Raw genomic sequence first — 72,089 nt, forward strand, 5'->3', positions numbered from 1 at the left:
TAAAATAAATATTGAAATTAAATAACCAAGCCGCTTTGTGAGATTAACTAAAAAATATATTGAAACTGATCTACATCACTAGTGATGCATTTACATGTCAAATTTATATATTTTCAAATTAATTTAGTATATATAAAGTCAAACGGTAAAAAAAAAGGTTTATAAATTAATTTTAATGTGTTTATTTTCATCATTTTTTGACCGCTTGACTTTATACTAAATTAGTTAAAAAAATTATGAATTTGACACGTAAACTCATCCCCGTGAAGTAAATCAGTTTCAATGGTTTGTCACTAGAAGTCAATCCATTATATTTTTGAGTTAAGTTCACAAAGAAGTTTCATGAGCTTAATAACACCATAGTTCTACTCATGGTATCTTGTTATTCATTAATATTTTTAATTGGGCATTGCTCTTTACTAATTATAGTTAGTATACGTTTAGTTTCTGTTTGTATTTATTTAAATATAACTTTTTTTAGACAAAAAGTTTGTTAATTTTTTTAAATATTCACAAAGACCTCCTCCAATCGGGTTTCAACAAACCTGTGATATCTTATTACAGAATTTGGCTAGTATAACATCAGTGTCATTTCAATCTATATAACACCAACTCTAAAACCTATCAAATTGACTTGAAACGGTGAATCCAAACCGTTCAAACCGATCTACTTCATTAGTTGTGCGTTTACATGCAAAATTTATAACTTTTCGAATTTATTTAGTATTAAATCAAGCGGTCAAATGTGTGAGTTTTTAAGTTGATTTTAATGCATTCATTTTTCAATATTTTTACCGCTTGATTTGATACTAAAATAACTCAAAAATAAATAAAAAATTGTATGTAAATGCATCACTCATAATGTAAATTGGTTTGAACGGTTTGGATTAGTCGTTCAAAGTCGATTTGATAGGGTTTTAGAGTTGGTGTTATATAAGCCAAAATGACACTGATATTATATTAGCCAAACTCCTTATTACATTAAACTATTGTCTTAATTATTATCGTATTAGTATTTTTTAAAACTTGTAAATTCTGACCATATAAAAAAGAAGTTGGATGATTTTTAATTTTTTATTAAATAATTCTGACCTTATAAAAAATAGTACTCACCAATTCACTATCAGTGTCACGTACAAGAGCGGGCCTTCCAGTAGTTTATGTTTGTGCGTAAAGCATGAAACCGACTATCAGTATAGCCCACAAAAGCCCATAAATTACAGTTGAAAGGTCATAAAAAGACCATACACCTTCTCCGGCCCGTATTATTTTCCTTTAGCTTTCCCACGGAAAATTGAAAAACCGCTTCTCGGATTTGGGATTTGGATTTGCGCAAGGGAAGTTCAGGATTCAGTACACTGGAATACAGGATTAGTGGATGACTTCTATCCCCTCCGGCTACCTGACTGAGTAGAATGAATCGGACGGTCCGAAAATGGATTGGCACGCATCTCAAGGCACAAATAATCCTGTCTCCTTGTCATCCCATATCCCGACAGGCTGAGAGTAAATCTGAGCCGTTTATTTTAATTGTGTTGAGTCAGGTACCTGGGAGGATCTTAGTGGATTGTCACCAGGCAATGCTTAAACTTCAGAGTGTGGACCCGTTATACAATGCCAATGTTCACCGACATGTGGGACCATCATCAAATTATCATCCTACGAACGCGATTTAATGCATTCGAGGATTAATTAATCCCGTTCTTTACAACACATACCTCATCCTCTCTCTCTCCCTCTCTCTCTCTTGCACAATCCCGCGCGCCTCTTTGCTTAGTCCGGTGGAGAGAGATTCGATCCATGAATTCAAACCCCGTTCAAACCCTAATTCTTGGAATATGATTTTCTAGCTTCTCTAATTCCAAATTCCAATGGAAGAAAACAAACCTCAAACTTCTATAACCGCCGCGGCTGTCGCCTCCACTTCAACCTCCGCCGTACCTAGGGTTACGCCTATTCCCCAACCCCCTGTTACTTCTACCAACGCTGGAGCTAGAGTTCAGGCGGCGCTGCCACTTCCTCCAGCCCCGTCTCAGGCTTCTACTTCGTCAAACCCTCGCAAAGACGCTCAGACGGTGGTTAATGAAGCGAGGCAGAGGTTTAGCGTGGAATTGAAGCCGGATGAGACGACCATTGTCTCATGGAAGAAGCTTGTGAAGGAGTCAGGCACGGCGAGGTCCCCTAGGCCGGAGTCTAGGGCTGAGCACCCAGTTGATTTGGGGCCCCAACCTGGTTTGTCTGCTTCGGTATGATTTCAAACGCTCTTTTCATCCTGTCACTTCATTTATGGAGCATTTTGAAAGCTTATCTATACGTGAATTTCAAGGCAGCTAATTTTGTTGCTTCTGCTGATCAGTTAAAACCAGGAGAGAATGATCCGAAGGAAGCCGTCCCACCATTGACCCGTTTCAGTTCAGTCATTGAAAAAATTGAAAGACTCTACATGGTCAGTGTTTAATATCTTGAGTTTCTTGGTGACTTAAAGGCAATTGTTTGATTTGTACAAAAACCCACTTGTTTTTTTGTTCTTTTTTAAAATAGGGGAAGAATAGTAGTGATGAAGAAGAAGAGCTTGATGATGCACCTGATGATGATCAGTATGATACTGAGGATTCTTTCATTGATGACACCGAGTTGGTAAATTTTATGTTCTTTTATTTATAATTGTTGCTTATTTCATCTTTGTTATTGTAATTTGTTATGTCTAGAAATAATCTAATCGTTGATAGTTTATCGAAATTAATGTACCGCATATCTTCAGTAATTGCAATTTAATATTAAGGATTTGAAAACTGAGGGGTTTTTGCCAGTGTAGGTTTTGATGCTATTTAAAATCTGTTCATCTCATTTCCCATTAGGAATTATAATCTGAAGCATAAACAAGTTACCTAAATCATTAATATTCGTGTCCATAGTTTTATAAATTTTTAGATTGTTGTACTTTATAAGGAGGTCAAAAATGGTATGCACCATTCTTGATTGAATTAGGTTAACTTCTTTGTTTTCATTTGACCACTTGATCTTCTATGAAATTTTATAAGAAATATACAAAATTCGAACATGTATGCATCACTCATGATCTAGAATTCATGGCACCAAAAACCTGTGTTGGCGGAGTTCTCTTAAAAATTTGATGCAATATGTATTTTCAAGTAGAACTAGGGTGTTCTTAAGTTCACCAAGCCTCTTTGTGAACTCAACTCTAAAACCTATCGGATTGACATCAAACGACGAATCCAAACCATTGAAATCCATCTATCTTACGAGTGATGCGTCTACATGTGAAAATTTTAAATTTTAGAATAATTTTGTATAGTGTCAAGTGGTAAAAAAATTTCAAAAAATGAATGCATTAAAATTAATTTATATACCTTCTAATTTTGATTGCTTAACTTCATACTATATTAATTCAAAAGCTTAAAATTTTCACATGTAGATGCATCACTCGTAAGGTAGATATGGGTTTCAATGGTTCGTATTCGTCATTTGAAGCCAATCCGATAGATTTTAGAGTTGAGTTCACAAAGGGGCTTGATGAACTTAAGAACACCCTAGTTCTACTTCGTATTTTCTTCTTAAATCCAATATGTTGTTTCTGTTAAAACCCTCTTAAGTTGGACGAGCCAATTCTTTCTTTACTTTCTTTTTACTTTCTTAAACATGAACTTAATAAACTTCCACATATATACATGTAAAGGATTGAATGCTCACATAAAACATGTTGAAGTTTTTATGCTGATGTGACATTTTTCTTTCATTACCTTCACTAATAAACTTGGACATATATACATGTAATGGATTGAATACTCACATAAAACATGTTGAAGTTTCTATGCTGATGCGGCGTTTTTCTTTCATTACCTTCACTATCATTTGTTCTTTTGTTTACAGGATGAGTATTTCCAAGCGGACAACTTGGTAACGAAGCACACTGGTTATTTTATCAATAAAGGACAGCTAGAACAGATGTAAGTCTGCAAATGTTTACAAATACTTATACAGGGTACATTCTGTAATTTATAGTTAGAGATGGTTTTGTAATATAATTACAAAAGGTTCTAGTTAAATTAGTACATCAATTAACTTGATAAACTATGTTACCCAGATAGGGCAATACAGGTGCAGTATCTGTGTGAGATGGGTATCTGATATGGAAATGTACATGATACTGATACACATTAGATGCATCCCTGTCACTGAAATATTTAAATATGTTCTACAGATATGGTGAAACATATTGTTAAATAAGGCTTACCCCTGCACTTAAAAGTGCTGCAAATGTGATTTTTGAAAGGGTGGTAGGGTTAGGATTTAGCAAGAGCATGAGTGCAGGTAGTGAGAAAGATGGCATAGATGATGTGCCGAAACTAGATATATCTCCAGAAGAAGATTAGCAGGGGATCAGGGTGTTTATTCAAGGAGATTCTCATTCTGTTAATTTTATCACATCTCACAAGTCATAAATTGTATAACATTGGATTCTTATAATGGGGTAAACATAACTTGGTAACTAATAAGTATTTAAAATAAAAAAACTTGGAATTTCTAAAACAGACTAGAATCGTAGTGAATTCACAGAGATAATCTTCCTTGGGAAACTTAGAGTATTTTGATCTCTCCATTCTTATATTTGCCAACAAATATGCATCAAATCTAGTTAAAATCAGTTGACATCCAAACATAATAAATTCAAGTAAAATTTGTTCAATTTGGCCCATTATATCTGACTTGATTAAACCTAAACTAAACTTGGACTTAAGACTCAATTATGCAACTTTTATTTACCTCTTATTCAACTTAAATTTAGTATATTTTTTTTCTTTTTGGATTTTATCAGTAGTGAACCGAGTGCATCCAAAAGCCCGACACCTAAGAAAAGGAGAAGAAAAGATCCAACTATCACTACTAGGGTTTATAATGAACAGGAATGGAAGCAATTACAACTGATGAACACAGCAGCAGTACCTGGTGAGTATCGCCCCAAGGCTGTTAACAACAAAAGCAGCCTATCAAGTGGGGCCCAAAAGAGGAGCATAGACAAGAGTAGCAAGGAAACAGTTCTTGCACTGGAATCAAGAAAGTTGGTCGGCAACTCAAAAGGCTTAGTTATCGAATCAAACAATAGTATTAGTTCCTCTACACGAGAAAAGGACATTTCTGGATATATCGAAATGAACCCGAGAAAGATTTTAAATGGTGAAAACGAGGGGAAAATAAAGAAGGAGAACAAAAGTGAATTTGTTGAGCCTAGCACATCTGGCAGTGTTTATCCTGTACAAGCCATGGTATCTTCTCTCTTCTTATCTCAATATATGTACTTATTTTGTTCTTGTAGTTACATTGTCAGATTTAGGCGGTATTAACTTGGGTATACATCTATACTTGGTATTTCATAATGTATTTTTTATACAATTTTTATAGCAGTTAGACAATATGGACTTGATGTGTTAATGCTAATACATTGTGAAGTTATATCTGATGTTGCTTAGCACGATAGATTTTTATTTCTTTAATTAATTTTCTACTATTTTTTGTGGCAGTACCAGACACCTCCTATGGTTAGAGATGGAACATCTAGCAGGCCTAAAGGCTCAAGACTTGAAAGAGCAATTAAGGACCTTGAGAAGATAGTTGCTGAATGTAAGTCTATAATCTTTTTTTTTTTCTTTTTTTTTCGACTCTGGTATAACCTGCTTTCTTATGCTTAGAACGCGTTATTATTTACGAACTATCTAAAAAGCAAAATAATGGTACCTTATCTCGACACCTATATATCTGGAGAGAAAAATTGGCTTTAGTTGGTCAATACTCAGCACTAAAATATAGCAATAAGAGTATCTAGCTTGAAATGCTGTTCTCTACTTTCGTCTATTACGATGTTTATAATTGACAATGCTTTATTCTGGTAGTATATATTGTGCAATCATACGCCCATAAAGAGAATCCGTATCCTCTACGGTATTGCAGAGGATCACCCTCACTTTACGGTTTGAGATTAAATTTCAACCAATTTGGTATTCGGGCCGCAATAGGGGGCAGTATTTTTGGGCTTTGAGATTCGTGCCAAGTTAAAAAGAACGGTTCAGATCTAGTAATTGTAAAAGATTCCCTTATCAGGTATTGGAGAGGATGTGAATTCCCCATAAAGATGCATCTTAATGATATTCTAATGCTGTGTATGAACTAATTAATGGATAGCATTTGGCTTTAATTTTTTATTTATAGGTCGACCACAAAGTGCAGAGGTACAAGAAGTGGACCCTGCAAATCCAGCCATAAAAAGGAGATTGCCTCAGGATGTGAAAGTAAAGCTTGCTAAAGTTGCAAGACTCTCAGTAAGTGCCTAACCAAAGCTATTGTGAAGTGTAGCAATTTATTTGTTTATAGTTTATCCTTGAATGCATCTCATCCAAGTTTGCACTCTCAGGCTGGCCAAGCTAATATCTCAGAAGAACAATTGGTAGACCGGCTCATGGGTATTGTTGGTCATTTGGTTCAGCGCAAGACACTGAAGGTGCAGTCCTATAGTCTGGAATATAATCCTATCTTTTATTTAATTATTTATTTTGATGAATTAATCCCGTTTATGTTTGAGATCTGTCTATTGATAAGATTGTATGAAGTTTCTATAGTGAATTAATTGGTAGGTTTGTATCTGACATATTGAAAACGTTACTGTACTCTTGATAACAGAGAAATATGAGAGAAATGGTTGAATTGGGACTTTGTGCAAAGCAAGAGAAGGCTGACAGATTCCAGCATGTAAAAAAAGAAATAAATGAGATGGTCAAACTACGTGTTTCTCAACTCAAATCCAAGGCACATCTTATACTTTTCTTTCCTTTATTCCACAATATTTTTTTTAATAAATGCGGAGGATGACGGTTTTGTTTTGTTCGGATAAAAGTTAAACGGAACAATAATATAATGGATTGTCACCAATTTTCCAAATTATAGCTTTAGTAGGAGAAATATAATAATTGAAAATGCAAGCTCTTTTCTATTAGGGAGCAGTTTTGCTTTTCATTAAAATCAGGTCAAGTTACTATACCAAACATAAGTTTTAGCTGTCTCATGTATTGACCATATTCATGAATTTATTTGTTGTGTAGATGCAAGAACAACAGCAAGCAAATGGATCAGGTGATGATTTTCAAGAAGTAGGATATAGTGGCGCATTGAAAGGGAAGTTTACTATGGATAATGCTCTTGAAGATAAGATATGTGATCTCTATGATTTGTATGTTGAGGTAAGGATCTTTAGCTGTGTGCGTGGGTCACATTTTTAATCATCTCTTTAACATTACGGCATTGGTTAATTATAGGGGATGGATGAAGACAAGGGCCCGCAGTGTAGGAAGCTATATGTCGAGGTACTTATTTCTTTTATCCTTAGTAATGAATTAAATTTTCCCTGTATATGTTTGTTGATATATAGGATTTGATACTTCTCCTTTTTCAAATGTAATTCGTGTGTGGCATATATTTTACTTGATACGATTTCTAACTAGTGATATTTTAAATGGACTCCCTAAATGAAAAGAATTAAACAAGTGCCAATAATCATATTAGATAAACAGATCTGAGTTAGAAATTCCAACCAGCAAAACTTACCTCAAATTATTCTCAAATTTCAGATTTTTTTTTTCTTTTGTTTATTTATGACAGCTAGCGGAGTTGTGGCCACATGGCTATATGGATAATTTGGGAATAAAGGAGGCCATTTCTCGATCCAAGGAGCGTAAGAGGGCACTGTACAATCACCAAAAGGTACATTAGATGTGCGGCGATAGAAAATAAAATAAAAATATTACATAGAGCAGTTGGGGTTCATTCGTTAATCAATAATTATTTAGGTCCGCAATGAAGAGAGGCTGAAGAAGAAAAAACTTGCCCAGCAAGCCCTATCCCCTCATGCAAATCCTACTCAAGTACAACAAAGCACCTCTTCATTGGCAATCGTATCTCAAGAAAAGCAAATAGCTAGCGTTAATCCTAATATGTCAATTAACCCTAGTTCTGGCGGAAAATCGATTGTGGACCCCACATCCTTTTTCCCTGACTATTACCAGCACCAAGGGCCAAAGAAGATGAAGAGAAAAGCTGAATCAGATCCAGGCGAGGGTCAGATTAATCGGAAACCGGTAAGGAGCAAGGAGAAGCTTCACAAGTTAAACAGGCATAGCAATATTAAAAGTGAGGCAAATGCAGTTACTGATAAGAGCACCAGTACTAATGATAATCCTAAAAGTGATGGTCAAGGATCAAGTTTGGTTTCAATGGGTGTGGGTTTACCAGGTTCTTCTGACCAGGCAAATGTGCTGCCTAAAGATGACTTACCTAATGCGAGTTGATTTTTTGTTATTGTATTAGTTAGGAGGTTTAGATAGAAGAGTCGATGCTTGTGATGTGTTGTCCCTGTATGGTGTTGAATGAATCGGCCAAATTCTTTTTCTGCAAGGGAAACAATTAATCTGTTCTAACAGAAGTTAGTGGTCTTAATTTGCAATTCTGCAATAATATCAGTCAAGTATAATTGATTAATTTTTTTTTTTTTATAATTTATATGGTTGTCATAATTCATTTTTGGTGGTCAACGCTTGTTCCAACAATGTAAACAACAGATTTCATGGTCTATATCGTTTAACAGTTCCCAGTTTACACTAGAATCTATCAGACTTCTCAGTTTGATAATCAGTTTATACTAAGGTGAAGTTGCTGGTATCTAGAATGGAATAGGGACTTGCCATCTAAGGGCACGTTTATTTTTGCTATGGCAAAAGATACCATACTAGCAAATTTGACAACTATCGTGTGAAAAATATCAAATTTCTGTTGTTGTTATTGCCATTTACTCCAATTTTAATTTATGCAATACATTAATATTTAAACTTTGTCATTTGTTATGAATTGGTTACTCAAGTTTAATTTGTTCCTTTGTAATTACTAGTGATTGGTAAACGGGTACCTTGGGCCGGGTTCGGATAAACCCGTGGCGGGCAACAGGTAGAACGGGTACTCGGGTAGAACGGGCATGGGTAGACGGTTTTTTTTTTTCAAAAACTCTACCCTATCTGTTTCATACTTGTACCCGTCTCGGGTTCACGGGTACGGGGGCCAGGCGGTCCGGTCCGGTTTTTTTTCTCCTTTTTTTGTGTCGTACGAATATTATTACGTGTTTATAATTCTACTTTTAAAATCTGAATAGTTCAATATCAAATAGTGTATATATATATACATCAAATTATCAAGTCACATCTTTATAATTCCTAAATAAATAAAATTTGTAACTTATATATAAAAATTATTCGTGCGAAAATTTGTATATTTATTCGGCTAAGTACAAATCTATTTATTTATTTCTTTACACGAGTTATTTCATTTTATTTTCAAATTCTCATTCTAATTATATAGTTTCATAATTTATTTATATCTCGAAATTTTTAGTTTACATTTTAAATTGATAATATATTTTCTAAATGTTAATTTATTTTTAATAGATTAAATCAATTACTAATTATTTTAAAATAATGTTGCTTAAATCAATTACTTAAATCAATTACTTTAAATTGCATAAATTTAATTAATATATGTATAATATAATCAATTAGGTTTTTGTACAATTATACAAAAAGCTAAATTAATCTATATGCAAATTAAAAAATTCTACAATTAATAATTAGACTACAAAAACCTAAATTATACTAAACAAAATACCGATCGTTGTACGTCTACCGTCGAACGAAAACTTAAACAGAGTTTTTGAGGCACTAAATGACATTTTTTTGAAATTCTGATGCTTTGAATACCCTGGGGATATCCCCGGATGATATTTGAATCCGTCTCGTCCCCCCCTTTCCGAAAAGTCGTCATACGCGCAAATCCGACTTTCCGAGCCAAAGTTATGACTGTTTAAAGTTTTTTCGAAAGCTAAACTTTGGAAATTCATAACTAACTGTAGAAAAATCCAAATAAATTGAAATTTATGTCAATTATGTGTAATTTTGAATGCTCTACATGCTGGTGTAATAACTTTTGCAGTTTGGTCCCTGTATCAGTCCAGACTTGCTGATTTATCAGAAGATGTCAAATTTGATATACATATACATATATTCAGTGTTTTAAAATGCGGCCGCATGCGCTATGTATATATGTATAATATATGTATAATATATGTATAATATATGTATATGTAATATAATATGTGGGAACCTGCTAGCATGCTACGTGTAGTTAGCTCCACTCCATGCAACGGCTGAATATTCGACTTTTCAAAATCCCAATGGTCGATCCGAACCGTTCATCTTGTTCTCCATATTAATATGTGTTTGGAGACCAAATTTTACATTTTTTGGAATTTTTTTACTATTTTTTTAGATTTATTGAAAATCGTTATTTTTTTATGGACCAGATTTGCTGAAAACAACGATTTTCAATAAATCTAAAAAAAATAGTAAAAATTTTTGAAAAAAAAGTAAAATTTGGTCTCCAAACACATATTAATATGGAGAACAAGATGAACGGTTCGGATCGACTGTTAGGATTTTGAAAAATTGAATATTGAGCCGTTGCACGGAGGGGAGCTATACTACGCATAGCATGCTAGCATATTCCATAATATGTGTATATGTATATATAATATAATACATGTATATATAGAGTAGAACTAGGGTGTTCTTAAGCTCACCACAGTGTTTGGTGAGCTTAACTCCAAAACCCATTAAATCAGTTTCAAATGATGAATCCGAACCGTTGAAATCCGCCTACCTTACGAGTGATGCGTCTACATGTGAAAATTTTAAACATTCAAATTAATTTAGTATAAAGTCAAGCGGTCAAAAAACGTTCAAAAAATGAATGCACTAAAATTAATTTATTAACCTTCTAATTTTTACTGATTGACTTTATACTATATTAATTCGAATGTTTAAAATTTTCACATGTAGTCGCATCACTCGTAAGGTAGGCAGATTCCAATGGTTCGGATTCGTCATTTGAAATCAATTTGACGGGTTTTGGAGTTAAGCTCACCAAACACTTTGGTGAGCTTAAGAACACCTTAGTTTTGTAATATGATATATGTATATGTATATATAATATAATACATGTATATATATGTAGAGGAGGGATCGAGTTACAACACTTTTGAGTTACAACATCTATTTTTTTTCATTTTCAAAGTCCAAATGTGCTTGGAGACCGAATTTTACATTTTTTGGAATTTTTTTGCTATTTATTAAGATGGGTACAAAATCGCTATTTTTTAATGGTGCATAATTTTAATAAAAACAACGATTTTGTACCCATCTTAATAAATAGCAAAAAAATTCCAAAAAATATAAAATTTGGTCTCCAAGCACATTTTAATATAGATTAAATATCTAACGGTTTGGATCGACGATTTGGACTTTGAAAATGAAAAAAATAGATGTTGTAACTCAAAAGTGTTGTAACTCGATCCCTCCTCATATATGTATATCAATATATGTAATATGATATATGTATATGAATATATAATATAAGAGGAGGGTTCAAATGCACCATCTTTTTGGTGCTCCAATATGCTCCAAGTTCTTTATTTTCATTTTTTCAAAGCCTGAATAGTCGATCCGAACCGCTCAACATGATCTTCATAATAAAAAATGCTTGGAGACCAAATTTTATATTTTTTAGAATTTTTTTACTATGGTTTTATATAGGTACAATATGACTTTATCGGATGGTCCAGAATCTCCTTAAAAAAGTGATTTTGTATCTATCTTAAAAAATAGTAAACAAATTCTAAAAAATATAAAATTTGGTCTCCAAGTATATTTTATTATGAAGATTATGTTGAACGGTTCGGATCGACTGTTTGGACTTTGAAAATGGAGATAAATGATGTAGTTCATGTGGAGCATATTGGAGCACCAAAATAATGGTGCATTTGAACCCTCCTCATAATATAATATATGTATAATATATGTATATACGTTTGGCTACTATGCTTATATAAGCATATCCCCACATATGCTTATAACTCATTTTTGCGTTTCCAATGGTCAAACGACCGATCCGAACCGTTCATCTTGTTCTCCATATTAATATGTGCTTGGAAACCAAATTTTACATTTTTCTGAATTTTTTTGCTATTTATTAAGCCACTTTGAAAATCGCTGATCCGATGGTCCAGAAATTTTTACTGTTTTTTACTGTTCACAGCAAAACAGCAATTTTAAAAAATGCTTAATAAATAGTAAAAAAATTCCAAAAATTGTAAAATTTGGTCTCCAAGCACATTTCAATATGGATTAAACATCTAACGGTTCGGATCGGTCGTTTGGACATTGGAAATGCAAAAATGAGTTATAAGCATATGCGGGGATATGCTTATATAAGCATATGCGGGGATATGCTTATATAAGCATAGTAGCCAACCTCATGTATATATACATATACATATAAGATGAATGCTAATGTTATATGTTTATAAGTGAAAAAAAATGTTATATGTTAATAAGTGAAAAAGAAATGTTAATTGACTCATTTTTTTGAAGTTTAAAGAACTCAAGTATTTGAAATTTGAAATTTTCAGATATGGATCCGCATTAGCATAGTGCGACCCCAACATTTTTTTTCTTATCTCAATTTCAATCTTCTAATTGAACTTTGAACGCCAAAAAATTTGCATATCTTAGAGGAACATGATTTCCAAGAAAACAAATATAATGTTTCTTTAGACAAAAAAAAAATGTTGGGGCCGCATCGGTATAGTGCGACCTTCAGTATTTGAATCCGCATCGTTGTTGTGTGGTCACGATAGAAGTCGAATTCTTAAGAAATCGGAGTTTTTTTATCTCTTATTTTTTCTGAAAATGGTAGAAATAAAATTTCGGAGTGTACGAAGTACGAACTCCAAGAAAAGTTGAGGCAGTTCGGTGAATATTGGATCAAATTTCATTTTCCAATCAATCAGAGTCATCCGATCTGCATTAAGATTTGTGCTTACGCGATCAGATCAGATGGTTCTAACATCCCCCGTACTCTCTCTTTTAACGCGGATTCTGGGCCTATAATAGTGTTTGGGCTTTCATAGAAACCCGTATTCTTTGGACGCGCTTCGGTCGGGAACCCGGGTTGTACTGAATCCGTATCAGGTACCTGAGGTACAAGTCATAAATCTGAACCGTTATTTTCATGTGGAACGAATCTCAAAGTAATCCCCTACAGTCCCAACCGGTTCCGGATTGAGTTTGTCCCAACTGAGATTAATCTGAGCCGTTCGTTCTTTTAAATTGCACCTCAGGTACCTGGGCGGATACGCACTCGGTTGTACTTATTCGCACGCACTCCCGCCATTGTTCTATAACAGAATCAGATTTCGCACACTAAATCAAATCCTAAATCGAAAATAATCGATTTGAATTAAGAGATAAAAGAAGGTCGTCTGTCATAAAAAAGAGAAAAAAAAATTACATGGCATCAATTCTATCTTCATCTCAGAACCAAGACGACGACTTGCCTGAGTGCCCAGTATGTCTCCAGCCGTTTGATCCTGTCTCCGCCGTGCCACGTGTCCTCCCTTGTGGCCACTCGATCTGCCACGTATGCCTTCCCTTACTGCCCCCTCCTCTTGCTTCACTTCCTAACTCCCTTCGCTGCCCCTCTTGTACCCAGCTTGTCCCCTTCAACCGACAAGTGGGTCCCGCCTCCCTCCCTAAAAACCTCGATCTTCTCCATTTCACCTCACCAAAAGGAGATAAAACCAGCAGTAGAACAGAAGTTCCTGCTTCTATTATTGCCAAAGTTAACGCCCAAAAGCCTCTTCTTTGGTCGCATCAAAATTTATTGTCTATTTGGAAGAACTTCGTGTTGCCAGAGAATTTGGTAACTTTGGGAGAAAAAGGAGATGGGATTAAATTTGGGACGTTTAATGCTACAATTGGGAGCCCTTGGTTTTGCAAAGAGAAACAAAGGGTTAGTCTTTTTCAAATAAAGGCTGAGTCTTTTGTGGATGGTAAATCAGAATGGTTCAAAGCAAGTTTTTTTTATCGCATGATGGATGCAATTGAGAAATTAGGTCAGTAATCATGACTTTTTGTTAGTTTAGTTTTCTTTTTCTAGAGTTGATGCATATTTTATTGGAACTTGAGCAGATATCGTTCACGCATTAGTGATCAACAAGCTCTTACTTTTGGATAATATTGTTTTATAATCTAGTTTACTATATCTGTAGGAGATAAAGCAAGAGAAGAATTGGGTTTTCTTTTGGAGGCCTCCTCAAGGGTACCGTATGGTATTTCTAAAGCTTATGGGTTATGGCTGGATGTAACTGAGGAACAAAGTTCAAATATTTACTTAGTTTGTGAGGGATTTGATGAAAGATTGAAGTTCTCATCAAAGCCGGTGAAGGAAGACTTAATGTTTCAGGTGGGAATTGTTTGTATGGAATTATGTGAAATTATAACAAATTTGCATACTGAAGGAATCTCTTGTGGATGCCTTGGATTTGATTGCTTCTACTTAAACAAGCATCAGCATGTTATACTCAATTTAAATGAGGTAATAGTTCTTTCTAGGAGATTAAAAGAGGTTCCTTTCAAGGGTGATTACACCAGTTTTCTAAATGATGAAATTTTATTGGCCCCTGAGTTATTGAGTCAATTTCAGAAGGGTCCTATCAAAGACTATTCAATTGAAGACTCGGTTAATTATAGTTCTGATATTTGGTGCTTGGCATGCTTGGTAATTACTCATCTAATGGGCAATATGCAATTTGTAACTGAACTTCTGCGAAATCCAGATAAAGATTTTGAAGAATTTTATGAAGATTGGAAAAACAAAGTTTTAATCAAGATGGAGGCTGTATTAACAGGCACAAAATTTGAATCTTTGATGGAGATAATTGAATCATGTTTGAGTTATGAACCACAAAATAGGCCTCATGCCATCAATTTATTTAGTGCTTTCCAAAATGTGATTATGGGATCACGTAGTGATGAGGTTGCCTCCTATGATTTGGTGAGACCAAAGGAAAGCTCAAATTGTTGTTTGCTTCTCTCAAACTTTTATTCAGTTGATGTGGAAATAAGGGATGAGAGAGATGGGTCTGAGGGAAACATTTTTGATGATGCTGGTAAAAGAGAGAATAATGGTATTGCTCATGGTGGAAATCGTGATGTTACCCTTATAGGCCACCGAGATTGTGTAACAGGGTTAGCTATTGGAGGTACAATATTTAATATTTTTTATAGTACAAAGGATTTTTTGTAATGGCAATGTGGTTTGATTGCTGGCAGGCGATTTTGTGCAATCTGAGAAATTAATTTTGTGAAGATTAACTATGTTCCCTGTCAGAAGGACATCACACTATTTACTATATTCAGACACTTGTTGGGGGGCTATGAAATCCCAATTACTGGTACTGTCTTTTCATTTTCTATTTTTCCCCCCCTCCTTTGAGTCATATTTTATGTCTTCATATATTGTAGGTGGGTTTCTCTTTAGCTCTTCATATGATAAGACCATCAATGTGTGGTCCCTAGAGGTAGGTTCCGCGAATATGTTTCTCTCTTTTTATAGTATGTTTATTTATTTATTTTGGTTTCCTTGTACTTATAATCATTCTTTTAGGATCTTTCTTGTGTGGAAACTTTGAGAGGGCATGAACACAGAATCATGGCAATAATAACGACTGATCATGCAAGTGAGTCATTTTGCATAAGTGCAGATGCTGGAAGCGGTATTTTCATTTGGAAGATCAGTTCTCCCCTTGAATCAAAAGTGTTCAAGAGCTGGTACGAGCACAATGATTGGCGGTACAGTGGGATCCACTCCTTGGCCTTCTCAGATTCTGGTTACCTCTACACTGGTAGTGGTGACAAGTCCATAAAAGCTTGGTCTTTTCAGGTGCTTTTCTTCTCCTGTTTATTTTGTGTTTGTTAACTATATTTTGTGCATGGAACACTTCTGTATTTTTTATGCATGGCCTCTCAAACCAACAATATATGCAGGGTCTCTCAAAACAATAATATGGAACATTAATTTGCAAGATGTCCCTATATATGGGCAATATTTCAGAAAGAACCATCACTCTTATATGTTTTTTTTTTTAAAATCTGTTTGTGCTTTGTTGCAAGTCCTATTGCCTTTACTCTTCAGGTCTTTATATTTTGTTCTTGATGGTAACAGTTTTAATTCGTAATTGCAAAATTCCAAAATATCAATGATCAATTAAGATTAGGAGCAAAATCTAACATAATTGCAAAATCAAGGTCACTTTTGACTTTACTATCATGTTAGACCAACCTATTGTGCTGTGTTGCATAATAACAAGTTCACGCCTTGCATTGGCAAGTCTCAGAATTAGCAAATAATTTTTGTTTTCAGATGTCCAGTTTTTGTTCTGTAAATTTGACTTCATATTAGTTTAATAAGCAACATCTGGCCTTCCTTAGCTTGAACCCAGTGGATCTCAAATGCAAGATGTATGCTGCATTAGATACTCTGATCTGAGGGCCAATTTTGTAATAATTCAATGGTTTAGAAACTCGGTCAACTCTGAGTTGACTCAGCTAATTAGGTCGGAAGCTATTTACTGTGTGTTCTATCCATGTGGTGGTTGTGTGTGTGTTGGGGGGGAGGGGGGGTTTAGATAAGGGCCAAAGAAGAAATGTTACTGGAGATTGTACTGCTCAGGTAGACCTGGTGCATATATCTGTGAGGTCAGCAAGTGAAAATTCTATCTCGGTTCATAGTGAATCAGGAGGCGCAACAAATCTTCACTTCGTATTCTATGCCATTTATTGATTGCTTATCTTTCCGATATATTGCTCAATTATTCAGAGCACAAACATGTAATGGGTCAATTGTGTTATTCTTCTTACCTTCTTATCTTACCACACCACTTGTTGTAGACAGGAAAAACATAAATTTTTAAAAAAGGACTATTGTGCAATAGATCAAACTGGATAGTGGATACCAAATTCGAGTTTGAGCTCAAGCTGGTTTCAACTTGAGAAAGGTTACCAAATGCAACTCGAGTTTGGGTCTATATCTGATAAAGGATTATGGCACAACAGATCAAGTTGCATTTGGTGTAATCTATCTCAAGTTGCTAATTAAGTGCAAAGCATTTTTTTTGCTGGATTGACATTATAATAATAAAGTAATCTTCTTTTCAAGTTTTCCATTAAGACATCAAAGAATTTTATCATAAGAAGTAAAGGAATAATTAGAGAAGGAACAAGAAATAAAACTGATTATAACAAGTTGGCTTCAATTCTGGCTGCAGGATCAGTCACTTGCATTTACCATGACGGGTCACAAATCAACAGTATGTTGCCTATCAGTAAGAGATGGTATTTTATACAGTGGTAGCTGGGATGGTATGGTACGGCTGTGGTGGCTGAGTGAGCACACACCTCTATGCGTATTAGGAGAAAATGAACAGCCATTAAATTTGGCACCTGTTTTATCTCTCTCAACTGGTACTAGTTTCGCTGCCTCAACATATGAGAATGGTTATATAAAGGTACGCAGTGCTTATAGCGTTAAGGCCTTTCATTCCGTTTTTTTTTGGGTTAAGATTTATGGAACTTTAGGTATGGAGATCTTTTTTATTTAGATCTGGAGGAGTGAGATGCTAGTCAGATCAGAGAAAATCAAGACAGGTGCCATATATGCTCTCTATTTAGAGCAAAATTGGATTTTCACTGGAGGTTGGGATAAAACCATAAATATACAGGTATCATTTATACTCCTGTGCTGCTATTTGCATGTTAATTTTACATTTGGCTTCTGTTTCTAACTGGTTGGTTTATGTTGAACCCAAGATTCCTATTATCTCGACCCTCACTATCTACAGTCTTATCTTGATTGACTTATGTGAGTAGCATCGCATTTGCCAATATTGAATGAGATGTGCGATTATGGGTGAGATTCACAGCAAGTATTGGATGATGATATTTGCAAAAGCCCTTCAGTAGTACAGTTTGTGGTCAATTATGTTATCTAATGCTATCTTTTTATATTTTTTGTTTATTTAAAAATATGTATAGGAATTTTCCGAAAAAGAGTCAGAAGTAGAAATAAGAGATGTAGCTTCAATTAAGTGTGATTCAGTAATTACATCTCTTCTGTACTGCCAAGGAAAGCTTTTTGTTGGTCTATCCAATAAAGAGATTAAGGTACTTTTTTAGTAATATACACACAATCTCTTCCTGTTTATTCCTGATTTTAATATAAAAATTAAAGATATGCTTGGCTCAAAAGAATTCTCCAGACTCTGCCTGGATAACTTGCGGCCACAACTGTGTGTGCCTATATACAACCAGACCAAAATCATGGCTGTGGCCGCATGCAGTCTAAAATGGTTGTTGTCTAATGGGACCAATATCCAGGTGTACTCAGGCATCAATTGCTTTTATTTGAAAACAGAGTATGTGCAGAATATATATTTTTTTAATTATTCCTTGTTGCATATGAAATTATTGCAACTTATAATTAAAACCATTTCCTGAAACAACATAATTCTTTCCTTTACCAGGTGTTCCACATGGATTTTTGATGGTTGTGTATACGAAGAAAGCTTGCCAGGTGTTCCACACTGTGTTTCTTAAAAGCCCAATATTGGTGCTGCTATATTGGGTCGAAAATTTTGTAAGAACTATAGAAAATATTGATGAATGTTTATGAGTACTTGGTTTATAAATTCCTGAAAGGAAGGACGAATGCTTTAGCACTTCTTTTGCAACTAAGCTATAGTGCAGTTGTCTTCCATTTTGCAATTATCCCGGACTTTATAAGTCCGAAATAGAAGGTGCTACACTTCTTGATGGCTTCACATTTGGTCAGATTCATGTAAACAGCATCAAACCAATTATTTTTAATTTGAAAATTGATTGTATTCTTGAAAAACTGCTAATGCATCCACCAATCAATAATGTGAATTTTGATCTGTGTTTATGTACTGTCTTCTCTCTCTCTCTCTTTTTTTGACATCCTGTACTGTCTTTTCTCAAAGTACAGAAAAGGGAGAATGCTGCAATGTGTTTGAAGGCTTATGATAGGGACTATAAAAAATTAAGCACTTACTGTGATTTTTTCCTTTGTTTCGTTGTTGCTTTATGGTTATATTATATGTTGGCAAGTACAGTAAAATTAAAGATAAATAAAAATTAAATCACTTTAAATATTAATATTTATTAAGGGCGGACTAAATGGAATAATATGAGACGCGTCAAAATATAAAAATTTGGTGCTTTAAAGTATCTACAGAGCAAATGTAATTTTTTTTTTATTTTAGTTTCAAGGACTTTAAAATATGTCATTTGAGTATTTGAAACTTAAGCTCACATTTTCCCTGTTTGAATTTGATACCGATGTGTCAGTATACCACCACCGCTTTATAAGATTGAAGTAGTCAAGTAGGTATGAATATTCATGTTAGCGAATCAGTTAATTTATCTCCAGTCAGGTTTTGATGGGACACCAATTCCCAACTTGTTCTTGAAATGAGACAATACCTACAATCTCTCAAGTTTATTGGTAAGTAAATATTTTTTTTTTCTCCTCAGCGTTGAAAGAAATTCATTTTTTAATAAACATATATAGAGCAGCTTATCTTATGTAATAGTAATGTTCTAAATATGCTGCTATAGCGCCGTTATATTGTTTTCGGATCATAAAAACTATGCTGCTATTAGTGCTATTTCGTGCTATAGTGTTATATGAACATAGCGTTGTCTTTTTAACCATTTCGCTATGACGAGATAAACGCTATTTAAACTTTTTAGTACGAGTTATCTCAACTTGTCTGAATTTTGCCACAAATTTTTCAAAATAATTACAAAATTAGCACTGCGAGCCAGAAGTGACCTGGGACGCAGCCACTTCGAATTGACACAAAACACTATAAAACTTGGAACAGGAAAAATCTTTCGTCCTTTTCATTTTTTCCGAATGTATTTCTTGAATAACATTTCCCATAAATAAAATAGAAGAACATAAAAGGAAAAGCAAAAGAAATGCAAATATAGCGTATCGGGTTCGTGTCAGACTAGTCTAGCATCCCGCCTCTCTTCTCTTAAGCCATCTCTCCTTTTCGTTTTTTATTTGTTTACCCTTCTTGCTCTGCCTCCATTCGACATTAACGCAAAACCTTTCTCTGTCTCCATCTATCTCGTCTCACTGTAAGAAACAGTCCCCCTTCTCTTTTTGTCCTATTTTTTTCTTTTTGAATATTCTTACTTGTTATCTGCTCAGAACTTAATCTTTCTCCCGATTATCCCTCTTTCCCTCTAAATTGACGCACCCACCTCTCCATTTGCATTCTCACCCCTTTCTTTTGTCAATTTGCATCAGGTTATCTCAATCAGGGTTTATTCCCTGTATAAACTGTTTTGGGTTGTCTTGAACCCTAGGGACTGGAGGTTAAAAGTGTGGAAAGTAAGGTCTGAAGAAGAGTATGCCAGAAAAAGTGGTTAAGCTTAGTGGGTTGTTGCATTTGCCAGATGTTTCATCAAGAGAGAATCTTATAACCTATAAAAGAAGAAAGGTTACAAATAAATCCATAAAACCTGATGACGAGGTAAGTCCACAATTTTTTGTTTGTGAAGTAGGGGACAACCACAATTGGTGTAGGTTTTCATAAATTGTGTCATTTTCTGTTTAATTAGATTGTAAGTACTGTTGGCATGATTTAAAAAAACAGCAATATTTTTACGCCAGTATTAAAACTGAGTTTGTCAAGCCTCATGCAGTATCAGAACCAGCCAGTTCAGGTTCCCAATTATTAGCTACCATTGCATACTAATTATACCAATGTAGGACAAAGTAAGGCTGATTGGTAATGGCTACCAGTTACCAACATAATCTGGTGAATATGTAGTATACCAATACTTGTTATGGTCTATGGGCTACCAATTACCAACCACAACTTGGTGAATATGGAGTATACCTTGAATATTTTTAAAAATCTAATTTGATTGTATTTAAAAAATTCTTAGTTATCTGAGACTTTAATAAAATGGAAGATCAAGAAGAAAGGGAGAGACATGGGGTGGGCCTATGGGAAAATGATCAATGGCAACAGACAGCACTGGGAATGCAACTGGTGTGGTCTAACTCGCTTTGGCGGTGGGGTTACCCGCCTCAAGCGCCACCTTGCTGGTGACCTGGATGTGCGTCAGTGCCCCAATGCACCTGCTGAGGTTGTGAATGAGGTACGGCGCAACCTCATCATGAGCGATATGAAGCTAAAGAAGAAGAATAAGGAGGTGGTGGTAGGACCCACTCATCAGGAAAATCCTGATAGGGTTAAAATGGGAAAAGAGGGAATTGAATCAGAGAGCATTAAGGTATGATAAATTTATGTTGATATAGAAACTAATTTTTATCGAGAAGTATTTACTCTTATTTTTACATTGGGTTTAGCAATTTTACTCTGAGAAGAAATGTTTTTATGGGGACCAGAATGAGGAGGGAAAAAAGGAGGATTTATGTAAAAAGGAGAAATTATCGGAAAGTTGGAGGGGTGTTCTGGAGAATATGCTGAAGATGCCAGATGGGAGTGGGAGTGGTGGGGTCCAGACCTGCATTCGTGACGTCCTTTCCTCTTTAAATGGGCCAATGCAGGTACCAATTTAGTGAATTTATTGGTTGATTCTTTTGGTAGGTTATTTATGGATGAATTACAGCACAATTCTTTTTATAGCTAATCTTTCTCTTGTTCTTTTGTTCTTTTTTTTTTTTTTTTCTGATCTTTTGCATCTGTAGTGTAATCAGATTGACACTGGAATTTTGACAAAGTGGGGCCGAGCTCTTGTGGATATCTTAAGTAATGACAAATTCGGGCTTCTTTGCACTCTGTTGTGTACCAATTTTGGAGACGGGAAAGGTAACAGCGGATGCTACTTTGATTTTAGCCAAATAAATGCCAGTATGAAGGAAGGAAAGTATGAGTGCTCACCTGATCTGTTTCATCATGACATCCAAAAGGTTTCCTTTTCTTTTATGTTATTTTGTTTCATTTACAACTGTTTTTGCAGATTACTGGTTTGGTTACAGATACAGTATAAGTGTCGTTCTCAATTCAGAGTTGATCAGTTACTGTCAACCACCATCATATCTTAAAAGAAAAGTCCCAAATTTTGAAATTTTCAACTCTAGTCTGGCTGAGAGGACTTTTGGTCATCCTTTTGTTTATTGATTCACCTATTTAATTTTGCAATAGGTTTGGGAGAAGTTCCAAAGAATTGGCCATGAAATGGTAGATCTTGCAACTAGCCTTTCTTCTATTTCAACAGCTGCGATTGAGAAACAGGTAATTTTTAATTATCCCTGATAAAAATGAGATCTGCATTGTTAAAAGTCAAAAGATATTGCTGGAAGCAACTTTGATTTGCCAACAAAGTTTCTGGTCTATTTTGGAAGTGTTTAGATATATAAGTCTGGATAGAAGAAAAATCAAAATTTGGGAAATAGGGGAAGGTTATCAAAATTTAAGTTAAGCTCATGCTCCCTACTGTCATTTTTAAGAATGAGGGAGTAACATTAAAAGAATAATTGTTATTATTTCTATACTATACCATAAATTGTTAAAATTAGTTTCTTATTTGTGAAAACAATTTTTCGGATGACAGGTTCCGAATAATATACCTCTTTTTATTATTTCGTTGTCAAACCATACCTCAGAATAGGGATGTTTGAGCAATCAATCTACCCACTTGACATAACCTGAATAACTTTTGGTCTAAGAATTTAGAAACACTTGCTAAGTAGAAAAACTATAGAAGTTAACCCAACCTCCAAAGGATGCTGTTCTCATCTGTTTTTCCATTTTTTTTCATTGGAGGGTTCTACTTTCTTTATTGGCTGGGATGTTTTGTGCTCTTTTTGTTTGTATGTTGTTATTAATTATGTCTTTGCATGGAACTCTTTTTGTATATTGTTATCATTCATTTGTTCAGTGTGCTTGAAGCTTGCAAAATCCTTGGTAGAAAACCTAGGCAAATTTGCAAACTGACTAGACACTTCTAAGAAAGTTTCTTTTGTCATGAACTATAAAATTTGCAAACTGACTGTCATGGATTAGGTACAAAACTTAGGCAAATTCAGACTGTGCCATCTGTACTCATATCACAAAACTCGAACCTGTGAAACAGAGACTTTTGGAGAGAATCAATGCATTGCACTGTCAATATATATTTGATTCTTATATGTAAAAATCAAGGTAGTTTTTAAAGAAATTATAATGACCTTCGTATTTGCTCCTTTGTAGATTGAATCTACTGAGCTAGACAACTCCAGAAAGGATCCCAAGGTAAGTGTTTTAATTGACAAAAATTCTCACCATTTTTTTTTTCTTCCCCTCCTTTTTCTTTTCCTTAAAATCTTGTAACTTCTTACATAACTTTAGGTGAGTCCTGTGATGCCAGAAGGCAAAAGCTCAGCTGAATCAAACACTGCAAAAAAATCGACCTCATCAGACTTGAATCCAACTCATGATCAGGTTGAGTTCGAACCCTCTCAGAATGACACGTGCGACTACGAATGCTGCACGTGCAGCTATTGCAATTTACCAATCGGTGAATGGGAGCATATCAGCTGTACCAGTTGCAACTTGACATACCACCTTGCCTGTGTGAACCCCTTCACAGAGGATGATGCCCCAAATAATACATGGTACTGTTCTGTTTGTGTCAGCGCCAAACAGATCCAGTCTGTTACAGAGGGAGAGCACCACGTACCCAAAATAGATGCCAGCAACTCACCAGAGAAACTGGTCAGAACTGGTCCTTCAGAAGTGTGCACAATATGCAGAGGTCCTGAAGATAGTGGAGAAGCCTTTTTGACATGTGACCGCCTGGCATGCCCATACAGGTATTATCACATGAAGTGTTTGAAGAAATGCCACAAACCCAATGCAACACAAGCTAATAAACAGTGCTGGTATTGTCCATCATGCGTTTGTCATACCTGTCTAGCTAATAAAGATAATCATCTGATAGTGTCTTGTGTTGGTTGTGATAGAGCATACCATACATATTGCATGAATCTACATTCAGTGCCAAATGGGAAGCGGTACTGTAACAGCTGTTACAGGGAAAAGAAAATGGAAGGAATAAGAGAGTATGAAAGAGAGAATGAACCTGAAAATAGTGAAGTTTATGAGCCTATGAAGATGCTAATATGTGCGCTCGAATCGCTGGAAGGTGAAGGAACCTTGGCAAACTAGGATAATATAATTATTGACTATTTTCATTTGTTTTCTTCTTTTCTTTTTGAAGTTTAAGTAGGATAAAATTGGAAGTCGGTGTATGAATGATTCAGATAGCATGTGTACACTTGGTGTGTGTTTTTAATTCTCATTGATTTGCCATTAAGAATTTTCATCAGTTGTTAGGCAAAACTATTAGTAAATGTTGAGCTAAATGCAAGCAGAACATAAGTGAAATCTCATTCTTTCTTATTTTTTATTTTTGAAATTGAACATAAGTGAAATCTCAATGAAGGCTGGCTATAAGCAGTTCGTAGTACTCACTGCTTAACTAACTGATCAACAGGTAGTGAGTAGTAGATATGTTAATCTTGGACTGACAAATCAGCGTGCATAACAAAGAAACCGGATATATCTCTACAGAAATCTTGGGGTTAAGTTTCAATTGGGGAAGCCATAGATTGTGAGAGTGATTATATGATTTGAAATGAAGTTTCAATTGACTAAAAGCATAACTAGACAAATGCACCATGTGGTGAATGCATTTCAGTACATCCATGTCGTTTAATTTTAATTTTTAATTTTTGTTCTAGCTCCATTTTTTAAAAATGTAACACTAATATTTCAGAAATTTGACAACATTATGCCTAGATCTGAAAATATGCTAGGAATTTTCAGTTCAGCAAAAGAGCCTTTTCTACGTAGAGATGAATTCATTGGGTATGTTCAGCATCATCTAATAAGATATATATTTTTTTCCATTCTCAACTGTCAGTCATAGTCATGTTATATTTCTTAAAACTGGAATATTAGTGCTATTCATTTAGAAACCTATAATAGGAAAATAAAAATTCTCAACTATTTCAAATAAACTTCTGAATTAACTCCAACTTTATATGAAATGGACTGTGAATGTAGTTTATTTGTAGTTTAATTTAAATAATCTCTCTATAGCATCTGCATGAATGCCGAATTTTTTTTTATATACCATAATAATAATAAAAAAAACCCAAAACACTCCCGTTTTGAAGGAATTTCACCTTTATCCAAGTTACAGAGCTAATCTGTGGCCCCATTTTGGAGAACCGCAGAGCTAATCTAAGACCCCATTTAACAGGTCGTAGGGGGTGTTTTGGTTTATTGTAACATGCAAAGTGGGGCCGTAGAGCCAATCTGCGGTCTGGGTAAAGATGGAATTCCCCCAAAATGGAGGTGTTTTGGTTTATTTTATTTTTTGATTATGGTATTTAAAAAAATTTCGGGCATGAATGACATGAAAGCTGATTCATATATGATATGCGCTCTTGGTGATCCAGTGGATGTCCCAAAACACATTGGTTTACATGAACTAGAACCAAGGTTCTAAATAGCGTTTATAGCGGCATAGCGGGGAGACAAAAAAAAAAAAAGCTTTAGCGAATAACGCAGTTATAGCGGAAGCTATCATAAATAGCGTTTTCTTATTTCAAAAATTATATTTTATATTTCTACTAATAGTAAATATGTCTCATCGAGAAAAAAAAAACCAAATTGATTCAGAAGTTATAATATTCATATTGAAGTTCAATTTCTTACGAACAAGGTCTCTAGGCATTGTTTTAATTTTTCATTTTTGAAAAACCCAACAATAATGCATAATACAAAATTTAATTGATATAGTGGTATAGCTCGCACATGTTCCATTATATTGATATAGTTTGATAAAGTAAAAAAAAAACCATCTGGACATTAATACCCATTAAAATTGCAAAATCATAAGCCTATGTATCATAGCGGACCGCTATTGCCGCTACGCGCTACACGCTATAGCGGCCGTAGCACGATTAGCGCAGTTTTACCTCGTAGCTTAGCTTTCTAGGTCCAAAACTGCTCTATTTAGAACACTGACTAGAACTATCAAAACTGGTACGAACTAAATAAACAGTAAATTAAGCCACTTATTTAACCAATTCGTTTTGGGACGAACTAAATAAACAGTTAATCAGGTCACTTATCATCAGTTACAGTATATTTCCTTCAATGAATACATATTCAAACATCTTGAATCAACAAATGGAAATGCTGATGCCCCCCATACATTAACAACTTCTTCTTCTTCAAAGCCTAGTAATGAAACCCAATCAGAATCAGCAACACAGGGACTTCCCAGGAGGTCACCCATCCTAGTACTACTCCTACCCAATTCGTGAGGGTTTCATTTCCACAAAGAGGTTGTTTTTTTACCATTGGCTCACCAAGCTTATCATGAATCCTCCTCCTTTTCCTGGCTTGGGACAGGCTGTGTAGAAACTACACAGGCGGAGTTCTCATACATCAACTACAGAAACACAAAAATGCTACAGATCGAAGTAGTTCTATTTATAAATATACAAAATGTGGTTGTTGTCTAACCGCTCGAAATTAGGAACCATCAAGCTATGTAAAATCAAGCTTTTTAGTTAGATTTCGAAATTATCGGGCCAACATTTTGATTGGTTAAACATATATAAAATGAATCCATTAATCCAAGTTTGGGTACAGTTTTTTTTCCCATTGAATTTAGATAAATGATTATAATTGCTTTAATGAAGCCACAGAACCTCTGTAGCATGGAGTTCATATAATTTGCAGATCGATCTCGATCTCGATTTCATTTCAAGCCGGCTACCACCTGCCAAGGAGTTGAATACTATTTCAGTTTCACACTTTCACTTGTTTAGTAATTATTTAAGTAACAAATTAAACCCACATTAGAGCAAATGGGGCCTTGTCATTGTACCGTGCATCAACCCATACAAGCCTCGACCGTACAGTCATGTCGAACAGATCCAGCGTTATAAAGAAGACTATTATATGCACATAACTATGCATTATTGATATTGTACCAGTTCCTGGAAGGTAGCTAGGGAAATTCCGAAATGGTACAGCCATAATGCATGACGCCAATCTTCGACATAATCATACAAGTAACACTATATATTTCATGAAAGAGGAGAGCCAGCTAATAAATGCAATCAGAAGAATGTTAATTTTGACCATTTGTTGAATTTTATTTGTTTACACTATTTTGTGGACTCAATACTCAATACAGCACAAACTAACGATTGACTTGGAATTTTCATTTATTGCAATGAAAAGTTTTTATTTTCTACTCAGGGCTGTCAATTTTTCTTTGTTTTTTTTTTTACTTTTTATATATCTTTCAAGAACATATGAATTGACTCCAAGAGTACTATACTGAGGGCATTTTTTCTAATTTTGAGGGCTAAGAGAATTTTTTTTTCAAAATACCGATTTTGTCCTTCCACCCTCTCTCTTTCTAATTCAATTAATAAGAACTAATCAAGGAAATAAAGAAAAGTTCCCTTTTCTTCCCAAGTGATTGATGCATGGAATAGATTCCACTTCCTTCTTCATACATATTCTTATTATTTCTGTTGCCATGATGTCTTATTGATAATGCCAATTGCTAGCTGATGGTGCTGCTGAAACACGATGAAAAGTGCAAGTGTGGATGCTTTGAAAAACCCGTACCAGTAATCGGATCCAGGACCTTTACAGCAATGTAGAAGTTTTTCCATTTAGTAAGAGGTGTTGCGCCTTATACCAGAAGGTGTACCGCAAAAAACCCATTCCAGTATCCCTAAGAACCAGTAGTTGAAATAGCTCTGTACCAGAAATTGTACCAGCCATGAGCCAGAGGCTAGCCTCTTACCAGAAAGTGTACCAGCCATATACCAGAAGTTGTACCAGCCATCCGTAAACCTTAAATAACACTCCCTCCAAGCAAAACCAAAAGACTACACAGCTTCCCAGCTATGTTTATCCTTGTCCCCTTTTAACCAAAAATACATAGCCCATATTACAAAAAGAAGAAAATACAAAAAAAATGATGTGCTAAATTACGCAATCCTCAATTCATGCACCCTCCTTGCACAGGTCACATGAGAATATCAATAAGCCAATATAAAAATAAATTATACAAATGAAGTATGTATATACATTATACAGTCATCAGAACTGTCCCTATGCTATTGGTCACTCTGAAAAGTTATTTCCCTTGGAGTTTCACAAAATGTGCTCCCAAATATTCCATAAAGAAACACAAGACAAATTGAATACATATCACTACTCTTATAACTTAGTTAGCACCAATCTGTTATAAGTCTAAGCACATTTTATACCATATGAAATATGGGGCCTTTGCATTAGAAAACTAATTATCAGCTTTTAGCTATATAAGGGGGAGACATGAGATTTTCGCTTGAGAAACTGCAATATGAGCTTACGATTAAATAAACTTTAATTATGGTCTTAAAAACTTGGAATTCAAATATATGATTTCAGAAGTAGAAAATGAAATTTCAGCTTTGAGCTTCGATGTAAGTATTAAGATCAGGAATATTTTTCCAGCACATCGAAATCTATTTGGATTTTGTGCGGCATAAGACTCATATAAAATGGTATGAAGTACATAAACGAATAAGTTTATTTTGAAAAGAATGATAGTTTTTTTTTTTGGAAGACATTCACACATGAGTTTTACTCTTTTGAATAGAAAATTAGCAAGACATTCACACATGAGTTTTACTCTTTTCATAGATAAACAAATATATCTAATCCTTACAAATGTCTCATGGAGTTCATGTATTAAGTCTGATGGGTTTCGGATAGGTAATAGTGCAACAATTCAATTCAGTTCATCAGTTTGTTCACTATCCGAAAACCAAAATCAATGTATAAATTAAATTCCAAGATTAATATAGAGTTTACCACCAGACGCACAACAGAGAATTCAGATCCTAGTAGTAGTATTCTTCTATTTTCAATCTCGTGTCGGGTCCATTATAATCAAGCACAATCAATCGCTCCTAAGGAGACAAAAAATTATAGTAACTGCCTACCTTTAATGCTAGTCTTCGATTCCAATTTCGCTGTCCTATTATAACTTTTTCTCTCTCTTTTTTTTTTGAAACCTTGGCAGTTGGTAACGGCTGTCAAGTATAATTCCAACTCTCTCTCTCTCTTCATCTTTCAAGTGATGTATAGCCAAATGATAACATTATCAACTCATTAAACTATAGCTCACAGCTAGAGCAGAATTTAAAAATTAATTTCTAAATCAAATCGATAAAGAAAAAATATTAATATATAAACAACCTTATTACTTTTTCTATTAACCAAATACTTATATATATATGCGATAGTAACTAAAATAAAACAAATTGTAATTAACTATGAGATGAAGTAAGAAACTAATTCTTACAATTTTATAATTTGGGTTAAATATGAAACTTTTAGGAAATTACATTACATAAATAATACCAATATACCATACATATATACATGTCTGATTTGAAAAATAAAATGCGGGATAATCATTTAATCCCCCATACTTCAAATTAAATCTGAGATCATGACCCTTTTCCAGTGGTGGAGCCACATGAGGCAGGGGGAGACACTTACCTATCTTTGGCCCAAAATAATTTTAAAATTTGTTTTTTTCTGTCATATTTTTGAAGAAAAAAAATACATAAATATGTTTGTCTTTGAAATAATTACAAAATTATGCCCTATTCTGAAAATTTGGCCCCACTCTATCGTAGTTCCTACATAGCTTCGTCCCTGCCCTTCTCTCATGCTTCGAAAAAAAAATTACTTAGAATTAAGAAAAAAAAACATATGTACAGTAATAATATCTTGGTACTAACAAAACCCATTAGACTTAGTTTTGCAACCTAACTCTTCTGAAAAAAATAATATCCATACAAGTAGTTTTGGCAGAAGACACCAATGGGTCTGATGACCTGCACTAGCCAGTAAGGATGAGTGGTTTGTGCAGAAGTATATATGGTACATTTATTAGATATTCTTTATGATTGTTGTCGAATATTTTTCGAGTAATAAAAATATAGCTCAAATTGTGTAAAAGTATGGTACAGTATTAATTGTTTAAGTATGAATGCATGGTTTGTGTAAAAGTATGGTAAATTAGAAATTAAAGACTGCTACATTTAAAAATTAACGGAGCAGCTCCGTTATAGGAGCCAGATCCAACACTTCTCCACGGATCCTAACGCCAATCGAACAGTCCATAATTTTGGAGCACAAATTGTTGGTGCATTTGAACCCTGCATTTTGGTCTAATTTAAAATTAATTTATTTGGACATTCATCAACAAGACATTAAAAAATAATTATTGAGTTTTTCAAATAGTTTGTAAATGGTTTTCCGGTGGATGATATATAGATGAGGTGCAAGCGAGAATTAATCAGGGTTTCCTAATTAGTGAATACGCTAAAATAAATGAATGTATGTATTTGAAGGAATTAAAGAACCAATTTAATCAAGTTAAATCCAACAAATCTAAAGAGATCGATCATATATGGTGCTCAACTGCTCATGCTTTATTTTGGTGATGATGTGGTGCTGACATGGCACTCTAGCCAGGGACCATGTCCTATCATGGAACATCATCGTTTAGTTGAAGAGGGAACATATATCATTTCTCCCCCTTAAAAGTTCCAATGTTTTTGATTTAGATTTTGTATATAACATATATATGTTCCATCTAAACTATTTACTAGCTAGGTGGCATGATCACTGACTAGAGTGACATGTCAGCGTCATATAATTATATATATATATCATCACCAAAACATATAGCATGATCATATGTAAGCGTTAAATTTGTTGGATTTAATTTGTTTTTTGTATATAGAGATTAAGTGGTAATTCTTTCCATGAAAATACGCCGGATAAAGATCCTACAATCAACATTCCATTCGCGCACACATTGATCAATTGGGAAATCCTAATTCTCATACTTCATATATCATCCGCCGCAATCGTAGATCCAAAACTCTAATTTCCTTGGATTTAATTTGGTTTTTATTTTGTATATAGAGATTAAGTGGTTCTTTCCATCAACGTCGGATAAAGATCCTACGTACAATCGGTATTCCTTTTGTGCGTATTGATCAATAGGAAAACCTAATTCTCATACCTCATTCTCATCCACCGCAATCGTAGACCCAAAACCCTAATTTCTTTGACATATTTAAGAGCTACAATCCCTTTTTCCCCTCATATCTATCTTCTGCCGCAGCCCTCTGGGCTTTCGGTCCACTTCCTCATCTCTCTATATTTTCTTTTTCCCTACCAATTAACTTGATGCAACAGATTCCTACCAGCATGGAGCCTCCAAATTTTAACGACAGCTTCCAATGGCTCTTGCTACTACAAATTTGGCAGGCAGTTTCTCCATGGATTTATCACTTGCAGGTTAGAGGAATGGGAGGTATAGGAAATAAACCAGCTATGAGGAGATGGATATGACAAAAGCTCTAAAGAAAGAATTATCAATGGAACTTTTATTATGTATTCCAGAGAGCAAAACCTCCCCTTATATTACAGAAGGTACAAAACCAAATAGGAAACACTGAATTCTCCAGCTAATTACCAATCAATACTATTTCCTAAATATACACAGAATCATATCTAAATATACAGCTAATGATACATTAGAGGCATGATATTCTCCTTTCCTTGTTGGCACGTGATTCTCTAAGGCAGAATAGTCCATAGGCAATATGGAGCAGTACAATATTCCTGACATCCCCCCTCAAATTGATGGTGGTAATGATACTAACATCAATTTGCTAACTAGAAAATCATGTCGACTGGCAGGAAGTGCTTTTGTAAAAATATCTGCTGTTTGAAGATTCGAGGATACATGAGGAAGCGTGATCAGCTCCCTGTCAACTGCATCTTTGATAAAAAGGAAGAGATTAGCAGATGTTGGTACTGCCCCTCTTGCCTTTGCCGGTCATGCTTACGTGATGAGCATGATGAGCTGACTGTGCTTTGTGATGGGTGTGATGATGCATACCACATTTATTGCATGAGTCCATCACATGATTCAATACCAGAGGGGATTTGGTATTGTGAGAATTGTAAAACTAGTGAGGGGCCAACACAAAATTCTATTCACTACTGGAAGCTGTAGAATTATCAAGTCAGGAAGAGAACTACAACAGGCTTGCTGGTGGACACATGGATTTGATATTTAGTGCAATGGAAATTCTAAATAATGATCAACAGAAATCATCTCAAGGTCATAGAAGCTAAAGAAGCAAATTATAGGATAGTTTAGAAGGTATGTTTAGTTCTTATTTTTGTTGTAAGATTGTTGTAACTTGTATCGAAATCAATGCAAATGTACATGTAACCTTTTGTTATGATTTAAGAAAAATGATTTTTGAATTTATCTCATAATTTGTTATTGTAAACTAAATCTAGCATTGCATTACATTCAATTTGATAAGATTAATTGGTTGGATTTGCTTGAATTTCCATCACTATCATAGCTTCAAATTGAATCAAGTGATTGGTTACTTGTAAATGGAATTGAAACAATGACAGTGTGCAATTAATAACTTATTCTGTTTGTGCAGAATTTTGTTTTGCTAGTGATAAGTGAAATTGAACATATATACATTATTCCTTTTTTTTTTTTTTTTTTTTCCGTGATACTTAAACCTCTGTTTCGATAGATTATTTTTTATTTCAATATTTATAAAAGCCTGTTTAAAAAAAATATGTAGCAATAAGTCATATTTGAAAGAAGTACAAATAAAAACATTTTATATTAACTAATCATAACATAGAAAAAGTTATAATAAAAAAATTGAAACTTACGAAACTTACAATATATCCATTCATTTCTATAATAATATTACTCTTAATAGTTATATTTAACGATAGATTATTTTTTATTTCAATATTTATAAAAGCCTGTTTAAAAAAAAATGTAGCAATAAGTCATATTTGAAAGAAGTACAAATAAGAACATTTTATATTAACTAATCATAACATAGAAGAAGTTATAAAAAAAATTGAAACTTACAATACATCCATTCATTTCTATAATAATATTACTCTTAATAGTTATATTTAATTATGAACAAATTTTCTCAATTAGAAAAATAATGTACAAAGGTTGAGTTGAGTCGGGTTTTACTTTGTACTTTTTTTTTTTGTTTTCTTTTGGTATTGTCAATAGTTGATTATTTTACTTTTGTACATGATCAATATACAATAAATTAAAAGGCGAATCAAGTATGCTAGTAATTTTTTAAGTTTTCTTTTCCAACAATAAAAAAAAAATCATTTATCCTGCCACCGAATTACCTAGCATTTATAAAGGGGCTTGCTACATTTCATTCATTAAATCAAAGAGTACAAGATATAGTGAGGTATATAGTTTACAAGAATATATATATATATATATATATAAGAACGAAAAATAATTATAAGCAAAAGTGAAACGACAAAATAATTAAAATAAACATGTTATATTAGAGCAATGAATTAAAATATATTATTAAACCGCAGCATACCCTATCAATCCACAATCACCCAAAGCCCTGAGACCCCAAACCCTAAACCCTTACTCATAACTGAATCCATAACAAACATAAATATGAATTTCTATTCCCCTTTGAATGGAAGATAAGATAAACAGATATACCAATTTCTTTCAGTATCAGATATTCAATTGTGAACTCTTTGAGCACAAATGTGGGTCATGGTGCAAGAAAGAGATACAAAAATCTGAGCTTTCAATTTCTTTTATTACATATGTTGAAGTAAAAACCAAAACATAAATGTGATAAGAAATTAATAAGTAGAACAATAATTAGATGCAAAGATTTTACTCATAGCAATTATCATGCATCAGTGAAGCAGTTTGTTCTGCCCCATACAGATCTGATTTTGTGTCTCAACATTTATTTTAATGGTATCTTTTTCTAATATCTCTATTTCACAATGGTCGCTCAAGTCATTTCCGAGATTCTGTTAAAAAAATTGAGCGAAAAGTAATATCAGCCTCTAAAAAAGAATCAAAATTAAAGCATAACGAATTTTGTTCAGCGAAGCAGGGAATAAGTTGATCATGAAAAAGGTAATTTTCTTGACTTACTATACTATCGGTTGATTTACTTTATTATGTAGAAATTATGTTAGATTAAATCATATGATCATTTGAAAATTCACAAGCGCGTACATTGTCAACTTATGAATAACCACAAACTAATTAGGTATAAACTTCCTCAGAACCTAAGTTGTGAATTATAGTTTGCTTACCAGAATATATGAAGAGTATTACCTCAATAACCATTGTCAAACCGCTCAGAATCATTTGTTTCCTAAGTCCTCCATGCAAAAAGTTGGAATCAATTAATGGTGCCACCGAACAATTTCTAGCAAAAGGTGATACACAAAGCTAGTAGGACTTGCTAAGATCTAGTAGCTTCATACTGATTGATGCGACAAGAGAAGCAAGTACATGAACTTTTTTTGTAAAGGGGTGAAATAGAGTGATGGGGAAAAAGTCTATTGGATTTGCAATTTAAAATGTGATCGATGGTTTAGTGTTTGGTACGTTGCTTTTATCATATAATGGAAGCAAACTAAGGTTGCTCTTTCGAGCGGCCCTTTGGAGAGATCTTCCTCTATGGCACATTGGATTGAGATTGCGTGGTGAAGATTGCATTACATGCATTAAAAAAACAGGACATCTGGAGCAGTACATTAGAGATCAAACCGTAATTGATGCTGCCTTGCCGAATAAAGCAAATAGTAACTAATGGTAATTTATGTTCCATTTCGAACATATGATCTCAAACCAATCTCATCAACTCTTGATAACGAGCTTACAAGAATCATGGCATTGATAAGATAGTTGATTATGAAATCAACATGGTGAAATTGTAATCAGGGGCATTTGATGAACACTACTGGAGACAATACCAAGTACCAACAAATTCTTAGAAGTTCATACTGGTAAGATTGAAAAAACTAATTTAGATGAAATATCTAAAATAAGCACAATCCAATATACAGATTAATGAACACATAAGGAAAAAAATCAAGTTAAGTTAGTTCAGTTTTCTACCATATTGATCTTCTACATAACAAGCATAGTATAAATTTATCCTCAAAAGTATATTGTGATCTCGAAGAATAATTTCGGTCACCATATAAATTATCCTCAAAAATACATTGTGTTTGATTAAATTTACCTTATTATGTGGTACATTTTTTTCTGATATAGAAATACCTGTTCAATCCAGTATACTGTTATTTCAATTTCAATCCAGTACATATCACTTGGCTGAGCTTATATAACTCTGAAAAATGTAATGATGGTTAATCTTTACTTGGCGACCCCTGTCTATCATCGCAATTGTGAAAAAGTACGTAAACTGAAGTTTACTTTTATGCTAGTGAGAAATGATTCCTTACATGCAAAATATACATGGAGATGGCCTGAATGAATCCCGAATAACGTCATAGGGCATTGATTGCATTTTAAATAAGACAGTAAAAAATCATCCCCTATTTAAAGCCGTGTATTTGACACGAATAACAGATATACCCTAATCTCATCTATCGCCGCCACCGCCACCGCCGCACATGACCAAAACCTAATTGGCATCGCAAAATGTAGTATCGATTGATCAGCCATCTCCTATTTGTTTATTCATCCCCATACCTTCATTTCCCACCGGCATGCCTTTTCAATTCGACCAAAATAGGTCTGTCTCATCACAATGTTGACTACATGCAGTGCTATTACAACGACTTATGTTGGAAATTGCCAAATCCTCCTTTAACTGATTATCATTCGGCATGGGTGGCTTAGGAAAAAGATGATGCTGATACTTCCTCATAAGGTAATAAACAAGTTTGTGTATTGGTTAATATTTAATTATTTATTGAATTTGTTTGTTACTCAGGATTCAGGAAGGAAATCAACAACAAAGGAACTGATTATCAAAATAAGCTTTGTTTGAAGTAGAGAAATTGGCATCAACTTGTTCTTAATTATCTATAATGGAAATTAAATACTTATACTGAGGAAAATTAAACAGTCTCAATTCTAGGAAAGGCACTAATTATTTATTGCGAGAGTACCAGTAGGTAAAATTTTTTCATTTCTTGATAGTCTTATGTTTTGGGGCTTAAAGAAATGAGTTCTAATTAGGGGAACAAGTAGAGCAAAACAATTTAACGGTAACATTGGCATAGGCAGGGAATTTAGTAGGTTTTGTTATACCGTGCAAGTTTGCAACAGTACCAGTTGTCAGCAATTCGTTTTCAGAATTAAATTCTTTCAATAAAAAAAGCTGAGAAGAGAATACTTTCTAGTTCTTATACATGTTTTAAGGGGCAGTATTTCTATATGGGCTGTAATTGGGCCTAGACCCAGTAATGAAAGCTTGAATATGGAAGAGAGGAAAACAAAATAAGTGGAAAGCCTTGTGACAACAAAAACAATATAAAAAGGTCATGAAATAAAAAAAAAAAAAATATATATATATATATATTATACTAATTTGTTGAAATTCTGGCATGCCACGTCGGGTTCTTAACCTCTGTAGGTCTTCGAACCCAAATCGTCTACAATTCATATATAGTTCACTGCACGAATGGATAGAACGATTCAGACAAACTAAACAAAGTAGTGACAAAATAAATAAAAGCATAAACTTACTTGTTGAAATTTGCACACGTCATCCCTTGATCTCTCAGCTAAAATTATATGCATTTTTACTGCATAGTGGGTAAATTTTGCAACCATGACCAATTGACAGAAACTATTCCATATACAATAACCCCAAAAATATACACCTAAACCCAATCTGATATGACTTGACAGGACTATGAATTTTGTGCGCTCCTCACAATTTTAATATGAATTATGAAATGATGGATTCAACAACAACTTTATGTTACAGTTTGAAATGTGTTTTTTGTAAGATGCTGCTAAATTATCTCCCAAACCAGAAGAAATTTTACATAATGTTAGGACTAATTTAACAATTCTAGTATAATTGTTAACCAAACCAGAAGAAATTTATATTTTACTGACAGATATCAGACCCAATCGGACCTGACCCGTGCCAATTATATTCCTATTTGGTTGATTGCAAATTAGTAAACCTGAGTTGAATGGATGCATGCATTGATCAGTAATCTGGCCAAATACGACAGCAAAGGTGGAAATAATAAAATGGAAAGCATTGAAGGCATTGAAGAGCAACACACCTCGGTACAAGAAGGCCGTTTCGATGCGTGTCCTTATATCGGTACCGTGTCAGTCTCTCCTTTTTCTTGCTTTCTCTCCTTTTGTCTCTCTTCTCTGAAATCCCAATTCCGATTGCATTTTGCTTAGATTAAAGGACATCTATATCTCTTCCTCTCTTTTCCACTTTCTCCTTGTTCTCTTCCTCTCATTGCCTTCTGTGCACCTTTCGGTACCAATTGAGGATACAGGACGAAGAATATTTTTCATCATTTATTTTTCAATTTTAACCATAATATTATCAAGTTTAGATCTTTCCATCTTCCTCCTCTTTTCCTGGACCTAAAATTTGAGTTTTGTATACTTAAGAGCCTCTTAATTCCACAAGTTACTGGTTACTTTGTGGGAAAATAACTAGGTAGATAGAACAGAAAGAGGGGAAAATTAGGGTTTTGGTTGACAATGTTAGTTGAGGAAACGAATGTTAATGGTGATATGTTAGATGAGAAGCTGATCACATACAAAAGGAGAAGGGTTTACAATGAAAATCCTAATCCACAAGAGTTGGTAAAGTTGTTTATTCAAATTTTTATCTTTTGAACTTATATTCCATGGATGTTCAGTTGCTAACAGTAATTGGTAGGATTTTAGATAGGTTCATATCATGGCTTGCAATTTGAGGCTGTTTCTAACCATTGCTGGTTCTTGTGCTCGTAGACCAGAAACCCTTTCTTACCTGTTGCTGTTGCATAAAATCCAATCAAGACCAAAGAAACCAAAAATGCCCAAAGAAAAGGAAAAATTACTGATCTGTAGTAAGTCTGTCTGGTACTGCACTGTGATCTAAAGTAGCATCTTTCCTAAAAAAATCAAGAATTTATTTCTTGAGTTCTGGTACCATATAAATTGGGACTAATTCTATACGACTAGGGTTTTCAGTGTAACTCTTTTTTTTCTTGTTGAACTCATAGATGATTTGAATTTATCTTATAATTAACACAGGGCTCTAGTTATACAAAGCGAAAAAGGAAGACTAAAGAGAAGGACATTGGCTGGCACCATGGCGAAATGCTGAATGGCATAAAGCAGCACTGGCGTTGCAACTACTGTGGCATGACGTGCCATGGAGGTGGGGTCACTCGATTGAAGCTGCACCTAGTGGGTCACAAGGACGTCCGCAAGTGCCCAAATGTACCAGATCAGGTTGCGGAGGAGATAACAAAGCATCTGTTCCTTAAGGAGAGAGAGACGCCTCTTTTAAATCTGAACTGGAATGGAAAGAAGCGGAGAAAAGCAATTAACCGGGCCAGACCTGCTCGTCAGGTTGAGGAGGGAGATGTTGACGAGATAGACTCCAGTGCGTCAGAATCTGAGGTAAGACCCCAATTTTTGTAGGTTATTTGAGTATGCATTGGTAATTAGGATGCACTACTCGATCCTGAAATCAGCCCCAATAATAGACTGGAACCTAGTTTGAACACATGAGAAACCATGAAGAACAGAAAAGGCTCTTTTTAGATACATTGACAGGTACTGGTGCTGTACCTATCTTTTGTAGTTGGTCAAAGTCAGTTTTTGCTTGCTTAATAAAGCCTCCAGACCTTGCTGATATCCTCATGGAGTTAACAAAATCCAATACAGATCAAAATTATAGAATATTTAACTTGTTTATCTTTTATGGACATGATGCAGAAGGATCTACAGGACGATATGCAACGCTGCAGCTTGAGTTGCATGGAAGAGAGGCATGAAAATACTAACAATGAGGTACTCTTTTGATATGGGGATGTTTTCCATTGGTTAAGGTACTGCTATGGCTAATAGCATCCAACTGGTATAATTCTGATATGGTTCACACCAGTATTCCTAGTACTTGTGCTCGTGTTTCACCTGGATATCTCTATTTGGCACAGCTAGTTGGGGAAAAAAGTGAAAAAGGAACTCTTTAAACAAATAATATACTGTTAAATATATCATATTCTCAAATAACACCTGACATAGTTGCATATCCATTATTCATCACCTGACATTGTCATATTTGTAACATGTACCCAATCACAACTCTTTAATTTGCCCTTGTGACATTCTTTTTTCCCTCGAGAAAGCACAAATCAAGCTAAAAATCATACATATGAACTTATAGATTGGTTCCTCAATTCACATGAACTCCTTACCAATAAATTGATTAAGCTAGTGATGACATGACAATATTTAGATCTATTTGGTGGTAGCTGATTAATTTTTGTAGTTGCAAAAGAACGCATAAACCAGAATGTTAACTCCTTTTATCGTACTAGGTACAAAAGAATCCAGATGAAATCATGCATTATTGTGACAAAGGATATAAGGCAGATGTGTTTACTGGCACAAACGGCGAGACTGAAAGGCATGCTCAGGTTGGGAATCACGCAGAAGGCTCCAAAAGTGGAGATCACTGGAAAAGCTGGAAACATATGTTGGAAAGAGTGCTTCCATTGCCTGATGGTAATGGGATCGAAAACAGTACTGATTCTGTTGGGGTCCAGGGCTGTATTCTTGAAGCACTCTCTCTACCTCGAGCTCATGACAATGACACTTCACAGGTACATATAAAATTTTCACGACAAATGTATTGAAGCTAGAGAAGTATCTAAAACTGAAAGACAATTTTCAAGCATATTTGTGGATAATATTAATAAGTCTCAGGTTGGAGTTAGATTTTGTAGATTCTGTTCTACCTTAAGAAGAGAATTTATTCACAGCCAGCTCCTAAGGTTCTTCATTTTGCAGAGAGACAGCATATCCAAAAGTAATAGAAATTGTACCGAATCTCAGTAATCACCATAATGTCACTGGAATGGTATGCACCTGGGGTACTCTCGGTCACAAATTTATGGTTATATAGGTAAAATGTTCAAATTAGTATAATAATGAATGTGTCCTATCAGAACAAAATGCAATATCCTAATACTGAGTATGGGTTGATTCATACCATACTTTCCAGCCACTTCATACCAACTGGCAAGTGAGACCGCATAGATCCTAATCAAACCTCTGTACAATCCCAGTTTAATCGCATATCAGTTCAGACCCTGTAATATTGAATTCATACCAATTGAGTATGGGTTGATCATATCATATTTTGTAGCCTCTTTAGATCAATATCCAGTGTTAGTGGATACTCATTTCAAGCTGACGAATTGAATTTTCCACATTTTGGCAATTATGTTAATACTTTTTCATTAATTTTCTATCATGTAGGTTGGTGTGAGAGAAAATGTCATGAAGTGCCAGAATGCCCTTGTCAGTATATTAAATTCCGACAAATTTGCCCTTTTGTGTGATTTACTTCATAATAATTTTCGGGGTGAAAAATCAGCTGAGATGAACTACTTTGATTTCGGTGAAATTGATGCTAAGATGAAAAATGGAGTTTATGAGAAGGCACCTCAGCTATTCAGTACTGATATAACAAAGGTATGCATTGTACTGAGTTAATTGCTTTTGATATTTTATGTCTGCAAGAACCTGATCTTTTTCAAAGACATTGTTTCTATATGTTCATTTGTTTTACTTTTGGTGATAGTTATGGAAAAACTTTGAAAATGTTGGCCAAGAAATGGTGCGCCTGGCTGCCAATCTTTCAAGCATTTCAAGAGCTAACATTGAAAATAAGGTATTTTATTTATTTGCACTCAAAAACCTATGACTGGTATGTTTTGCTTGATTACAGTATAGACCCAAGCCCGGCCCTGACCCAGGGCAGCCAGGGCAACGGCCCCGGGCCCCAAAATCCAATGGGGCCCCAAAATCCAATGGGGCCCCAAAAAAAATTGTATATGTTAAAAATCATAGAATGAAAAACCGGATCAAACTGGCTTAATCAAGCGATTCTTCACCGATTCTTGACGTTTGGAGCCGGTTTGGAGCCGGTTTGGAGATGATTCTCATGATTTGAAGCAATTTTTTAGGAGAAGTGAAGTGTTACGACTTACCACCCACGTCCGATTTGGGGGAGAAATTTGCAATTTTGACTGGGTTAAAATGCTGATTGGAGAAGAAGGGTTCTCGGACTGTTCGGTCAAGTGCGGGGTAGAAAAACATTAGAAAGAATGACGCTGTAGGTGGGCCCAAATTATTAATATGCGACCTACATCGCAGTACTAGAGAAATCAATACATAAGAAATGGAGACAATCCATGCTATATTTGAAGAGGTCGCTAGTCAACTAAGACGAAATGAAGACAAGCTTACTATCTCGTTAATTTTTATTAAAAAAATGAAGACAATCCATGCGGTGAAGTTTGTCATTTTTATTAAAATTGGTTTGAAATTAATTTTAACTTATTGAACACTAAAAGAAAAATAATAATTTCAGCAATAATGTCTCATATTAATTAATTATTTATTTTACCTAATTTTTCTATTATTTTAGTGAAAAACAAGTTTCTGCTAATAAAATATGAGTTTCCGATCCGATTTGGCCGATTAGAGATTTGCTTGTTGAGAATGGTCTTATTAGAAATTCTAATATTAATTATTCTAAAGATAAATACAATAAGAGTTCTCCACATATTATTTTGGTAAAAAAAATAGTTCAAAAAATGTCCAAAATTTGCTCCTGCCCTGGGCTCCAAAATCTTCAGGACCGGCCCTGTATAAACCTTTTCTCTGTATTTTTTTCAATGGAGGAACAGTGATGGGTATTTTAGGAAAATATTTATAATAAAATGCAGAAGGTTGGGTTATTGAAGGATTCTTTCGTTAATATGGATATTTGTGGTAGTTAACTGTTCTGCGTGTTCTCTGTGTGCCTTTGTGCATGTACATTCTGATGGATGTTTCCATGAAGTACTTTATTTTCTAAGGGCATAAATGAAAATTTGAGCCTTATGCATCATTAATCTTTCTGCATGAACTCTTTATGTAAATAGCATTTCATATTAAAATGACTATTCTTCTCTTTCTGATTTTTGAGTGAATGTTGCAGGTGGGAATTCATGTATCGGACTCGGATGAATCATTTGACCCATATCAAGCTCGCTTTTGCAATCACTGCCGGTATGAGATAACCAACAACTGGGGCCTTGTCAGCTGCAAAGGCTGTGACATATCATACCACACATCATGCATCAACCCCTTAATCCATGCCACAACTGAATCATGGTATTGTTCAGCTTGTATTGGCAAAAAACCTGACATGCCCATTGTTACCGGTATAGATGATACCGACTCTGAAAAGGACGGCAATTCCGAAACGGTTCCCTGCATCACGTCAGTGTATAGGCTGTGCAAAATCTGTGGGACCCGTGCAGATGGAGAGAGAGAATTTCTGGTCTGCAGCCACCCTGAGTGCCCTTACAAGTACTATCACATGGCATGTTTGAAAAAAAGCCGAGTTGGTATTAGAATGCAAGAAAACAACACCTGCTGGTTTTGCCCCTCTTGTCTATGCCGAGTTTGCCGGCGTAATAAAGATGATCCTTTACTCGTTTTGTGTGATGGATGTGATGGGGCATATCACATTTATTGTATGGACCCGCCTTGTGACTCGGTACCAACAGGGAAGTGGTACTGTGGTAAGTGTAGCACAAAGAGGAGAAGAAAGAGAGGGAAGAGAGATAACAACATGCTGGGTCTGGGCTCAAGGCGGTTCAACAAGAATGGGGTTGTGCCAAATTCTCAAGTCAAGGAAGGCATTAAAATTGAATATAAGAAAGAGGAGCAACAATCCATGGATTTGCTCATGACTGCAATCGACACTGTAAGTGCTCAAGATAAGCTGCCTAACTAAGGCTGTAAATAGTAAAGCTTCTATTGAAGAAAAAAAACAACAACTAACTATAGTAGAGGAGATAGATACCTGTTGCCCTGTTGGTGTAGAGAGGTTGGCTGAAATAGAACCTTTTGTTGTTAGTGAAAAATGAATTGTCTTTGAATATTTTGAGTTTGGATGAAAAAGGGATAATTAGGAGTCTTTCTTTGGAAGTAAAAAATGCAGCAGTTATACTTCTTATTCTCTTTTGATTCTCTGAAGAGCTTCTAAGCCTCTATAATTTAGAAAGATGAACTCTTTAAATCGATTATTTTAGAATCTCCAAAACATGACAAAAAGGAAAAAAAATTGAAGATCTCATCAGTTAATAAAACAATTAATGCTTCGAGTATAAGGATAATATATTAGAGTCCATATAACTCTAGCTACAAAATAATTAATCCGGTTGTAATTTTGTTGCTCATATTTTTTGGTACCTTTGTTTTTATTCCAAGTAATAGAATAAGTGGGGTTATGTTACATTTAATCAAAGTAAATGTAAGTCCACGATTGACATTGAATTATTTACCGTATTTAATTCAATTAATATTTCTAATATACTATATTGTTCAAACCGAAGTTAGTTGTGAAATCTAGAGGCGTCAATCAATGAGATACAACAGATCAAATCAATATAATTTTATTATTTTTATACAGATCAAACTCGATCCGAAACAAAACAAGTTAAGAATACACAATAGACAGGTACAAATTTGAAGTATGAAAAAAAGATGAATCATGCATTTAGCTACATAAATTTCATAATAAAAGAATGATGAACTCTATATAAAATAACATTGGACGAGAAATTATTTATTTTTCTAAATCTATTGTTAGAAACTCTCATGACTTGAATTAATTTGTTACTTGCTACACATTAATAACAAAAGAGAGCAAAATCTGAGTGATTTGAGTCCAAATATCACTTGCTGAACAAATTTTCTTTGCCAGCCACTTCCCTAACATTTGGGTCCACTGTCAGACGATCATAACAAACACGGGTCCAGTTGGGTCTAACTTGTGTTTGATCTGAGACGGTAAAACAATCTCTTCAAGAGAAAAGAAAAATTATCATTATCTTAATTAAATCAAATGCATTACTTCGAATGTGGCAAGCCAATTTGCTGGTAGGACTGCTTTCACTATTAGACAAAGCTGCGACGTACAGAGAGATTTAAGTATCAAAATAGTTATGTATAAATTTACCCGATTTTTTTTTAATATCCAAAATTAAATATAAATTAACAGATCTGGCCAGCTTGGCTGGATATTTTTAAAAGTGTCCAGACCGGCCAAACTTTGGCCGGCCGAATATTTAATCGGACCGGTCAAAGTTTCGGCAGTCTGAATTTTATTTTATTTTTTGCTTTCATTGACTATAAAAAGACTATTTTCTGCTTTCATTGACTAAACGGTCGGATACGGATCGGATAGTGGTCTTACCGTATCCATATCCGTTATAATTTTTCAAATACGAATACAGATAGTCTCGGATATGGATACGGGTCGGATATTAAATGTTACAGATATGGATCGGATGTCAAATGGATACGAATATTTTTCATAATTAGCTTGCTGTTTACAAAAAATATATTATATTATTACAATATTAGTCACTAATTATGTCATAACGTTATATTTTTCGTCAAAATATATATATATCTATATATATTTTAATAAATTATAGGTACAATATGCAATTTAATAAATCAATTTAAGAATATATAGCACATTTGTTGCGGTTTAAAAGTGTAAACAGTCGGATACGAATACATATCAGATAATTTAGGTAATTTTTCGGATCCGGATGAAATCGGATAACATCTGATCCGTTTACACCCCTATTCACAACTCACTCAAACCCAACAGAAGAGAGAAAAAAGAAGAGAAAGAGGAAGAGGAGAGGTAATTTTGGAGGCGGAAAAGATTGTATGTTTTTGCAAATTAGTCAAATAGACGTAAAAGATTATTGTACGAACAAAAAACGTTTAAGTTCATACTTGGATTGTCAAAACAGCTGAAGCACAGGTCTTCCACAATTGTATGTTTTTGCAAATTAGTCAAATAAACGTAAAAGATTATTGTATGAACAACACACGCCCTATACTGGTATCTCTGCGATCTGAGAGTTGCTAATCCTATTCTAGTGCTGATCTCTAGGTCGGACTCACAGCACCCTAACTGAGCAAGTACTCTGTCGAGTACTTTGTAAGGCTCAGTAGCATTACGATCAATGATAAGTCCTAATTACTAATATTAGAAAAGGGTCAAGTTCACTTGTCGGTCCTTCTCTAACCTTTGGTAATAACAATAATCAAGATTACCCCACTATTAGTGATGAAATGCGACATTCGTCTGCTAAACCACTTCCCAATAGGTTTCTTGACTGTGGTTCGGATACAAGCGGTCAACGGGTCAATCTATTCTACTTGTACCTAAGATAACTTATGTTCTTCGGATATTGGTTAACCCCAATTAGGTATGGGTGGATTGTACACTCGACGCATACGAGGTCACTTTAAGCACACAATAAATAAGATCATAAGGCATAAAATCTCAGTAAGAATTCAGATCATAGTGCAAAGATAATATAAATGAACAACTAGATTAAACTCATAAGAATTCAAGATTACATGTCTTCACTATAGAATAGGGTTGCTTAGCCGCTCATAGCAGGTTCAACAACAAAAGAAACAAAGTAGATAAAGAGGGAGAGCAATAGAAAGAGATGGAGGAAGAACACCTATGCTGCCCCTTATCTCATGCACGCCGTCTTCACGCCTTGTTTCTTCCTTCTCTTCTAGTTGAGACTTTGCTATTCCTTAGTGATTTTCGTTTGCATAGCCTCCACTAGAGTGAAACCCTAGTTCTAAGTGCTCTCAGATATGTATTATATTCTGTGATATGTCCAGAGTGAGAGCCCCCTTTCTTCCCAGGCGTCTATTAGCTTAAATAGGCCTTGATTGGGAAGTTAGATTTGTAACTGCTGTTTTGACAATTTCTACGTGCGGATGCCGGAATAGCATGCGGTTTGGCTAAGATCCGTATGGGTGGCATAACCGTCTGCAATAGCGTCTCGGGAATAGCATGCTGTTGAGTTGAGATCCGTGCGGCAGCGCTTCTGGATAGCATGCGGATGACGACATCCGTGCGCCAGAGGCTGAGGTGTCAGAATTGCGTGTTTTAAGCCTGTTTTTGCTCCAAAATCATTGAAAATATGTAATTCTCTAAAATCAAGTGAAATAACGAAAATGAATCTGATTCTCTAAAAAATAAGCAATTGTAACTCGATAAACGACCAAAAGATATGCTAAGTGATAGGGAACACTCCAATTGAAGGTGTTTGGAGCACTCGAGTAGTGTCTCAATATGGAAAGATAATAGATAATTTACAACCCTAATACAACACTCCAATTGAAAGTGTTTGGAGCACTCTAGTACTGTCTCCAAATGGGAAGATAATAACGCATTTACAAACCTAATACCACACTCCAATTGAAGGTGTTTGGAGCACTCTAGTTGTGTCTCTAGTTAGCAAGATACTAAGGCATTTACATCCCCAATATAACACTTCAATTGAAGGTGTTTGGAGCACTCTAATGGTGTCTCCAAATGGCAAGATAATAGGGAACTTACAACCCTAATGCAACACTCCAATTGAAGGTGTTCGAAGCACTCTAGTAGTGTCTCCAAATGGCAAAATAATTGGGTATTTACAACTCTTGTCTCCGCATGTGAAGATAATAGCGCATTTACAACCCAAATACCACACTCCAATTCAAGATGTTTGGAGCACTCTAGTAATGTCTCCAAATGACAAGCTAATAGGGCATTTACAACCCTAATATAACACACCAATTCAAGGTGTTTGGAGAACTCTAGTAGTGTCTCTATATGGCAAGATAATAAGGCATTTACAAACCGAAGTACAACACTCGCATTTAAGGTGTTTGGACAATTCTAGCAGTGTCTCTATATGGCAAGATAATAGGGCATTTACAACCCTAATATAACACTCCCATTGAAAGTGTTTGGAGCACCATAGTAGTGTGTCCAGATGGCAAGATAATAGGGTATTTAAAACTCAAATAAAACACCCCAATTGAAGGTGTCTGGGGCACTCCAGTTGTGTCTCTAGATAGCAAGATTATGGGGCATTTACAACCCTAATACAACCCTCCAATTGAATGTGTTTGGAGCACTCTAGTAGTGTCTCCAGATGGCAAGATAATAGGGTATTTACAACCCTAATACAATACTCCAATAAAGGTTGTTTGGAGCATTCTTGTAGTGTATCTAGATGACAAGATAATAGGGCATTTATAACCCTAATATAACACTCCAATTGAAGGTATTTGGAGCAATCCAGTAATGTCTCCAGATGACAAGATAATAGGGCATTTACAACCCTAATACAACACTCCCATTGAAAGTGTTTGGAGCACCATAGTAGTGTGTCCAGATGGCAAGATAATAGGGCATTTAAAACCCAAATAAAACACCCCAATTGAAGGTGTCTGGGGCACTCCAGTTGTGTCTCTAGATAGCAAGATTATGGGGCATTTACAACCCTAATACAACCCTCCAATTGAATGTGTTTGGAGCACTCTAGTAGTGTCTCCAGATGACAAGATAATAGGGTATTTACAACCCTAATACAACACTTTAATAGAAGGTATTTGGGGCACTCCAGTAGTGTCTCCATATGGCAAGAAAATAAGCATTTGCAACCCTAATACAACACTCCAATTGAAGGTGTTTGGAGCACTCTAGTAATGTCTCCAAATAGCAACATAATTGGGCATTTACAACTCTTGTCTCCGCATGGCAAGATAATAGGGCATTTACAACCCTAATACAACAATCCAATTGTAGGTGTTTGAAGCACTCTATTAATGTCACTATCTGGCATAATAATAGGGCATTTATAACCCTAATACAACACCCCAATTGAATGTGTTTGGAGCACTCTTGTTGTGTTGCTAGAAAGCAAGATAATGAGGCATTTACAACGCTAATAAAACACTCCAATTGAAGGTGTTTGGAGCACTCGAGTAGTGCCTCCAGATGGCACGATAATAGGGTATTTACAACCCTAATACAACCCTCCAATTGAAAAGTGTTTGGGGCACTCCAGTAGTGTCTCCAGATAGCAAGATAATAGGCATTGGCAACCCTAATACAACACTCCAATTGAAGGTGTTTGAAGCACTCTAGTACTGTCTAGATGGGAAGATAATAGAGCATTTACAAACCTAATACAACACTCCAACTGAAGGTGTTTGTAGTACTCTAGTAGTGTCTCCAGATGGTAAGATAATTGGGCATTTACAACCCTAATACAACACTCCAATTGAAGGTGTTTGGAGAACTCTAGTAGTGTCACTATATGGCAAGATAAGCGCATTTACAACCCAAATACAACACTCCAATTGAAGGTGTCTCTAGTTAGCAAGATAATATAGCATTTACAACACCAATATAACACTCCAATTGAAGGTGTTTGGAGCACTCTAGTAGTGTCTCCAGATGGCAAGATAATAGGGCATTTACATCCCTAATACAATACTCAAATAGAAGGTGTTTGGACCACTCTAGTAATGTCTCCAAATGACAATAGAAGAGGGCATTCACAACCCTAATACAAACCTCCAATTGAAGGTGTTTGGTCCACTCTAGTAATGTCTACAGATAGGAAGATAATAGGACATTTACATCCCTAATGCACTCTAATAATGTCTCGAGATGGCAAGAGAAGAGGTCATTTACAACCCTAACACAATACTCCAATTGAAGGTGCTTGGAGCAGTCTCGTAGTGTGTCCAGATGATAAGATAATAGGGCATTTACAACACTAATAAAACACTCTAATTGAAGGTGTTTGGAGCACTCTAGTTGGGTCTCCAGATGACAAAATAATAGGGTATTTACAACCCTAATATAACACTCCAATTGAAGGTGTTTGGGGCACTCCGGTAGTGTCACCATATGGCAAGATAATAGGCATTTGGAACGCTAATACAACACTCTAATTGAAGGTGTTTGGAGCACTCTTGTACTGTCTCCAGATAGTAAGATAATTGGGCATTTACAACCCATACTCCAATTGAAGGTGCTTGGAGAACTCTAGTAGTGTCTCCATGACAAGATAATAGGGCATTTACAACCCTAATACAACACTCCAATCGAAGGTGTTTGCAGCACTCTAGTAGTGTCAATATATGGTAAGATAATAGCACATTTACAACCCAAATACAATACTCCAATTGAAGATGTTTGGAGCACTCAAGTTGTGTCTAAACATGGAAAGATAATACAGAATTTACAACCCTAATATAACACTCCAATTGAAGGTTTTCGGAGCACTCTAGTTATGTCTCCAAAAGAAAAGATAATAGGGCATTTGCAAACCTAATACAACACTCTAATTGAAGGTGTTTGTAGCACTCTAGAAGTGTCTCCAGATGGTAAGATAATTGGGCATTTACAACCCGAATACAACACTCCAATTGAAGGTGTTTGGAGAACTCTAGTAATGACTCCAGATGGCAAGATAATAAGGCACATACAACCCTAATACAACACTCTAATTGAAGGTGTTTGGAGCAATCTAGTAGTGTCTCCAGATAGCAAGATAATTGAGCATTTACAACCCTAATACAACACTCCCATTGTAGGTGTTTGGAGCACCCTAGTAGTGTCTCATGATGACAAGATAATAGTGCATTTAAAACCTAAATAGGACACTCCAATTGAAGGTGTTTGGAGCACTCTAGTTGGGTCTCTAGATGGCAAGATTATGGGACATTTACAACCCTAATACAACCCACCAATTGAAGGTGTTTGGAGCACTCTAGTAGTGTCTCCAGATGACAAAATAATTTGGTATTTACAACCCTAATACAACATTCCAATTGAAGGTGTTTGCGGCACTCCAGTAGTGTCTCCATATGGCAAGATAATAGCCATTTGCAACCCTAATACAACACTCCAATTGAAGGAGTTTCGAGCACTCTTGTATTGTCTCGTGATGGCAAGAGAAGGCATTTACAACCCAAATACAAAAATCCAATTGAAGGTGTTTGGAGCACTCTAGTAGTGCGTCCAGATGACAAAATAATAGGGCATGTCCAACCCTAATAAAACACTCCCATTGAAGGTGTTTGGAGCACTCTTGTAGTGTCTCCAGATGACAAGATAATAGGGCATTTACAACCCTAATACGACACTTTAATTGAATGTCTTTGGTGCGCTCTTGTTGTGTCTCTAGATAGCAAGATAATGGGGCATTTACAACCCAAATACAACACTCCAATTGAAGGTCATTGGAGCACTCGAGTTGTGTCCCCAGATGGCAAGGTAATTGGGTATTTATAACCCTAATACAACACTCCAATTGACGGTATTTGGGGCACTCCAGTGTTGTGTCTCAAGATAAGAAGATAATAGGGCATATTTACAAACCTAATACAACACTCTAATTGAATGTGTTGGTAGCACTCTAGAAGTGTCTCTAGATAATAAGATAATTGAGCATTTACAACCCTAATACAACACTCCAATTAAAGATGTTTGGAGAACTCTAGTAGTGTCTCTAGATGGCAAGATAATAGGGCACTTACAACCCTAATACAACACTCTAATTGTAGGTGTTTGGAGCACTCTAGTAGTGTCTCCAGATAGCAAGATAATTGAGCATTTACAACTCTAATACAACACTCCCATTGAAGGTGTTTGAAGCACCCTAGTAGTTTCTCCTGATGGCAAGATAATAGTGCATTTAAAACCCAAATAAAACACCCCAATTGAAGGTGTTTGGAGCACTCTAATTTGGGTCTCCAGATGGCATAATAATAGGGTATTTACAACCCTAATACAACGTTCCAATTGAAGATGTTTGGAGAACTCTAGTAGTGTCTCCAGATGGCAAGATAATAGGGCACTTACAACCCTAATACAACACTCTAATTGTAGGTGTTTGGAGCACTCTAGTAGTGTCTCCAGATGGCAATATAATAGGGCACTTACAACCCTAATACAACACTCCCATTGAAGGTGTTTGGAGCACCCTAGTAGTTTCTCCTGATGGCAAGATAATAGTGCATTTAAAACCCAAATAAAACACCCCAATTGAAGGTGTTTGGAGCACTCTAATTTGGGTCTCCAGATGGCATAATAATAGGGTATTTACAACCCTAATACAATGTTCCAATTGAAGGTGTTTGGGGCACTCCGGTAGTGTCTCCATATGGCAAGATAATAGGCATTTGCAACACTAATACAACACTCCAATTGAAGGTCTTTGGAGCACTCTTGTACTCTCTCGAGACGGCAAGAGAAGAGGGCATTTACAACCCTAATACAATACTCCAATTGAAGGTGTTCGGAGTACTCTAGTAGTGTGTCCAGATGACAAGATAATAGGGCATTTACAACCCTAATAAAACACTCCCATTGAAGGTGTTTGGAGCACTCTTGTAGTGTCTCCAGATGACAAGCTAATAGGACATTTACAACCCTAATACAACGCCCCAATTGAATGTGTTTGGACCGCTCTTGTTGTGTCTCTAGATAGTAAGATAATGGGGCATTTACAACCCAAATACAACACTCCAATTGAATGTCATTGGAGCACTCGAGTAGTGTGTCCAGATGGCAAGGTAATTTGTTATTTACAACCCTAATACAACACTCCAATTGACGGTATTTGCGGCACTCCAGTTGTGTGTCTCCAAATGACAAGATAATAGGGCATTTACAAACCTAATACAACACATTAATTGAAGGTGTTGGTAGCACTGTAGAAGTGTCTCCAGATAGTAAGATAATTGGGAATTTACAACCCTAATACAACACTCTAGTTGAAGGTGTTTGCCGAACTCTAGTAGTGTCTCAAGATGAGAAGATAATAGGGCACTTAAAACCCTAATACAACACTCTAATTTAAGGTGTTTGGAGTATTCTAGTAGTGTCTCCTGATAGCAACATAAGTGGGCATTTACAACCCTAATACAACACTCCCATTGAAGGTGTGTGGAGCACCCTAGTAGTCTCCTGGTGGCAAGATAATAGCGCATTTAAAACCCAAATAAAACACCCCAATTGAAGGCGTTTGGAGCACTCTAGTAGTGTCTCCATATGGGAAAATAATAGGGTATTTACAACTGTAATACAACACTCGAATTGAAGGTGTTTGGGGCATTCCAGTAGTGTCTCCATATGGAAAGATAATAGACATTTGCAACCCTAATACAACACTCCAATTGAAGGTGTTTGGAGCACTCTTGTATTGTCTCGAGATGGCAAGATAATAGGCATTTGCAACCCCAATACAACACTCCAATTGAAGGTGTTTGGAGCACTCTTGTAATGTCTCAAGATGACAAGAGAAGAGGGCATTTGCAACCCCAATACAACACTCCAATTGAAGGTGTTTGGAGCACTCTTGTAAGGTCTCAAGATGACAAGAGAAGAGGGCATTTGCAACCCCAATACAACACTCCAATTGAAGGTGTTTGGATCACTCTAGTAGTGTGTCCAGATGACAAGATAATAGGGCATTTACAACCCTAATACAACACTCCAATTGATAGTGTTTGGAGCACGCTAGTAAAGTCTCCAGATAGCAAGATAGTAGGGCATTTACATCCGTAATACAACACTACAATTGAAGGTGTTCAGAGCACTCCAGTAATGTGTTGAGGCCAGAGAAGAGGGCATTTACAACTCTTTTTCAATACTCCAATTGAAGGTGTTTGAAGCACTGTACTAGGGTGTCCAGATGACAAGATAATAGGGCATTTACAATGTTAATATAACACTCTAGTAGTGTCTGTTGATGGTAAGATAATAGGACATTTACAACCCTAATAAAACACTCCAATAGAAGGTGTTTAGAGCAATCTAGTTGTGTCCAGATGACAAGATAATAGGGCATTTACAACCTTCATATAACACTCCAATTGAAGGTCTTTGGAGCACTCCAGTAGTGTCTCTAGATGGCAAGATAATAGGGTATTTACAACCCTAATACAACACTCCAATTGAAGGTGTTTGGGGCACTCCAGTAGTGTCTCTCCAGATGGCAAGGTAATAGGCATTTGCAACCCCAATACAACACTCAATTGAAGGTGTTTGGAGCACTCTCGTACTGTCTCCAGATGGGAAGATAATTGGGCATTTACAACCCTAATACAACACTCCAATTGAAGGTCATTGGAGCACTCGAGTAGTGTCTCCAGATGGCAAGGTAATTGGGTATTTACAACCCTAATACAACACTCCAATTGACGGTATTTGTAGCACTCTAGAAGTGTCTCCAAATAGTTAGATAATTGGGCATTTACAACCCTAATACAACACTCCAATTGAAAGTGTTTGGAGAATTCTAGTAGTGTCTCTAGATGACAAGATAATAGGGCATTTACAATCCTAATACAACACTCCAATTGATGGTGTTTGCAGCACTCTAGTAGTGTCACTATGTGGCAAGATAATAGCGCATTTACAACCCAAATACAACATTCCAATTGAAGATTTTTGGAGCACTCTAGTTGGGTCTCTAGTTAGCAAGATAATAGGGCACTTACAACCCTAATATAACAGTCCAATTGAAGGTGTTTGGAGCACTCTTGTAGTGTATCTAGATGGCAAGATAATAGGGCACTTACAACCCTTATACAACACTCTAATTGAAGGTGTTCGGAGCACTCTAGTAGTATATCCAGATGACAAGATAATAGGGCATTTACAAGCCTAATATAACACTCGAATTGAAGGTATTTGGAGCACTCTAGTAGTGTCTCCAGATGGCAAGATAATAGGGCTTTTACAACCCTAATACAACACTCTCATTGAATGTGTTTGGAGCACCCTTGTAGTGTCTACTGATGGCAAGATAATAGGGCATTTAAAACCCAAATAAAACACCCCAATTGAAGGTGTTAAGAGCACTCGAGTTTTGTCTCTAGATAGCAAGATTATGGGACATTTAAATCCTAATACAACCCTCCAATTGAATGTGTTTGGAGCACTCTAGTAGTTTCTCCAGATGGCAAGATAATAGGGTATTTACAACCCTAATACAACACTCCAATTGAGGGTATTTGGGACACTCCAGTAGTGTGTCTCTAGAAGTCCAGATAATAGGCATTCCCAACTCTAATAGAACACTCCAATTGAAGGTGTTTGAAGCACCCTAGCACTGTGTCCAGATGGGAAGATAATATGGCATTTACAAATCTAATACAACACTCCAATTGAAGGTGTTTGCAGCACTCTAGTAGTGTCACTATATGGCAAAATGATAGCTCATTTACAACCCAAATACAACACTCCAATTGAAGGCGTTTCGAGCACTCTAGTTGTGTCTCTAGATAGCAAGATTATGGGGCATTTACATCCCTAATACAACAACCCAATTGAAGGTGTTTGGACCACTCTAGTAATGTCTTCAAATGACAATATAAGAGGGCATTCACAACCCTAATAGAAAACTCCAATTGAAGGTGTTTGGAGAACTCTAGTAATGTCTCCAGATGACAAGACAAGAGGGCAGTTACAACCCTATTACAACACTCCAATTGAACTAGTAATGTCTCCTGATGGCAAGATAATAGGGCATTTACATCCCTAATACAACACTCCAATTGAAAGTTTTTGGACCATTGTAGTAGTGTCTCCAGATGGTAAGATAATTGGGCATTCACAATCCTAATACAACACTCCATATGAAGGTGTTTGCAGCACTCTAGTAGTGTATAACACTCCAATTGAAGGTATTTGGAACACTCTAGTTGTGTCTCTAGTTATCAAGAAAATAGGGCCTTTACCACCCTAATATAACACTCCAATTGAAGGTGTTTGGAGTACTCTAGTAGAGTCTCCTGATGTTAAGATAATAGGGCACTTACAATCCTAATACAACACTCTAATTTAAGGTGTTTGGAGCACTCTAGTAGTGTCTCTAGATAGAAAGATAATTGGGCATTTACAACTCTTGTCTTCGCATGGGAAGATAATGGGGCATTTACAAACCTAATACAACAACGCAATTGAAGGTGTTTGAAGCACTCTCTAGTAGTGTCACTATCTGGCAAGATAATAGCACATTTACATCCCAAATACAACACTCCAATTGAAGGTGTTTGTAGCATCCTAGTAGTGTCTCCAGATGACAAGATAATAGGGCATTTACAACCCTAACACAATTGAAGGTGTTGGCAGCACTCCAGTAGTTTCTCCAAATGGAAATATAATAGGTATTTGCAACCCTAATACAAACACTCCAATTGAAGGTGTTTGGAGCACTCTAGTATTGTCTCCTATTGGGAAGATAATAGGGCATTTCAAAACCTAAAACAACACTCCAATTGAAGGTGTTTGTAACACTCTAGTAGTGTCTCCAGATGGTAAGATAATTGGGCATTCACAACCCTAATACAACACTCCATATGAAGGTGTTTGCAGTACTCTAGTAGTGTACAACACTCCAATTGAAGGTGTTTGGAGCACTTTAGATGTGTCTCTAGTTAGCAAGATAATAGGGCCTTTACAACCGTAATATAACACTCCAATTGAAGGTGTTTGGAGCACTCTAGTAGAGTATGCTAATATTAAGATAATAGAGCATTTACAATCCTAATACAACACTCTCATTTAAGGTGTTTGGAGCACTCCAGTAGTGTCTCTAGATAGCAAGATAATTGGGCATTTACAACCCTTGTCTCCGCATGGGAAGATAATGGGGCATTTACAACCCTAATACAACAACGCAATTGAAGGTGTTTGAAGCACTCTAGTAGTGTCACTATCTGGCAAGATAATAGCACATTTACATTCCAAATACAACACTCCAATTGAAGGTGTTTGCAGCACCCTAGTAGTGTCTTCAGATGACAAGATAATAGGGCATTTACAACCCTAACACAATAGTCCAATTGAAGGTGTTTGTAGCACTCCTGTAGTTTCTTCAGATGACAAGATAATAGGCATTTGTAACCCTAATACAAACACTCCAATTGAAGGTGTTTGGAGCACTTTAGTATTGTCTCCTATTGGGAAGATAATAGGGCATTTCAAAACCTAAAACAACACTCCAATTGAAGGTGTTTGTAACACTCTAGTAGTGTCTCCAGATGGTAAGATAATTGGGCATTCACAACCCTAATACAACACTCCATATGAAGGTGTTTGCAGTACTCTAGTAGTGTACAACACTCCAATTGAAGGTGTTTGGAGCACTTTAGATGCGTCTCTAGTTAGCAAGATAATAGGGCCTTTACAACCGTAATATAACACTCCAATTGAAGGTGTTTGGAGCACTCTAGTAGAGTCTGCTAATATTAAGATAATAGAGCATTTACAATCCTAATACAACACTCTCATTTAAGGTGTTTGGAGCACTACAGTAGTGTCTCTAGATAGCAAGATAATTGGGCATTTACAACTCTTGTCTCCGCATGGGAAGATAATGGGGCATTTACAACCCGCACTCTAGTGTCAGTATCTGGCAAGATAAAAGCGCATTTACATCTCAAACAAAACACTCCAATTGAAGGTGTTTGCAGCACCCTAGTAGTGTCTCCAGATGACAAGATAATAGGGCATTTACAAACCTAACACAATACTCCAATTGAAGGTGTTTGCAGCACTCCAGTAGTTTCTCCTAATGGCAATATAATCGGTATTTGCAATCCTAATACAACACTCTAATTTAAGGTGTTTGGAGCACTCTAGTAGTATCTTTAGATAGCAAGATAATTGGGCATTTACAACTCTTGTCTCCGCATGGGAAGATAATGGGGCATTTACAACCCTAATACAACAACGCAATTGAAGGTGTTTTGAGCACTCTTGTATTGTCTCGTGATGGCAAGAGAAGAGGGCATTTACAACCCAAATACAAAACTCCAATTGAAGGTGTTTGGAGCACTCTAGTAGTGCGTCCAGATGGCAAGATATTAGGGCACTTACAACCCTAATACAACACTGTAATTGAAGGTGTTTGGAGTATTCCAGTAGTGTCTTCAGAAGGCAAGATAATCGGGCATTTACAACTCTTGTCACCGCATGGGAAGATAATAGGCAATTTACAACCCTAATACAACAATCCAATTGAAGGTGTTTCAAGCACTCTAGTAGTGTCACTATCTGGCAAGATAATAGAGCATTTGCAACCCTATTACAACACTTCAATTGAAGGTGTTTGGAGCACTCTAGTAAAGTCTACAGATGACAAGCTAATAGGGCATTTACAACCGTAATATAACACTCCAATTGAAGATGTTTGGACAACTCTAGTAGTGTCTCTATATGACAAGATAATATGACATTTACAACCTTAATACAACACTCAAATTGGAGGTGTTTGGAGCACCCATGTAGTGTCTCCTGATGGCAAGATAATAGTGCATTTAGAACCCAAATACAGCAGCACCCCAATTGAAGGTGTTTTACACACTCTAGTAATGTCTCCATATGACAATATAATAAGGCATCTACATCCCTAATATAACACTCCAATAGAACGTGTTTGGACAACTCTGTTAGTGTCTCTATATGGCAAGATAATATGGCATTAACAAGCCTAATACAACACTACTATTGAAGGTGTTTGGAGCACCCTAGTAGTGTCTCCTGATGGCAAGATAATAGGGTATTTACAACCCAAATACAACACTCCAAATGAAGGTGTTTGGAGCACTCTAGTAATGTCTCCAGATGGCAATATAACTAGGCACTTACAACCCTAATATAACACTCTAATTGAATGTGCTTGGAGCACTCTAGGATTATCTCCATATGGTAAGATAATTGGGCTTTTACAACTCTCGTCTCCGCATGAGAAGATAATAGGGCATTTACAATCCTAATACAACACTCCAATTGAAGGTGTTTGAAGCACTCTACTAGTTTTACTATATGGCAAGATAATAGCACATTTACAACCCTAATACATCACTTCAATTGAAGTTGTTTGGAGCACGCTTGTTGTGTCTGTAGATAGCAAGATAATAGGGCATTTAATACCCCAATACAACACTCCAATTGTAGGTGATTGGAGCCCTTTAGTAGTGCCTCTAGATGGCAAGATATTAAGGTATTTACAACCCTAATACAACATTCCAATTGAAGGTGTTTGGAGAACTCTAGTAGTGTCTTCAAAGGACAAGATAATATGGCTTTCACAACCGTAATACAACACTTTAATTGAAGGTATTTGGAGCACTTTAGTACTTTCTCCCGGTAGCAAGATAATAAGGTATTTATAACCGTAATACAACAATCCAATTAAAGGTGTTTCAAGCACTCTAGTAGTGTCACTATCTGGCAAGATAATAGAGCATTTGCAACCCTATTACAACACTTCAATTGAAGGTGTTTGGAGCACTCTAGTAAAGTCTACAGATGACAAGCTAATAGGGCATTTACAACCCTAATATAACACTCCAATTGAAGATGTTTGGACAACTCTAGTAGTGTCTCTATATGGCAAGATAATATGACATTTACAACCTTAATACAACACTCGAATTGGAGGTGTTTGGAGCACCCATGTAGTGTCTCCTGATGGCAAGATAATAGTGCATTTAGAACCTAAATACAGCAGCACCCCAATTGAAGGTGTTTTACACACTCTAGTAATGTCTCCATATGACAATATAATAAGGCATCTACATCCCTAATATAACACTCCAATAGAACGTGTTTGGACAACTCTGTTAGTGTCTCTATATGGCAAGATAATATGGCATTAACAAGCCTAATACAACACTACTATTGAAGGTGTTTGGAGCACCCTAGTAGTGTCTCCTGATGGCAAGATAATAGGGTATTTACAACCCAAATACAACACTCCAAATGAAGGTGTTTGGAGCACTCTAGTAATGTCTCCAGATGGCAATATAACTAGGCACTTACAACCCTAATATAACACTCTAATTGAATGTGCTTGGAGCACTCTAGGATTATCTCCATATGGTAAGATAATTGGGCTTTTACAACTCTCGTCTCCGCATGAGAAGATAATAGGGCATTTACAATCCTAATACAACACTCCAATTGAAGGTGTTTGAAGCACTCTACTAGTTTTACTATATGGCAAGATAATAGCACATTTACAACCCTAATACATCACTTCAATTGAAGTTGTTTGGAGCACGCTTGTTGTGTCTGTAGATAGCAAGATAATAGGGCATTTAATACCCCAATACAACACTCCAATTGTAGGTGATTGGAGCCCTTTAGTAGTGCCTCTAGATGGCAAGATATTAAGGTATTTACAACCCTAATACAACATTCCAATTGAAGGTGTTTGGAGAACTCTAGTAGTGTCTTCAAAGGACAAGATAATATGGCTTTCACAACCGTAATACAACACTTTAATTGAAGGTATTTGGAGCACTTTAGTACTTTCTCCCGGTAGCAAGATAATAAGGTATTTATAACCGTAATACAACAATCCAATTAAAGGTTTTTGGAGCACTTGAGTAGTGTCTCAAGATAATAAGATAATAGGGCATTTACAACCCTAATACAATACTCCAATTGAAAGTGTTTGGAGCACTCTAGTAATGTCTCGAGATGGCAAAATAATAGGGCATTTACATCCCTAATACAATACTCCAATTGAAGGTTTTTGGAGCACTCCAGTAATGCCTTCAGATGACAAAAGAAGAGGGCATTTACAACCCTTGTCTCTGCAGGGAAAGACAATAGGGAATTTGCAACCCTAATACAACAATCCAATTGAAGGTGTTTGGAGCACCCTAGTAGTGTCTCTAGATGTCAAGATAATAGGACATTTACTACCTTAATACAACACTCCAATTGAAGGTGTTTGGAGCACTCTAGTAATGTCTCCAGATGACAAGCTAATAGAGCATTTACAACTGTAATATAACAATGAAATTGAAAGTGTTTGGACAACTCTAGAAGTGTCTCGATATGGCAAGATAATAGAGCATTTACAACCCTAATACAACACTCCCACTGAAGGTATTTGGACCACCCTAATAGTTGTATCCTGATGGCAATATAATAGGGCATTTAAAACCCAAATAAAACACCCCAATTGAAGGTAGCACTCTAGTTGTGTCTCTAGATAGCAAGATAATGGGGCATTTACAACCCTAACACAACACTCCAATTGAAGGTGTTTGGAGCACTCTATTAATTTCTGCTAATGGCAAGATAATAGGTAATTTACAACCCTAATACAACACTCCAACTGAAGGTGTTTGGAGCAATCTAGTAATGTCTCTAGATGACATGCTAATACGGCATTTACAACCCTAATATAATACTCCAAGGGATGGTGTTTGGATCACTCTAGTAGTGTCTCCAGATGGCAAGATAATAGGGCATTTACAACCGTAATACAACACTCCCGTTGAAAGTGTTTGGAGCACCCTAGTAGTGTCTCCATATGACAAGATAATAGGGTATTTACAACCCTAATACAACACATCAATTGATAGTGTTTCGGGCGCTCTATTAATGTCTCTAGATGGCAAGATAATAGGGCATTTACAACCCTAATACAACATTCCAATTGAAGGTATTCGGAGCACTCTAGTCGTGTCTCAATAAGGTAAGATAATAGGACATTTACAACCCTAATACTACACTCCAATTGAAGGTTTTTGGAGCACCCTAGTAGTGAGAGATATGGCAAGATAATATGACACTTACAACACTAATACAACACTCCAATTGAAGGTGTTTAGAGCACTCTATTATTGACTCAATATAGCAAGATAGTAGGGAATTTACAACCCTAATAAAAAAAAACTCCAATTAATGGTCTTTGGAGCACTCAAATAGTGTCTCTATATAGCAAGATAATAGGGCATTTACAACCCTAATGAAACACTCAATTGAAGGTGTTTGGTGCACTCTAGTTGTGTCTCTATTTTGCAAAATATAAAGGCGTCTACAACCCTAATACAACACCCCAATTGAAAAGTAGTGTCACTATATTGCCAGATAATATCACATTTATAACCCTAATCAATTGATGGTGTTTGGAGCACTCTAGTAGTGTCTCTACATGGCAAGATAATAGGGCACTTACAACCCTAATACAACACTCCAATTGAAGGTGTTTGGAGCACTCTAGTATTGACTCTATATAGCGAGATAATTGGAAATTTACAACCCTAACAAAACACTCCAATTAATGGTGTTTGGAGCACTCTACTAGTGTCTCTATATGGCAAGATAATATGTCATTTACAACCCTAATACAACACTCCATTGAAGGTGTTTGGTGCACTCTAGTCGTGTCTCTATATGGCAAGATAATATCACATTTACAACCCTAATACAACACTCTAATTGATGGTATTTGGAGCACTCTAGTAATGTCTCGAGATGACAAGAGAAGAGGGCATTTATAACCCTAATACAAAACTCCAAATGAAGGTGTTTGGAGCACTCTAGTAGTGTCTCTAGATGATAATATAATAAGGCATTTACAACCTTAATATAACACTCCAATTGAAGGTATTTGGAGCACTCTAGTAGTGTCTCCTGATGGCAAGATAATAGGGCATTTACAACCCAAATACACTTCAATTGAAGGTTTTTGGAGCACTATAGTAATGTCTCCATATGGCAAGATAATTGGACATTTAAAACCCTAATACAACACTCCAATTGAAGGTGTTTGGAGCAGTCTAGTAGTGTCTCCTGATGGTAAGATAATAAGACATTTACAACCCTAATACAAACTCCAATTGATGGTGTTTGAAGCACTGTAGTTGTGTCTCTAGATAGCATGATAATAGGGCATTTACAACCCTAATACAACACTCTAATTGAAGGTGTTTGAAGCACTCTAGTAGTGTCTCCTGATGGCAAGATAATAGGGTATTTACAATCCAAATACAACACTTCAATTGAAGGTGTTTGGAGCACTATAGTAATGTCTCTAGATGACAAGATAATAGGGCATTTACAACCCTAATATAACACTCCAATTGAAGGTGTTTGGAGCAGTCTAGTAGTGTCTCCTGATGGTAAGATAATAAGACATTTACAACCCTAATACAAACTCCAATTGATGGTGTTTGAAGCACTGTAGTTGTGTCTCTAGATAGCATGATAATAGGGCATTTACAACCCTAATACAACACTCTAATTGAAGGTGTTTGGAGCACTCTAGTAGTGTCTCTACATGGCAAGATAATAGGGCACTTACAACCCTAATACAACACTCCAATTGATGGTGTTTGGAGCATTCCAGTAGTGTCTCCGGATGACAAGATAATAAGGCAATTACAACTCTATTACAACACTCCAATTGAAGTTGTTTGGAGCATTCTAGTAATGTCTTTGCAGCACTCTAGTAGTGTCTCCGTAAGGCAAGACAAGAGGGTCATTGAAACCCTAATTAAAATGTGAAAACCTTAAATTGAAAATATTTGTACCATCCATCCAACGGGGGGGAGGGGGGGGGGGGGGTAGAAATCTTCCAGTTGGAATGGATCTGGCAAATATAAATCCCCCACTATGAAAAGAATTAATCCACTTCCGATTTGTTAAGCTAAATGTCTCGCATATTTCGAATAGAATTAGTTTGTAACTCTTACCGAGCTTCCATTGTTGTTCTAGGATTTAGTTCTAGAGCCTTTACATCCCCGCTAGAATAGTCTACTTATAGGGCACGAAGAAGTACACTAGCATGAGTTGTTTTGCTAGGCCCACCCTGTACACGAAGTTGGCCATCACATCTCACACGATTTAGAATAATGTGTCAGTAACTGTATCCTTTCTTCTTGGGTAATAGGAAAGAGGCACCGACGAGGTTGCTCTATCCTGGAGAAGTAAGCATTTTAAGTCGAACTTCGTTATCATCTTGAGTGTCAAATATCTCTAACTCTATCTATTTACTTTACTTATACACGACTGTTTGACTTGATTAGTTTGGAGGGTCAAGCGAAAAACATCTAAAAAGTTTCTGAAACTCTAATTAATAATCTCTAACTGTCGTTAGGGTTATCTTTCTTCTACTACTGGGTTGTATTTCATCTTCTTCTAGTTGTGTTTTATCTTCTGCTGGTTGTCATTCTTGTTATACTGGTTGTCTTTCATCTTTTTATGGGTGTGTTTCATCTTGTACTAGTAATCTTCATGTTCTACTGGTTGTCTTTCACATTCTATTGTTTGTCTTTCATCTACTACTAGTTTTATTTCATCTTCTTCTAGTTGTCTTTAATCTTGTACTGGTTTTCTTTCATCTTAAATTAAACGTCTTTCATTTACTACTGGTTGTATTTCATCTTCTTCTAGTTATCTTTCATGTTTTACTAATTGTCTTTCACGCTCTACTGGTTGTCTTACATCTACTACTGGTTCTTCTTCTAGTTGTCATTCATCTTGTACCATTTGTCTTTCATATTCTACTGGTTCTTCTTTTAGTTGTCATTCATTTTCTACTAGTTTTCTTTCATCTTCTACTAGTTGTCTTAGATCTTCTACTTACTGTATCTCGTCTTCTTTTAGTTGTCTTTCATCTTCTTCTAGTTGTCTTTCATCTTATACTTGTTATCTTTCATCTTTTTTAGTTGTCTTTCATTTTGTACTGGTTGTCTTTCAAATTCTACTATTTGTTGTATTTTATCTTCTTATTATTTTCTTTCATTTTGTACCGGTTGTTTTTCTTGTTCAACTCGTTATCTTTCAAGTGCTACAAGTTGTATTTCATCTACTACCGGTGATATTTCATGTTCTTTTAGTTGTATTTTATCTTGTTTATGTTGTCATTCATGTTCTATTAGTTGTCTTTCATATTCTTCTAGTTTTCTTTCATCTTCTTCTAGTTTTCTTTCATCTTGTGTTGGATGTCTTTAATGTTACACTTGTTGTCCTTAACGTGCTACTGCGTCTTTCATCGACTACTAGAAGTATTTCATTTTTTTTCTAATTGTCTTTCTTCTTGTACTGTCTTTCACGTTCTACTGATTGTCTTTCATCTACTATGAATTGTATATCATATTCTTTTAGTTATCTTTCATCTTGTACTGGTTGTCTTTCATGTACTACTCATTGTCTTTCACGTGCTACTAGTGGTCTTTCATATATTACTAGTTGTATTTCATCTTCTTCTAGTTGTGTTTTATCTTGTACTAGTTGTCGTTTATGTTCTATTGATTGCCTTTCATCTTCTTCTAGTTGTCTTTTATGTTAAACTCGTTGTCTTTCACATGCTACTGTCGTCTTTCATCTACTACTAGTTGTATTATATATTTTTTTTCTAGTTGTCTTTCATTTTACACTTATTGTCTTTCATCTTGTATTAGTTGTCTATCAAATACTACTGGTTGTATTTCATCTTTTTTTAGTTACCCATCATCTTGTACATGTTGTATGTTCTACTAGGTGTCTTTCACGTTCTACTATTTCTCTTTCATCTACTACTGGTTGTATTCCATCTTTTTCTAGTTGTCTTTCATCTTATACTTGTTTTCATGTACTACTTGTTGTATTTCATCTTCTTCTAGTTTTTTTCATCTTGTACTGGTTGTCTTTCATGTTCAGCTGGTAGTCTTTGATTTTCTTCAAGTTGTCTTTCATATTGTTCTTTGATAGAGAATCAAAGTTATTTCACCAATAAATAACGAAATGCTATAGTTCTTACATATGATTTCTGAATTTATTCAGAAGTAATTCGTGGAGATCATACACCCTTTTCCAAAAATAAAAGGAAGTGAAGCCGGATGAATCCAACTTTTTCTCGAAATAAACAACTCGCACACACTCCCTTTCCAAAAAAAATTAATATACCAATCACTACAATTAGATTTATTAGATTTGTTGCTAAAATATCAGTATTAAACCCGAAAGTCCCGGCTAATGACCAGTGACCCAAGAAAATGAAAGAATCGGTTACATTTTTCATATGTTCTCCTCTTATAGATAGGGCTAACAAAGAAAAAGTTCTTTTTCTATCACTTCACTTATCCTTTCCTTTTTTGATCAATTTCTTTTTTTTGGGAGAATGTCTTAATCTTATTTAAGATTAACTTAAACTCATTTGAATTATGAAGTATCTCTTATCCCTTGATATTTTTCCTAAATAAAGAAATAGCAAAAAAGTTTCTAATATACTAAGCTAAGTACAGATGAGCCGATCTGGGAATCCCTCATCCTTAAATTAGTCCTTTATTCCATAAAGGTTCAACAAATACAAATAACTTGATATAATAAAAGAAAATTTGTTGATATTTGATATAATTCGAAGAAAAAAAACAGTTGAAAGTTTCCAAAATACCAAAAAGAATAGATAATCTAAATCTAAGTGACTTTTTTTTTCCTATTGCTAAGATTAAACAAAATGATTTGCAAATAAAAGCGCTAATGCCACAACCAGTCCATAAATTGTTAAAGCTTCCATAAAAGCTAGACGCAATAAAGTACCTCGTATTTTACCCTCTGCTTCTGGTTGTCGCGCAATACCTTCTACAGCTTGACCTGCAGCAGTGCCTTGACCAATCCCAGGCCCAATAGAAGCAAGCCCCACAGCCAATCCAACAGCAATAACAGAAGCGGCAGAAATCGGTGGATTCATAATAAATTCCTCGCACTGAAAAAAGAAAGTGTTAATGATACAATCAACCAAAGAATTATTACCTAATTTTATTATAGGTAAATCTATTAGCTTTTCTTCCAGTTGTTTTCTCTAGAAGAGGTGGAATAGAATAACCCGGTGCAAGCGGAATGATCATACGCCTCTAATGCATTGTATGTCCCATAATAAGTTCGGGGTAGAAGATGATCATTCATAGCTATTATCTTAACAAGAAGAGTTCGACCCAATCCTTGATTTCTGTCTTTCTTGATCCTGATTCGACATTAGAAGTATACAAGGTTTTCAAGTTCTTCCTCGTGTAAGAACGAAATAACTAAAAATTAGGAATTGAAATAAATAATATTTTCAAATTGTCAGAACTTTTTCGATATTTCCTTTTTCTTTTCTATTTCTGATGGAATTTTCTTAATATAAAAAAATAAAGTTTGAATTTTTCTATATTTTTCTAACCACTCTTTCATTTAATTGTTTCTTTTTACCCTTCCTTCGAGATCCTTTAGTTCATATTTTTTTATTGAATATACAATCACAGAACAAACAGATTTATATCCTAATCTATTTTTTAGAAATAAAATGCATATTTAATATATAAATATATTAATTTAATATATAAATATATTAATTTAATATATAAATATATTAAGAAGTATATATAATAAGTATATATATTACTTAGTGATATTCATAGTGTTATTTAGCTAGTGAACATCTCATATTGCATAGAGATGCAGTTTTTCCAAAAAAAGTCCATATATGAGTTGAGACTTACCATAAAAATTCTTCAAAACACATAAAAAAAATGATTGGACTACTTTTAAGAATTTTATACTTTTAGCGTAACCTTTATAAATTCAAATTCGATCGTCCATTCCTTCTCTCTCCTATGTTTAAATCGTGTTCTATCTTCCTATATTTTTCTATCTTCCTCATGAGAATGTACTTCATCAATAATTTTGCATAAGAGCAAAATTGAGTTAGTTGTACCTCTCTTTTTCCTTTTAAATTTCTTGAATGGTTCAATCTATTTATACAACATTAACCTATCAAAGAGAGAAATTCGAGACTCATGAGGTGGGGGGGCTCATATCTGGACTTGTCAATTTGATTTACTTCACTTTTTTTTCTATATGGTCTCCTATGTAGCTGGTTTGGAGGTTATTCAGCATGGATCTGGAAACACATTTGTTTTTGGCTGAACCTCATGGGTTTGATCTAAAGTTGTCTACAACGTGCAGTTAGGTATGGGAATCGCATGGAATTTGGGTGGAATCGCATGCAATCTTGAAGTTGCCTGCATCAGTGGTATTGTGCGATTTGTGTTGGAGGTGTCCCTCTGTCAGATTTCTCATTTCTTTATTGGTTCATTGCCCCTTCTAGCCATTGCTAATCTTGAAAACAAATTACAATTTGTTTCCTCTTATTTTGTGATGAAGTTTTCCCTTTTGAACTCTAAGTTTGATTTAGGGATCAATGGAGATTTAATTTGCGTTTGATGAGACCGTTGTTGGAGCCAATTTTGTGGAGGTATGTAAATTGGTTCATGCGCTTGTGAAAAGTTTTGTACCTCGTATACCCTTGTTGTGACAAGTTGATTCGCTGTCTTTGTAAGGTCATCAATCCTTCGAATTAGGATAGAAAGACCGTCTTCATGGCTCCTATGTGTCTCTTATGTCTAAAAAACATAAATTCATGGTGAAAATAAACAAAACTTAAAAACTAGAATCAATTACTAAATTTGACCCTAATGACAATGTAAAAATTCGCGAGAATTTTCACACTATTTCTAACAACAGCGCCAAAAAGCTTGATGGGTTAAAATCAGAGCTAATAATATTTATAACCTTAATTGTCTCCTTTACAATCGATTCATAAGCGCATGAATCTATCGTATAGTATAGATCGAGGTGTCGGTCCACATGGATAGTGTATTAAAGATATAATAATAATAATTAAGTCTAGGCTTTGGTTGTTTGGATTGTTTGGTTATAAGAACAATTAATCAGTGAGGTAAATGTTTTGTATATATCTTATCGGAGCTTGGCTGCCAATTTTGATGTTTGTGAGTTATTGCATGAGGTTGAGGGAGGTTGCATGCGGTTGGATTATTCATTCGCATGGAATTTCTATGCTGTGTATTCTTCTCTGTTTGCGATGTATCTTTATGTGTTTGGCGACCTCCACTTGCATGTAGATGAATGGAGAGCCGCATGGCTGGGACCTATGTGTCCATAATGCTTCGTTTTATGCCTGTTTTAGCCTTAAAAATGTCAGAAATATGCAATTCTATATAATCAAGTAAAATAATAAAAGTAATTTGATTTGACCTAAATTAAACAATTGTAATTCAAATTTTGGCAATATTTTAGGTTAAGTGACAGAGCTGTTGGACGTCAGACTTTAAGGAATGATTGTGTAGGGGTATTTAAGGCTAGAAGTGGGGTATTGATGAAGGAGTTTGAAGCATTAGATTCGAATGTCTCTTTTACAAGTGATATTTGGACTTCAATTGTTAATTTCAAATATATGTACATAATGACATATTACATCGATAAGAGCTTCAACCTTCACAAAATGTTTATTTATTTTCATCAAGTACCTTATCCACATTCGGGTCCAGGAATTGCCAGTGCAATTAAGAAAGTTATATTTGATTAGAAGTTGGATCAGAAGGTGTTCACAATCACTCTTGATAATTGCTCAGCGAATAATAATGTACTGTCATTTTTGGATAACATACTTTGGGACAAGTCTGTTTTTGATGGTGAAAGCATGCACATGAGATGTGGGGCACACATCTTAAATATTATTGTGCAATATGGTATGGAGACTCTTCGGGTGGCTTTGATAAAAATTAGAGATATGATGCGGTATATAACATCTAGTGGCCAACGACTCCAAAACTTCAATAAGATCTTGGAAACGATGCACTTGCCATCTAAAAGAGGGTTGATTTTAGATTGTGTCACTCGATGGAATTCGATCCATGAGATGGTTTGTGAAGCTTTGAAATACAAGGATGCATTGATAAGGTATGCAGATGGCTCTCCAATCGAACTTTCTAGTTTGGAGAAGTGAAACTCGACAGTAAAGATGAAAAAGTTTTTGCGAGTATTCCTTGATGCAATAAAGGCTTTTTCATCCAGTAGGCGACCCTCTTCATATGCATATCTGAATGAGGTTTTTACTATTTGTAGCACTTTGTTGGAAGATTATACCAATCCCATTTTGAAAAAATTATCAGAGGATATGAAGAAGAAATTCTACAAATATTGGAAAAGCCGGAAAGGATGCTAACATTAGCTTGTGTTTTGATCCTCAAAAAAAGTTTGAATAGATGGAGTTCAGTTTTAGTATTGCATATGGAGAGGGCACTGATGTGTACAAAGAAAGAATAGAATGTGTGCGGACGTCGCTTACAAAATGGTATAATTGGTATAAGAGCACAACTGGCTGAGCAACAAGTAGTATGTCACCGCAAGTGAAATGTCAAAATGAGAATCAAAAAAGGCTTGAGATAAGTTTTCAGAAATTTTGTTCTCAAAACCGTCAATCAAGGCAAAAGAGATCCAAGTTGGATAATTATTTGGAAGATTCTATGGTGCTAGACTTGGATGAAGAATTTGATATTTTGCAATGGTGGAGAAAAAATTAGGAATTGTATTGACTTTAGCAAAAATGGCAAGAGATTTCTTGGTTGTTCAAGTGTCAACCGTTGCATCCGAGTCGGCTTTTAGTGCAGCGGGTCGGTTGACAGATCATCTACGGAGTTATATGGCACCAGAGACAATTGAAGCACTTATTTGCTCCAAGGATTAGTTTGCCTCTATTGATGGGAGTTTCAACTTGGACCAATTTCGTCCATTCATTCCGAATTCTTGATTGGTGTTAGAGGTAAATACTTTATTTATAATTACATTATAATTCTTCTCATATTAAATTATAGATAATACACTTAGGTTAGGACAAGATTAAGGATATAAACTGCTCTTTTTAGGTTCAGTTGGATAAGATTAAGGGTCTAACTAATAAAATATAACTGATTTTGGGTTAGGTTGAAGAATGGTGGTGGTACTTGCTCTGAAGTTTTTTATGTGCTTGAAGAATGGTGGTTTCTTATTTTTCAAATTTTTATGATGTCAGATCAAAACATAGCATATATGGATATTTTTTGAGATACTATATTTTAGTTTGGAGTGATTGTTGGTATTTTGGAAATGTGTCACTTGAGATTGTACCAATTTGATTAGTATCCATTAGCTTGTGTTTTTTTAGTAGTGTATCATTTTCTGATTTGATCTGAATGTAATATGTTAATGCTATGCTTGTAGTTTATTTTTTATTTAATTCTCTGCATTTCTACATTTTATAATTTTTTATGGTATTACAGTATTTAAACTATTATTTTGGTTTCTTAAAGAAATCTGTGCAACTTTAAATTCAGATAATCATGAAAATAATTGTCATTTCAATCCATGTCATAAATTACTTTCTAAATTAGGAGATGTTAGTGTGTGTTGTACATACAAGATAGCGGGACCAGGTCTATTTAGTCAGCTCGATGTGTGTTTTTGAATTTGTATTTCAATGTAGGAGATGCAAGGGGGTAAAATAGGAATTACACTACATAGGATGGTTTGCCAAAAGAACTTTATGTATCTAATTTTATTTTTTTTGTTGCTATTTCATTGTATTTTCTGCAAAACTTAATTTATTTGTCAATGTAACATGACAATTTTTTTAACTAGGTTGCTTCATCCGCTGGTATGTAGGACCTATCCACATGTAAATATCAACCAAACCCTAAACACACATCGGCATATGAAGTGAAAACATCAATTAAAAATATGAGTCGGCTCGCGAGCTCGCGAGTCGAGCTGAGTGTTTACATGAGCCGATTTTTTTTTTCTTCAAAATCGAGCCGAGTTAAAAGCCGAATCATTTTGTTTCTCTCATTGAGCCGAACTAAATTTGAGCCAAATCTTAATCATTAGCAGCCCTAACAACTGGTTGTATTTCATCTTCTTCTAATTATTTTCATATTCTACTGATTGTCTTACATTTATTACTAGTTCTAGTTGTCTTTTTTCATATTGGATGTTAAATACCCAAAATTTCATAGGCATCACCATCATATATGTTAGCCAATCAAATTAAATAATTTTCTCTGTAAATTCATAACAAAAATATATGAACCACATCCTTCAAACTATAATAAATCAGAGTAAGTACTGGGAAATGACAACTAGACAAATGATGATGACTTTCAAGATAGATTCAATGAATAATAATTCCTCCCTTGTATCCATTTCTACTCGAGAAGCCACAAAAGCCAAGACCACAAAGGGACAAATAGTCATAGTCCTAACTCGTAAGAGAAGGAAATAATATCCAAAAACGACTGTAGCCCACAACAATCTAGCCCACGGGAATCAAAGTGTCGGCTTGGCCCAATTGGCTCTTTCTTAGTTAACCTTACTCAAGGCTGTTCGTTCTCCTTTTGGGGAAGCTTTCAGCTACAGCTCCGTGCCTCCTTGCTTGTCCAGTGCCGTACCTGGATGCGATGGCTAAACTACCACTGTTCTTGGCCTTGTCCGAGATTGCACGCTCCAAAACCATAAGCGGTATCCAAGCAACGAGTAGGAGTGTCAACGACACCTGTTTATCTGTTCATCTAATCAGTACCATATTCAATAATACAAATATGGATAAGATTTTTTTCGTTTAACTTATTTGATACATATAAGAATAAATTTTTTTCTTTAATATGATAGGTAAATGTACGAGGAAAGACTATTTCTTACTAATTATCTTAACAATAATTAAAAAAATTATAAAATTATATAGTGATAATGAATGATATGATATAGTTTTATTCATAAAACAATAGCATCATTTTATCCGTTTACTTGATAAGTACTGTATTCGATAAGACAAGTATGAATAAGGTTTTTCATTTGACTTATCAGGTACGGATAGAATCTGTATCATCTGCATTAACTCAAACTTTGAGTTAATGCATCTTGGCCGTCCGATTAAGATCCGGACCAATCCGACCTAAAGTGGAATGCTTGAGGTCCCTTTTGATAATCGTACCAACACGGATCGGATGGTCCAAATGCATTTTGTATTAACTCAAACTTTAGTTAATGCAGAGGATGCAAATTCGTACGAATAAGGATAAAGTTTTTTTTTTTTTTCCATTAACATATATAATAGATAAAAATATGAAAATGCTTTCATTCGACCTACTTCATACCCATTGACACCCCTAGCCAACTATATAAAATGATCGACCATTTTTATTTCTGAAAGTACAGTGATATTTTTCTATTTTACTTTTTAGACTTAATTTTTAATTTAGAATTTTTTTTAACATAAATTGCTTTTTTAACTGTTATTAGTTCTCGTTTTGTCATTTTTTTTCTTCAAT

At 35.3% G+C, this 72,089-nt stretch overlaps 4 protein-coding genes across 8 annotated transcripts; all 4 read left to right on the forward strand.

The window, feature by feature from the left end:
* The first annotated feature begins 1,702 nt into the window (after positions 1 to 1,702).
* On the forward strand, positions 1,703 to 8,544 carry LOC144575429 (ubinuclein-1-like). 3 transcript variants are annotated; one of them, XM_078325573.1, is made up of 13 exons: positions 1,703 to 2,246; positions 2,357 to 2,446; positions 2,542 to 2,637; positions 3,892 to 3,968; positions 4,838 to 5,285; positions 5,547 to 5,640; positions 6,226 to 6,335; positions 6,428 to 6,514; positions 6,694 to 6,819; positions 7,113 to 7,250; positions 7,326 to 7,373; positions 7,669 to 7,770; positions 7,857 to 8,544. In XM_078325573.1, exons 1-13 carry the CDS (start codon positions 1,872 to 1,874, stop codon positions 8,352 to 8,354), a joined length of 2,289 nt encoding a protein of 762 aa, XP_078181699.1. In that variant the 5' UTR covers positions 1,703 to 1,871; the 3' UTR covers positions 8,355 to 8,544. The 3 variants fall into 3 exon arrangements, with proteins under 3 accessions (XP_078181699.1, XP_078181697.1, XP_078181698.1); XM_078325571.1 differs by having other exon boundaries at positions 1,705 to 2,246; positions 5,541 to 5,640; XM_078325572.1 differs by having other exon boundaries at positions 1,708 to 2,246; positions 4,841 to 5,285; positions 5,541 to 5,640.
* A 4,822-nt stretch (positions 8,545 to 13,366) lies between these two features.
* LOC144575569 (zinc ion binding protein) lies at positions 13,367 to 18,943 on the forward strand. Of its 2 annotated transcripts, none has more exons than XR_013518468.1 (8): positions 13,367 to 14,059; positions 14,216 to 15,208; positions 15,471 to 15,526; positions 15,613 to 15,888; positions 17,273 to 17,512; positions 17,583 to 17,725; positions 18,039 to 18,167; positions 18,527 to 18,943. XR_013518468.1 is itself a non-coding variant. In XM_078325762.1 (8 exons), exons 1-8 carry the CDS (start codon positions 13,456 to 13,458, stop codon positions 18,545 to 18,547), a joined length of 2,439 nt encoding a protein of 812 aa, XP_078181888.1. In that variant the 5' UTR covers positions 13,367 to 13,455; the 3' UTR covers positions 18,548 to 18,943. The 2 variants fall into 2 exon arrangements, 1 of the variants encoding a protein (XP_078181888.1); XM_078325762.1 differs by having other exon boundaries at positions 17,606 to 17,725.
* A 1,102-nt stretch (positions 18,944 to 20,045) lies between these two features.
* LOC144575895 (PHD finger protein EHD3-like) lies at positions 20,046 to 24,488 on the forward strand. 2 transcript variants are annotated; one of them, XM_078326145.1, is made up of 8 exons: positions 20,046 to 20,171; positions 20,344 to 20,569; positions 20,988 to 21,338; positions 21,415 to 21,615; positions 21,757 to 21,978; positions 22,214 to 22,303; positions 23,261 to 23,302; positions 23,399 to 24,488. In XM_078326145.1, exons 2-8 carry the CDS (start codon positions 20,447 to 20,449, stop codon positions 24,215 to 24,217), a joined length of 1,848 nt encoding a protein of 615 aa, XP_078182271.1. In that variant the 5' UTR covers positions 20,046 to 20,171; positions 20,344 to 20,446; the 3' UTR covers positions 24,218 to 24,488. The 2 variants fall into 2 exon arrangements, with proteins under 2 accessions (XP_078182271.1, XP_078182272.1); XM_078326146.1 differs by having other exon boundaries at positions 21,454 to 21,615.
* A 12,860-nt stretch (positions 24,489 to 37,348) lies between these two features.
* LOC144575845 (PHD finger protein EHD3-like) lies at positions 37,349 to 43,258 on the forward strand. Its single transcript, XM_078326091.1, has 7 exons — positions 37,349 to 37,838; positions 38,274 to 38,645; positions 38,964 to 39,038; positions 39,569 to 39,853; positions 40,512 to 40,727; positions 40,837 to 40,926; positions 42,241 to 43,258. The coding sequence occupies exons 1-7, from the start codon at positions 37,734 to 37,736 to the stop codon at positions 43,042 to 43,044; spliced, it is 1,947 nt and encodes a 648-aa protein (XP_078182217.1). The 5' UTR covers positions 37,349 to 37,733; the 3' UTR covers positions 43,045 to 43,258.
* Positions 43,259 to 72,089: the final 28,831 nt, after the last annotated feature.

Source organism: Carex rostrata, chromosome 24, assembly GCF_964058835.1.
Source record: "Carex rostrata chromosome 24, lpCarRost1.2, whole genome shotgun sequence".
Taxonomy (NCBI): domain Eukaryota; kingdom Viridiplantae; phylum Streptophyta; class Magnoliopsida; order Poales; family Cyperaceae; genus Carex; species Carex rostrata.

Bases quoted from the DNA above. Each gene is read 5' to 3' on its own strand.
- LOC144575429 (XM_078325571.1), top strand. From the start codon at position 1,872: ATGGAAGAAAACAAACCTCAAACTTCTATAACCGCCGCGGCTGTCGCC. The intron at 2,247-2,356 runs GTATGATTTCAA...TCTGCTGATCAG, and splicing joins AACCTGGTTTGTCTGCTTCG to TTAAAACCAGGAGAGAATGA. The intron at 7,771-7,856 runs GTACATTAGATG...ATAATTATTTAG, and splicing joins CACTGTACAATCACCAAAAG to GTCCGCAATGAAGAGAGGCT.
- LOC144575569 (XM_078325762.1), top strand. From the start codon at position 13,456: ATGGCATCAATTCTATCTTCATCTCAGAACCAAGACGACGACTTGCCT. The intron at 15,527-15,612 runs GTAGGTTCCGCG...TCATTCTTTTAG, and splicing joins TCAATGTGTGGTCCCTAGAG to GATCTTTCTTGTGTGGAAAC. The intron at 17,513-17,605 runs GTACGCAGTGCT...TTTTTTATTTAG, and splicing joins ATGAGAATGGTTATATAAAG to ATCTGGAGGAGTGAGATGCT.
- LOC144575895 (XM_078326145.1), top strand. From the start codon at position 20,447: ATGCCAGAAAAAGTGGTTAAGCTTAGTGGGTTGTTGCATTTGCCAGAT. The intron at 21,979-22,213 runs GTTTCCTTTTCT...ATTTTGCAATAG, and splicing joins TTCATCATGACATCCAAAAG to GTTTGGGAGAAGTTCCAAAG. The intron at 22,304-23,260 runs GTAATTTTTAAT...GCTCCTTTGTAG, and splicing joins CAGCTGCGATTGAGAAACAG to ATTGAATCTACTGAGCTAGA.
- LOC144575845 (XM_078326091.1), top strand. From the start codon at position 37,734: ATGTTAGTTGAGGAAACGAATGTTAATGGTGATATGTTAGATGAGAAG. The intron at 40,728-40,836 runs GTATGCATTGTA...TTTTGGTGATAG, and splicing joins TCAGTACTGATATAACAAAG to TTATGGAAAAACTTTGAAAA. The intron at 40,927-42,240 runs GTATTTTATTTA...TGAATGTTGCAG, and splicing joins GAGCTAACATTGAAAATAAG to GTGGGAATTCATGTATCGGA.